The sequence below is a fragment of the Cetorhinus maximus genome, chromosome 3, assembly GCF_964194155.1.
Source record: "Cetorhinus maximus chromosome 3, sCetMax3.hap1.1, whole genome shotgun sequence".
Taxonomy (NCBI): domain Eukaryota; kingdom Metazoa; phylum Chordata; class Chondrichthyes; order Lamniformes; family Cetorhinidae; genus Cetorhinus; species Cetorhinus maximus.
The window spans coordinates 132,013,190-132,085,278 of NC_135881.1; positions in this window are offsets into that span (position 1 = coordinate 132,013,190).

Here is a 72,089-nt window from a genome sequence, read left to right on the forward strand (position 1 = left end):
AGAAGACAATTAAAGTTATTAAGGTTCCAACTGTCCCCAATTTCTTGTGGTCCGTCTAATCTTATGGTTGCTGGATGAGCGAATTGGTCAGGCGGACTTTGCATTTTTGATGAAACCTCATCTAAGGTTGGGATAAGGTTTCCATTATTAAATTTTTTTAAATGTATGGGCAGAATTTTCATCTTGTATATGTTGAGGTGACTGACTCTGATGTGTGGACATTTTTTTCCGGATTTTAAAATCTTTATTTAATTGTTTTGAAGTCTTCAGCTCCCTGAGGCAGTTCTCTGCCTTCAGGGAGCTTTCATTCAGCGCTCGCATGTACCCGCCCTTACGTCAGTGCCCGCCCTCCTCCTGCCCCCACCCCAGCAACACTGAGTATTTCAGTGCGTGCTTCATGGTGGCTGACCATTAATTGGCCAGCCAGCGCGAAATGGCAGTCGGGGGCCGATTGCAGGTGGTGGTCCATTCCCCGGCCGCTCCCGAGCCCGCTGATTGTGCCCACGCGCTGACCTAAAAATCCTGCCCCTGGGATATTTACTTTCCAGTCTTCAAAACCACTTAAAAACAGCAGAAAATTATTCGGTTAGACACAAAGCTTCTGTGAAGGAAATTAATTGAATCCTTTGAGTAGGCCACCGTACTGCTTAATTTCAGCCAGAAGTAAAGCAAGGCTGTGCAACTCTTCTTTGCCAAAAAAATCTACACTTGTACATAACCTGGAGCAGTTATACATGGGCCTATATATCGATTGCACCCAATGACTAATTGGCCTGCCAGTGAGTTTCAGGTGCCAATCTTGGCCCCAGAGGCAGTTCACCATAGTTGTGCAATAGGGAATAGTATTGGCACCATTCAGCTGTCAGCTCAGTCCTTAGGATAGTCCTAGGGGTTGAAAAGACAATCAGGAATAAGAGAAAGAGTGGACTGGCAGATAAGTAAAAAAGTTGAAATTTAACTTACTGGTAAAGCCCTTTAACCACTAGTTTGGCTGCTAAGCACCTGAACAAACTGGTGGCAGCATGCATGGCGCATGGTGCATCATGCATATTTGAATTTTGCAAAGGGAGCTTTAAACATGCATGAGGCCCCCTATTTGCATAAGCAAAGGGCCAAATCCCTGTTTCACCCTGGCTGAACAATACAGCAGGTGGTGCTTGACAGGGTAGATGCTGAGAGGTTGTTTCCCCTTGTGGGAGAGTCTAGAACCAGAGGGCATAATCTCAGAGTAAGGTGTCGCCCATTTAAGATAGAGATGAGGAGGAATTTCTTCTCTCAGAGGGTAGTGAATCTTTAGAATTCTTTACTGTAGAGGGCTGTAGAGGCTGGGTTGTTAAGTATATTCAAGACTGAGATAGACAGGTTTTTAATCAATAGGGGAATCAAGGGTTATGGGAAAAGGCAGGAGTTGAGGAATACTAGATCAGCCATGATCCCATTGAGTCGCAGAGCTGATTTGATGGCCCGAATAGCCGACTTCTGCTCCCACGTCTTATGGTCTTATGGTGCACTTCAAGCACGGAATGAGTGTCTGATGTCATTTTGGATGCTAAGGTGCCCATTTTAGGCCAGTAAAGCAAGCCCAGTGCAATCCAATTTCTAGGCCCAACGCTGTATTTTGCTCCACTTAGTGGAGTTTCTGGAAAGGAAATACAGGGCTGAATTTTCACCTCAGGATGCAGGTGTGCGCCCAACACACACAAGTGTGGAATAGTGTATGATGATGTCGGACCAGCGTCCCAACGTCATCGCACACTCGTGCGATATTTCGGTTGCTGGGCGTGCGTGGGAGTCAGCGGCATGCCTGCTGGATATTAAGAGGGCCATTAAGCCCATTACTTGATTAATTAAATAGAATTTTACCCTGCCCGCCCAACCTTACAGTTAGTGGGTGGGTGAATAGGCCAAGCGGCCTTTCAATTTTTGAGGAAACCTCATCCACGGGCAGGATGAGGTTTCCAATGTGAATTAAACATAAAATTAAAGTTTTCAGAACTCATTTGCAACATGTGCCTGCTTAAGTAACAGAGTCATATGAGGGGACATATTTTCTTTATTTTTTTCAACTTTATTTTTAATGTGGAAAACCTTCAGCTCCCTGAGAGAGCTCTGTGCCTTCAGGGAGCTTTCTGTGAGCGCACCCGCGTGCATGCGCTGACTTCCATGCTTGCTCTCCTCCACCACTCCGCACCCCCCGCCTCCCCACCCAGACAGCGCTGAGCATTTCAGCGCACGATTCACGCTGGCCGGCCGCTCATTGGCCTGCCAGCGTGAAATCGCAGTCGCGGCCTGATCGCGAATGGCGGACTGTTGCGCGGTCGCTCCCGGGCCCGCCTGCCGCGCCGGCCCGACGAGGGGAATATCCTCCCCACAAAATAATTAGTAAAGGGCCATGTGAAATTCTCTTCAATTTTCTGATACCAATGGGAATAAGTAATCAGATTGGTTTAATGCACTGTAATTTATTCTCCGTGATATGCCATAACTGTCTCTTTTCATGGAGCCTGTCGACGCCGATGTTCCACGCTGCAATAACAGTGGGTTGTGTACATTGTCATCTTTTTTTGTATCTGTGCCAAGGGGCATTTTGTGTTTCTTTCACCAAAACTACATTTCACGTCTGTCATCTGTTACAGCTGCAAATCTAAGGGTGACTCCACCTCTCTGCTGCGGTCTTGAGCTTTTCTTTCATCATTCTTTCTCTCAGGTGTTCACAGCAACTGCTCTGCCCATATCAAACACTCCAGGGCCTGTCCATCAACAACCGTCTGCCTCAGGGAAAAGGGGCTGGAACCAGCTGAGAAAGCACCACAAGAGAAGCAAGCAAGCTGGCGGAAACTGAAAAGGACATGAATCTGTGACAGCTCTTTTGTTGCCTATGGCTTTCAGCATTTGGTCTTTGCATTTTTTTGTTGCTATCCATGTTTTTTTTCTCGAATGCTGATTTCAAATGGCTTCACAGAGACTGAGAAAGTTCTTTTGCCAGCTGGACTTTGTGTTTTGTTCGCAGATTGTAAGATACAAACCTTATCAGCACGGGTCATCTCACACAGATGTCAAGCATACCAACATAGTAGGTATTTTACATTAAAGGCACATCTGACAAGTGCAGAACACCTGAGGCCTTCAGTGTGCAAGTACTTTCAAATCAGCAGTCAAAGTTGAAGGTCCTACAATGCATCACAAGTATTAATGTCTCTGAGTGTTTCTTATTTTTATTATGTGCATATAAATGGAATAAGCCTCTAAACTGGTATCATTCGTGCTGTCTTACTTCATGGGCGCCATCTTCACAGAAAGAAAATATTTTGCCAAAAATGCGGTGGAGGTGTGGGTGGGGGTGCTGAATACGTTATTTTTGTCATGAGAACATCATGTGCAAATGATGATTCATGTTTTTAGTTAAGTATAGTTTGTTTACAAACATCCTCTTTTTCTTGAAGGTGGTGTCCCTTTAATTGGGAATTAAAAACTTTATATTAGATACAATGATACATAATCTTTAAAAAAAATTCCATGCCTTTAAAGGGAGTAATTTTTCCAATGGCAGGTGGGCTGGGCGGGAACGGGCAGCGGCAGGCACGGAGCCAATCGCCGCCCGCGATCAGCTGTGCGCTGCCATTTTACGCGGGTGGGTCAATGAAGGTCCGCCCAGCATAACGCGCAACCAGTAGTGCTCAGCGCTACCTGTGCAGGCAGGGGGGAGGAGGGAGAGTCGGGGCCTGCGCTCTTTCGTGCATGTGCGCAAAAGTGCACAGCAATCTCCCTGAGGCACGGAGCTGCCTCAGGGAGATTGAATGGGTGACAAAGCTTTTGAATGAATAAAGTAAAAATTTATTTAAACATGTCCTCTCATGTGACAGTGTCACATGGGCTGGGACATGTTTGTGAAGTTAAGAAAATGTAATTATTTTATAAAAGCTTCAGGAAACCTCATTCCGCCCGTGGATGAGGCTTCCTAAAAAACGCAAAGGCCGCTTGGGCCTTCAGGTTGGATGGGCAGTGTTGTTAACAACTTTAATTACTTTTTTAATGGCCTTAAAAGGCCGTTGACAGCTCAGCGGGCGTGCAGCCGCCTCTGGCACATGCCCACCAAGCAAAATATCGAAAGGATGGGCGATGATGTTGGGACGCACACCCAACATCATCGCGCGTCAATTTACACGTCAGCGTGTCGGGCCCACCCCTCCACACGCCGACGGCAATATTCTGCCCAGAGTTTCTGTACTTTGGTTTAGTTTTGTCTTTATTTTTTTATTTGTTTTAACTGAGACCACCCTGAGTTAATTGAGCCTCTTCGGACTTAATCATTCACACCTGTATCCCCCTGCAGTTTACACTACAGATCAAAACACAGTTCCCACCAAACTATTCTGATTGAATGAACCTTAAGCTAGTTTTTAAAAACTCCACTTGTTCTTTGAGAAAGGACCTGACACACATACCCTCTCTTTCTCTCTCTCTCTCTCCCCCTCCCTTATACCATCGCATCCTCCAGCCTCAACCACCAAAAACAAATCTTACATCACAAATCAAACGATGTCACTTTAAAACCAGTCCATACCTCAGCAAACACAATCCTGAGTAATAAAATTAGGATAAGATTCCATCTTTGCAAAATTAGCAAAAACGTACAATTCAAGGAATCCTATTATGTTTATGCAGACTTTGTTGGTAAACTGGAAAAGATGGAAATTGCCTCAGGTGACTTACACCTTTTTTTGTTGCAAAAAACTTGACATTTTATTAATTCTTACACCATATTAATTCTTACACCAGTGCCTGCTTATTCTATCTTTTTTAAATTGAACAAATTGGGGCCGCATTTTACAGGGGGCAGACTGCTTGCCCTCCCCCCCACACCCACAGAAGGAAAGTCAACCAGGAGCTGACACACTCAGAAGAAACCTGCCTCACAGTCATAACTTACTGCAGGTGGGCTTTTAAGTGGTTGAGAGTGGAACGTCTGCCCCTCAACGAGAGGAAGTCCTGCCCTCCAGTGCTGCAACAGCTCCAGCAGTGCCGGTGGTGTCAGAGCTCAGTGAAGGGCACAGCTGGGACCGCAGGAAGGAGAACGAAGAAGATGGATGGCTGCCCCAGAAAGGTAAGTCCTGGCATTTTAGGGCAGAGAGGGATCCTGGAGCTTGGGGAGGGGGCAGAGAGGCGGGAGGTTGGGATTTGGAGGGCAGGTGCCGCAGAAGGAAGGGAGATGTGACATCTTGGAGGGGTGTCCCTGATAAACCAAGGGCATCCCCCTCGTGCCCCCTTCCCTTCCCACCCCTTTTCATATAAGACATAAAAAATGGGCTGCCCATGCCCACCTACCTTCCCACACCATCGCAGCATACTATCCAGGTCAATAGGCTTGCTAACAAGCCTGGTAGATCTTTAATTATTTATTTACATTTGGCGGATAGGCAGCTGATTTTGGCTCCATCCACCTAGCGTATTATGGGGATCAGCTTGGGGGTGAACTGGAAGGTGGTGGGCTAGCCACCCGACCTATTTTACCTGCCCACCCCCTCTGCCAAAGATACACCAGGCAGGGGCAGGTAAAATCCAGCCCATGGTTTCAACTATTGCATCTATATTGAGATTTTTAGAAATGGTTGTGTACCAAGTTTTTTTTATTCATTCTCAAAATTTGAACATTGCTGGCAAGCCGCCATTTATTTCACATCCCCCGTTGCCCTGAGAAGCTGGTGGTGATGGTGGACCTTTTCCTTGAATCACTGCAGTCCATGTGGTGAAGGTCCTGTTATTCTTTGTAGGTGTTTGATACAATTGACTTACTTGCCAGGCCACTTCGGAGGCCCATTAAGAGATAACTACATTGGTGTGAGCCTGGAATCACATATAGACCAGGCTGGGTAATAATGGCAGATTTTCATTCCTAAAGGGCTTTAATGAACCAATTGGGTTTTTACGATAATCTATCAGCTTCATGGTCACTTTTACATCCAGATTCTTTTTACTAAGATTCAATTTTAAATTGATGGGATTTAAGCTTGCATCTTCTGGTTTATTTGGTCCAGTAAGATAATCACTATGTTAGGGCACCTATGAATTTATTTGTTATTTCTTTTTGTAATTAAATATTCACTTTGACAAAGTGATTTTAACAGCATTAAGTAATCAAACCACCGAAAATTCCTGTCTGTTTCTGTTAGCTGTGATGCCACATTGATGTCAGGTCTTTCTGTTCATGTTGTTTTCATGTTACAATGCCAATGTATCATGCAGGTGGTATCACACTAGTGGTATCTTTGATGCCCATCCCCTTGAGCTTTGATGTTGTGTAGCTCTGGATAACAAAGCAAAATCATCAAAATCAATTTAGAAAAATCTGGAATATGCCAAAATTTCCACGGGTAGGAAAGGAACTTTGAGTATACCACAAGCATTTACAACCTCCCAAACATATCTCCCTAATCTCAGTCACAGCCTAACTTCAACAAGTTATGACTTGCCATACAAACTATGCCCCCAACAAATCCATTATTAATAAGGCATGTCAAAATTTCTTTCTCCCTCCACCAGAACCTTTCATAAATCCTTATAAAAAGCATTCAGAAGTTACCCCAAAGTAGCTATCTACTTGGAGAGAAATCTATATCTCACTCTAAAATAGCCTTAGTTCTGTTAATCTGATCCCTAGTCTGATGTGACACAGAACACTCCTTACTGCAAGTGGATTTATTTTAACATAAGAAGATCATCTGCAGGATATTTCATAAATCCATTCCATTATCAAGGACAGGTTATGAGTTTAAAAATCCCATTTAGTCCATTTCAACCTGGATGATCCAAACCCAAAGATGCACAGCGGAATCAAAATGGGGCTGATCTCTTCAAGCCATCTTTCCACAATCAAAACTAAACATTGCTAATGTTGCTCTTAGGTGGCAACCAAGAGGAGAGCCACAATGGTCCACGAGGGGAAACGTATAAAATTGTCTATCCAGTGACAGCAGTATGGAATCAAGAACTCAAGGCTGTGTTCCCCCAAAGTATGACACAATCCATTTGGTTTTTTTTTATTCATCATTTATGGCATGTGGGCATCGCTGGCTGGGCCAGCATTTATTGCCGATCCCTAGTTGTCCTTGAGAAGGTGCTGAACTGTCTTCTTGAACTGCTGCAGTCCATGTGGTATATGTACACCCACAGTGCTATTAGGGAAGGAGTTCTAGGATTTTGACCCAGTGACAGTGAAGGAACGGCAATATATTTCCAAATCAGGGTGGTAAGTGGCTTAAAGGGGAACTTCCAGGTGGTGGTGTTCTCATGTGAAAGCTGCCCTTGTCCTTCTAGCTAGTAGTGGTTGTGGGTTTGGAAGGTGCTGTGTAAGGAGGCTTGGTGAGATCCTGCATTGCATCTTCTAAATGGTACACACTGCTGCCACTGTGTGTCGGTGGTGAAGGGAGTGAATGTTACTGGATGGGGTGCCAATCAAGCAGGCTGTTTTGTCCTGGATGGTGTCAAGCTTCTTGAGTGCTTTTGGAGCTGCACTCATCCAGGCAAGTGGAGGGTATTCCATCACACTCATGACTTGTGCCTTGTAGATAGTGGACAGGCTTTGGGGAGTCAGCAAATGAGTTACTCGCTACAGGATTCCTAGCCTCTGGCCTGCTCTTGCAGCCACTGTAATGTGTGCACAGTACATAGAGCTGGCTAGTTCACTTCAGTTTCTGGTCAATGGTAACCCCTAGGATGTTGATAGTGGGGGACATGGGGGAGGCAATGGATTTGTGGTATTGTCACTGGACTAGTAATCCAGAGGCCCAGGCTAATCTTCTAGGGACCTGGGTTCAAATCCTGCCATGGCAGATGATGGAATTTGAATTCAATAAAAAAAAAGTCTGGAATTAAAAGCCTAATGATGACCATGAAACCATTGCCAACTGTTGTAAAAACCCATCTAGTTCACTAATGTCCTTTAGGGAAGGAAATCTGCTGTCCTTACCTGGTCTGGTCTACCTGTAGAAATTTTGGCATGTTTCCGATTTTTCTAAATTGATTTTGATGATTTTTCTTTGTTATCCACAGTCCAACAGTGATATGGTTGATTCTTAGGGCAGAATTTTACGGCCCCGTTTTGGCGGGGATGGGGCCGAAAAAGGCGGCAAGACATTATAAATCCCATTGACTTCAGTGGGAACGTAAAATCCTGTTGCCATAAAATTCTGCCCTTAAATACCCTCTGAACTAGGGCAACTAGGGATGGGTAAGAAATGTTGGCCTGGCCAGTGACATCCATGTCCCTTGAATGAAAAAAAATTCAGCGATTGAATGGCATTGCTGCATTAAAGTTTTTCCACTGTTTTTGGAAATAATAGTGATGCCCCTTGTAAGAAAATCACTATTAATGAAGCAATCTGGGAAAATACATTTAGAAAATTCCAAGCCAAAGCAAGTTTATGGAAGGCAGGTAATACCTAAGTCATGAAAGTATATTAATTCTCATGATGTTATTGTGATTTATTGTAAAAGTAGGTTAATAGCAGGGTTTGGATAGTGTGTGTCTGTGTGTATGTGTGTGTGCGTGTGTGTGTGTGTGATTTAATTGAATTGGTGACAGCTGGTCTGGAGGCTTTGACTCATCAAAAGAAACTAGGTTTGAAATGCTAAATACATAAACATGGCTGAAGTCTTGGAAAGTAAGGCGGGGAGAACTTGCATTTTTAGGTAAATCAGGGAGAGAATTCTCCCCCCGTCGGGGGGCTTGTGCGGGACATGCCTGACGTCATCGCACGTAATTTTATGCGCCAGCATGTCGGGCCCGCCCCCACAAGCCGACTGAAAAATCCTGGCCAAAGTAATTTTTACCGGTGGATACGGGCATTAAAGGTAGAGACATGATATGTAGCTCTTAGAGAAGTAATTCTTTTGGAAGAATATAAAGAGTCAATTCCTTCAGTACTGAGAACTCATGTGGAGGAGCAGAGGGTTAAAATGGTAAGACAAGCAGCAGAGATAGCTGATGATTATGAATTAGTTAATAGATCTAAACTTTTTCTTCGTCACCCTTATAATCGGAGAAAGATAGAAAGTGGCAAGGTGAAAGGAAGGTGGGTAGTCAGGGTAGAGAAGGGGTAAGTGGAAATTCCCAGGAAGTCTTTTCTCAGGCTAAAAAGGCAGGTGATGAGGGTAGAAGTGACATTCGAAAAATGAGCTGTTTTCATTGTAATAATGTTGGACATATGAAGTCAGTGTGTTGGAAATTTCAGGGAGAATCTGGTGGAATTATTGGGATGCAGAAAAGTTCTGGAAGTAAAAGTACTGTGGGTTCTGAGGTTAAGGTACAGAAAAAACCTGTGGTTTGCGTACAGAGAAAACTGGAAGAATCAGTGATAATTAAATACTTGGGAATGTGGTCACAATTTACCCAAGGGAGTTCTGAGGAGCAGGTTGCAGAAATGTTTAAATATTTTGTATGTGAAGGGGAAGTCCTTCCATGTATACAGGGTGCAGTAGGTAATGATATTAAAATTTTAAGAGACACAGGGGGTAGTCAATCATTTATGTTGTGGGATAGTGACATTTTTTGCTCAGAGGGCGTATTGCAGGAACAAATGAAAATAAGTGGGGTTCGTGGAGATGCTATAACTATTCCATTGTGTAAGGTAAATTTAAGGAGTAAGTGGAACACAGGTGAGGTGATTGATGGAGTAGTGGAAAAATTGCCTATTGCAGGGGTTCAATTTATTTTAGGTGATGGTATAGCTGGGTCACAGATGTGGGTGATGCCTATGGTGGTTGAACAGCCTGTAGACGTATTTTCAACAGAAGTGTTGTAGAAAGAGCATTCGAGATTGTTTCCAGATTATGATAACAAGATCACAAGCTCACATATTGAAACAGGAAGAAAAGGAAGTTAAAAGGCAGGAAAAAGATGTTGAAGTTCAATTAACTGACGCTGTGTTTGATAAGATTGTTCAGGAAGAAAGAATGGAAGATAGTGCAGCTGAGGGGTTTAACTCAAGGCAGTTGGTAGAGTTATAGAAAAAGGATCCACAAATAAAACAGTTACATCAGACTGCTTACTCAGAAACAGAGACAGAATGTATTGCAGAATGTTACTAAGGGTAATGTGTTGATGAGAAAGTCACAGCTGTATCAGGCTTCAGCAGATAAAAACTGGATGGAAATACATCAGATTGTACCATTTGGATATAGAAATGAAATCCTGAGAATAGTTCATGAAATTCCAATGGGGGGACAATTAGGAATTAGAAAATACAAAAGCATTTTTTGGCCTGGATTGTCATGCATGTCAGGTGATAGGGAAACCACAAGCAGTGATTAAAGTGGCACCTTCAATTCCAATTCAAGCATTTGGAGAACCTTTCACTAGGGCCATGGTTGATTATGTAGGACCCCTTCCTAAGACTAAAAGTGGAAATCAGTACTTATTGACAATAATAGGTGTATTTACAAGGTTTCCTGAAGTGATAACTTTGAGAAATTTTACAACAAAGAGAATTGTGGAAGAGTTAACTACATTTTTTACAAGGCTTGGTTTACCAAAAGAAATATAATAAGATCAGGGTTCAAATGTCATGTCACAGCTGTATAAGGAAGTAATGAACAGTTTGAGGATAAAACAGTTTAAGTCAACAGCTTACCATCCTGAATCACAAGGGGCTTTGGAAAGATGGCATCAAAGTTTAAAAATTATGATGATGGCGGATAGTCAGGACTATCCACAGGATTGGGATAAGGGAATTCCATTCTTGCTGTTTGCTATTAATGACGCTCCTAATTCAATGACTAGATTTAGTTCTTTTGAATTAGTCTATGGTCATGAAGTAACTGAAGTTGGTTCATGAGAAATTGCTGGGTCAAAATTTGTAAACTACTCTCCTGGATTATGTATCAAACTTCAGAGAAAGATTGGACAGAGCATGTGAGTTAGCTAGGGAACATTTAAAGGTATCGCAGCAAGTGGTGAAAGTGAAAGCAGATATGAAAGCTACAGCTCAGAGTTTTGTTGCTGAGGAAAAGATGTTAGTTATGTCACCAGTACTGGGTGACTTATTAAAGGCAAGGTTTAGTCGGCCTTACAGAATTGAAAAGAAACTGAGTGAAGTAAATTATTCAATAAGTTACCCAGATAGAAGATAGAAGCAGAGGGTGTGTCATGTAAATATGCTTTTAAAAAGTACTTTGACAGGGAAGAGGACCAAAAGGAGGTATTAGTGGTGGTAGATAAGGAGAAAGAGGTAGAAATGAAGGATTCTGAAATTGATTTTCCGCTAATCAAATTGGATAATGAGGGGCACTTGAAAATTTAAATGTAATATTGAGTTACCTTCCAGGCAAGTGTCAAAGTGATTTCGAGAAGCTATTGAAGTCATACAAAGCTAATTGTGGGAATAAGCTGGGGAGGACAAATTTAGCTACACATGATGTGAATGTAGAAGTTTCATCTTCAATAATCTATAAGGCAACATCCTTATTGATTAAATCCAGCAAAGTTATCACTAGTACAGAAAGAAATTGAATTCATGCTTCAAAATGACATCATTGAGCCTAGTTGCTGTAGCTGGAGTTCACCTATTGTATTGGTACCAAAACCGGATAGAACACAAAGACTGTGTGTGGACTATCAAAAGGTGAATGCGATGACAAAAGCAGAATCCTATCCTATACCATGGTTGGAAGATTGCATTGAGAAAGTGGGACAATCAAAGTTTATCACAAAGATTGACTTGCTGAGAGGATATTGGCAAGTACTGTTATTGGCGAGAGCAAAGGAGATATCAGCGTTTGTGATGCCAGATGGCCTATCTCAGTTCAAAGTCATGCCGTTTGATATTAAAAATGACCAGCAACATTTCAAAGACTGAAAAACAAAGTAATTGCAGGACTGAGCAATTGTGCTATTTATATTGACTACTTGATAGTTTTCCGTCAAACATGGGAGGAGCATTTACAACATCTGGAAGAATTATTTAGTCAATTACAAGAAGCTAATTTGGTATTGAAATTGGCTAAAAGTAAATTTGCAAAAGTGCAAGTTACATATCTAGGCCATACCATTGGACATGGTAAAGTGGCTCTGAGAGGTGTGAAGGCCAAAGCTATTGTGGATTTCCCCATGCCTACAACAAAACAAGAATGGACATGAGTGGGTTTTACTGGAAATTTGTACTAAATTTTAGCAGTGTGGTTGCTCCATTGACTGAACTATTAAAAAAGAACAAGAAGTTTCTATGGACACAGGAGTGTCAGAAACCATTTGACAGTTAGAAAATTGTATTGACTGCAACACCAGTTTTGGCTGTACCCAATTATGCCAAGCAATTTAAGTTGGCCATTGATGCAAGTGATATAGGCATTGGGGCAGTACTGTTACAAGAAAATGAAACTGGAATTGAGACGAAATTTTCACGGAAGTTGAATGTACATCAGAGAAGATATTCAACAATCAAAAAGGAGACTCTGGGTCTGATGTTAGCATTTTGAGGTTTATGTTGCAAACAATTCATCAGAAACAATTGTTTATATAGACCACAATGCTTTAAAGTTTCTGGACAAATTTCGAGACCGATGTGCAAGGCTGTTCAGTTGGAGTTTATTACTGCAAACATTTAATCTAAAGATTATACATGTGGCTGGGCAAGAAAATCTGATTGCTGAAGCATTGTCGAGAGTTTAAAGCTCAAAGGAAAATTGGACATTTAAAACGGGACACTGGACTGAAATTATTTCTGTTGATACCAAGGATTTGTGTGTATATATATATATATAGATATGTTAATGCATGAATCTGGTAATGCAATAATAATGTACATAGTATAGGAGGTAGTGTAAGATGGGTTAAGAAAATGAAGCTGTCCTTTTAAATTATGACAGTTCATTTTCTCGTAAGGAGGGGGTGTCATGAAAGTATACTAATTCTCATATTATTGTGATTTATTTTAAAAGTAGATTAATAGTGAGGTTTGGATAGTTCATGTGTGTGTGGGTGTGTGTGTGTGTGTGCCTCCTGTATTTGTGTATTAAGCTTGCTGTCTACTGAAACCAAAGCTGGGAAAAGCCACTTTGAAATCTACCAACCAGGGTACTGTGTTGGATCTGTTGCCTGGATCTGTTTAAAATATGTTTTTTTTTAACTATTGCCTTAACAGGGGTCTAACTGGAAGCCAGACTAATTAGGGGTTTTAGGAGTGATTATAGTTGTGATTTGAAGACCTATGTACATGCTTGAGATCTTTTCTTTTGTTAATAAATATTTGATTTAGTTTTATTTTTAAATCTCTGAAGTCTTGGTGGACTTATTACTTCTGAATTCAGGGCACGTATCTTGAAATAAACACAAATTGCAAAACCGCTGTGACAGCACGATCAAGTTTCCCTCATGGATTTGATCCTCCTGGCACACATCAACTGCCGTGTCTTAACGCCAAATAAAACTTGTTGGTTTTCTTGGAGGATGTGACAGGATTGTTGGATGAGGATAACACAATAGTTTTATATATGTACATTTTCAGAAGGCATTTCATTAGTTGCTTCCAGTTAAAGTGATATAAAATATGTGGCAAATTTGATAATGAATTTGCAAAATATTAAGAGAAGGCTCACCTTTCTTGATCTCAGGATGCCCCAAAACATCGTCACTGTTGTAATGTAGGCAATATGATAGCCAATTTGCAGACAATCTCCCACACACAGCAAGTAACTGAATAACCAGATCATCTGTTTTAGGTGTTGAGGGATAAATATCAGCTATGATAGCAGGAGAACTCCCCTACTCTTCTTCTGATAGTGTAATAGGATCTGCGATGGTTTAACATTCCAGCTGAAAGTTGGCACCACCAACAGTGGAATACTCAGTCAATATTGAACAGCAGTGCCAGCCTAGATTATATGTTGAAGTCTCTGGAATTGGGTTTGAACCCAGAACCTGCTCCCTTCTGTGAATTTTACCATTAAGCCAAGACCACCACTGGATAACAATGGGCAATGATCAATGGTAGTGGTTCTGGTAGTTAGCAGTAACTCAGCAAAGTACACTAGTTTAATTCCTGGGACATCTGCTAATCATTATAATCACCCCACTGCTACATACATTTTGCCCCTAGACACAAGCTCTCTCCCAATGCTTCCAAGAGGGACGGAACATCATGGAAGTGTCACCTTATGTCTACTCTTATGCACTTTCCAGCAGCTTGTTTCATAGTGGCCTGAATTGGTTGTTTGCCCAATCTCTGAGGATGACATGGCTATGGCACAAAGGGAAAGTAAAACACCTGAAACTACAATGCCATTCCAGTGAAAAGAAACAAGAATTATGACCCATAAATGATATGCTGCTCTAGAAATTACAGTTGGTGCTGTCAGTGGATGAACACTTGACACATTTTTATGATGGCCCACTGCCCACTAATTTGACAGTGGTTAACCCATTTAGCAAGTGCCTGGAAATATGATACTGTAAACAAGAAGTGATGAGTTGTGCACTTGATTTTGGAGAAAGAATCCAAGAATTAAAGCCAAGTGTGTTTGAAGTCTGGATGTTCCCTTTCATGTTACACTAAAAAAACCAAGTGGGGAAAGCTAAACAGCTCTAATGTAGGTTTTCCATGATTGGTTTGAAGTTTCAGCTCAGTTTATTTTCAATAACAACACTTGGAAGCCTGTGACATACATCTTTGTGTAATTTCATACAGGCTGAGGTTGAAACTGGAAGCAAGTTTAGAAGACTGAAGAAAGGAGGCACTTTCAAATGAAGCTGTATGAAGCACAGAGGTTTACTTTAAATGAACACAGCTCTGAACTATGTGACATGTTCACTCAGTTCGGGGATTCCTGCGGTTGTTTTATTTCCCTTAAGGCGCCCTTTAACTCAGTCGACACCTTTGTCTTTAAAGAGTTATAATAACAACATTCAAAGTTGTCAATGGGACCAGTTTCTTTTCCCAATATGATCTGTTCATAACAACGGGTATCAGATACGCAGCTTCATGTTTATTGCTCTAAAAATAGCTTACATGAGCTTAAAGGTCCAGTGTCCACTAAGATTTGCTGATCTGAAGGCAGGTATTCCTACTTTGAAAATGTAAAGTGTAGTCATGTTGCTCCCAGAAAAGGAGGCTGATAATACTGAAGATTGCAATGGACTGGCTCTATGCTGGCCCTTAGGTCTAGTTGGGGGAGATGGGTTAAGTACAGAATTCCTTTGTCATTTCATAGAGAGCTGACTTCTCTTGCAGTCCTACTGGTGTGGAGGAGGGGACATGATCTAACTCCCTTAGTAGGGCTAAATATCTGACTTCCCTGATAGTTCATGAAGGGATTAAGATCTGACTTTCTTGTGAACCAAGAGAGCAGTATCATCTGAATTTCCTTATGAATTTAATGTGTGCTAAATAAAACTGTGGCAAGGCATGTTCCTGCCATAATCTCAGCTGCCAAAGATCAGGAGAATGCTTGTGGAATCTCGGGGCCAATATGTTTAACTGGTGAGATGTTCAGTAACTCCACTCTAGAATGTGCCTCAAGCAGCTACTCGTTACTTTCACATATTAACTTTATCCTGTGAGCCCTGTAGTATAAGGGTATTTGGCATAGCAAGGGTTAATGTGGGACTGGAGAACAGTACTGCCCACAGTATGATGTAGCGAGACACATGACAGTAGATAAGAGACAGAGTGATGCAGAGAGAGTCTGAAAGAAGTTGGCACGGAGATAGTCCTTGGATAGGGCTATACTTTGGAAATATGTATATAGTTGTGTGTTAACCGTAACCAGTTTATCTTCAACTTACAAGCCTCCAGACCTCTTAGTGAGACACCAAACAACCTTACAACATGGTGGCAGCAGAGAAGGTATCCCAAAACACTAATGCCTGAATTTTTCAGGCGGCTGGCGGGCTCGGCGGGAGCAAGTGGAGGCATCCCAATTAAGGGCTGCCCAGCGTAATACGCATGCCGTAGTGCCCAGCACTACCTGTGCAGGTGGGGGGAGGAGGGAGAGCCGGGCCATGTGCGCAAAAGAGCACTTCGATTTCCCTGAGGCACGGAGCTGTCTCAGGGCAATTGAATCAACATTAAAATAACTAAATAAATGATTTAAAAATTTATTTAAACATGTCCACTCATGACTGCATCACATGAGATGGGACAGGTTTTTATATTTATGAAAATTTTTGTATTTATTTAATAAAAGCTTGAGGAAGCCTCATCCTGCTCGTTGATGAGGTTTCCGAAAAAACACAAAGACTGCTTGGGCTTTTTGCCTGCCCGCCAACCTTAAGATTGGACAGGCAGCGTTAACAAGCACAATAATTACTTTGTTAATGGCCTTAATAGGTCATTTACATTTCAGCAGGTGTGTAGCCGAATCCGGCACACGCCTGCCAAATAAAATATCACGGGATTGCACGTTGACATCAGGATGCACACCCAATGTCATCACATGTCATTTTACACGTCAGCATGTCGGGCACCTCACCACCACACCCCCCCCCCCACCCCACCCCACCCCCGTACACCAACTGAAAAATTCTGCCCCAAGGCAGCTAATGAATGAACCCATAACTTCAAAGGAACTGGAGAAGGAACCCAAAACCTCAAGACATGAAAAACTAAAGAAAGTTCAGTATGGCCTGAGATAAGTGCACCTAATTTGAAAACACAGCTGGAGATTGCCTAAACAAACACCATTAACAGGCCTGATCAAACACCAAGTCAGAGCACCTGGCCAGATCACAAAAGGCTGAGCAAAATCCAGAAAGGGAAAATAGCTGAAGGGCAGAAGAATCCACTGTGCAGATGAAAAGCCAAACTTGATCAAACGCAGAGTCAAAGGACTTAGCCAGATCACAAACATGGTGACCAAGATTTAGGAAAATTACCATTGCTGGGCCTGATAGAACGCAGGGTCAATGGACCTAGCCAGACCACAAAACAAAGGAGCAAAATTCACCAAAAGGCTAAACTAACCTTTTAAAAATAATCAGGGCACTAATCAGGTAGAACATACCAATTGTTTAACCAGTGCAGCAGAGTCAATGCCATACTATGTGATGGCCGAACTCGAATGAATGAAAGTAAAAAGGTTTTTAAATGGCAGCCAGGGCCTAAAACCACCTTCCTATTGAGTTGTAAAGCTTAAAAAACCAAGTACTTAGCCCAAACGGCTTGTTTGAAGATTTCCTGCAGAATCGATTAGTTTAAAGAATCGGGTCCATGATCACTGCGAGAGCCTGCAGAAACCCGACAAGCGTAGGGAGAAGAGAGAAGAGGATGGTTGCTGTGGCCTCATTTTGAAAGAAAAAGAAATGATGCTGTATTCCACTGTTCTTGAAAACAGCCATGGATAGTAAATTAAAACTACCTGACCAATTTGAGCTCATGCAAGGGCCAATTAAGATTGAAAATTAGCTGTCCTGGAGAAACTTTTAAGTTCCAGAAGTACATCAGGATTAAGCAGGAAATCAGAGGAAATGCAAGTTTATACACTTTTGTACTTTTTTTGGTGACTTTGCAAACAATCTAATCATAAGACAAGTTATAGATGAATCCTCAGCCACATTTGATGAGATATTAAAAGCCTTTGACAAGTATTTAAACTTCAGGTTGTGGAGAACACAGACCTTAAAAATAGGTCCACATCGCCCCCAATAAAGCACCAAAATGGCAAGCAGACCCCAGGGCAAGGGAGACATTACCCAAGCAAAAAGCAAGATGGTCACACACCATGCCAGTGCAATGAAATGCATGAGCTGAAGAGTTTAGTACACAGGAAAGAAGAGGCTGAGAAGCAGCCAAAAGGCTTAAACATAGAACTTTTTGAAAATGCCAACATGGTACCCAAACTGCAACAACAGGTTGCAGTGCGGACCAAGCAGATGGCTGTGAATGGAGGAAAGTTATCTGATGTAACCAAAAGCAACAAAACCTGCAAAAATAAAATTAAACTATTACACAGGAAAAATTTTGTATCAATGCTGAGTTGGAAGAACTGAACCAGGAGTACAGCCAGGCACAACAGCAAGCAGAAAAGGTACTAAAAGAAGTCACCATCATGAAAGATTCTTTGAAGAATCAATAGCCCTGGAATAACTTGAAGAATTAAAAAAGATGTTGAATACTACTTCAGAGTAAGCTGCATTGGAATTATCAGTAGCGACAAATCAATGCACTGAGGCACAACATGAGTTGGCAAGAGACGAACAGTTGAAAGACAGCTGACTGTCCTTCAAGATCAAATGCAAAAGGAGTATATAGCCCTTCAGGCACATGAAAAAATGAAGACTGACTTGAACAGCAGAATGTAGTAACAATAGAACAAAGTCGAGCAGACTCTGTTGAATTACAAGAAAACTCAAGACGAAACAATTGAGCTTCACAAAGAAAGGGAAAACCTGTTGAAGCACATTCGCGCACTACAAGGATCCCACAGGTCAACGTTTGTTCTTCAGGAAAATTACAAAGAGAAGCCATATGAATTTGAAAGAACTAAAGAACCCGTTGGCAGAGAAAAGTCAGCAATGTTCAATATTCCAGGAGGAAGCCAAGAGGTACAAGAAAGAGACTGAAGAGCTGGAGAACCAGCTGAATGGTAAAAAGGAGGCATTCAAGGGAAAAGCTGTAGAGCTTTCCAAGCTGCATGTGGTTAATGAAGCCATGAGTAGCATGATTATAGAACTGAAACAAGTTAAAATTTCACCAGAGACAGACCTGACCAACAGTGAAACTAAAATGAAAGACAGGGAAAAAGCTCTGCTGCAAATAAAGAATAAACATACAGAAATTAGGTCAAGAAATGTAAATCTGACACAGAAGATCAAGGAACTAGAAAGAAAAGCACTGGAAGCCTGTCAGGAAGATATAATAATTTTCGTAATGTTATTGGAATTTATTGTAGAGTAATAGTGGAGTCTGTGTCTATGGTCTGTGCATGTGTGCATGCGTGCATGTGTGTGTGTGTTTAAAACTTAGTTGAATTAAAGACAACTGGTCTGAAGGCTTTGATGTAAGAAGAGAAGCTAGGTTTGAAATGCTAAATAGGTAAACATGGGTGAAATATTAGAATGTGAGGTGTAAAGGGGACATTTGCAGTTTTAAATAAACCAGGGTAGCTTGAACTCAAAAGAGGGGGTGAAATGTTGCACCTAGCCAGAAGAAGTTAAGAAACAGTGGGCAGAAGTTTGTGGTCGGCATGTGGGGGCGGGCCCGATTCGCCAACGGGTAAAATGACGCGTGATGATGTCGGGCGTGCTTCCCTACATCATCGTGCTCAGTAGCAATGTTTCATTCAGCGGGAGTGCGCCGGAGTCGGCTGCACACCCGCTGATATGTAAATGGCCTATTAAGGATCTAATTAAAGTTATTCTAAATGCTGCCCATCCAACCTTAATGTTGGTGGGCAGGCGAAAAGGCCAAGCAGCCTTTGGGTTGTTTAGGAAACCTCATCCACGAGCAGGATGAAGTTTCCTAAAGCGTTTGTTTATTAAATAAATTTTTTAAATTTCATAAATTTAAAAACATGCCCCAACTCATGTGACACAGTCACAGGAGGGGACATGTTTAAATAAATTTTTACACCTTTTATTTAATAATTTTATTATCGACTCAATTTCCCTGAGGCAGCTCCATGCCCCAGGGGGATTGAAGCGCTCTTTCGCACGCATGCACGGAAGAGAGCTGGCCCCGACTCTCCCTTCTTCCCCCGCCTGCACAGGTAGCGCCACCGGCTGCATATTATGCTGGGCGGGCCTTAATTGGCCCGCCCATGTAAAATGGCGGTGCGGAGCCGATTGCGGGTGGCAATTGGCTTGGAGCCTGCCCCAACCTACTCCCACCGAGCCTGCCCACCATATGAAAAATCCTGTCCAGTGTGCTTATTTTTTTCCAAAGATTACTGGTAAAATTAGTACTGATAGATTTTTATTATTAGAGAGGTATAGTTCAAAGTCATAGCGAAACAATGGGTATTTGCATTCAAAGGGGTAAATATGTATAAATGAAAGAAGGTTGCGTGTAATGGCAGGCACTTTTAAGATCTAACACAAGTGTGAAAAACCCCCAGCATCTAACCCTCAAGCTGCTGTCGACTTGGAACCGAAGCTGAGAAAAACTCTCTTTGAATTTGGCTGCTCAGGACCTCATGTTGTTTTGCCTGGGTCTGTTGAAATCTATGTTGTTTTACTGTTGCCTTAACGGAGGTATAACTGAGAGTTAGATTAATCAGGGGAGCTAAGAATTATCATAGTAGTAATTAGTAGACCTATGTATGCGCTTAAAATCATTTCTTATATTAATAATTGTTTAATTTAGTTTTGTTAAAAAAAGCCAATAAGATTCAGTGGTCTTATTACTACTGAATTCAAGGCACACATCTTAAAATAAATATACAAATTGCAAAACAGTTGTGGCAGTTGTTTCAACTTTCCCTTTGGGATTTGAGCAGCTCAGCATTTACCATCAGCTGCGCCAACTGAGAACCATTGAGTTCTTGAAAAATTACATGGCTGAAATGAAAATCAAGAACATAGAACGTCAAGAAAAAGCTGAACAGTTGCAAGAGAAAGTAGAAGTTCTCACAGAGGAGAATGAAAAGTCTCAGAAACATTTAGTAGAAGTAGAGTTACAGAATGTGAGCTTGAAGGAATTGCTCGTGAATCAGAACAATTGGTTGAAATTAACAGTCAAAACTGATGAAATTCTTGAGCTTTGATCCAATCTGAAGAACATAAAGGATGAGATCCGCAGTACGGAAGCACAAATCCAAACTTTAAAAACAGGTAAGTAAAATTCTAAGAAACAGATTGAGGATCCAACGTGTGAATTGGAAAAGTCTAAGGAGAAGTCAGTGACCATAGAAGAAAGGCTCCAAGAGGAACTGAATGCCCAGGTAAAATTGTTGATGTTTGTATAAGGGTTCTGCAGATAACTCCAAAACAAAGACAACCGAGCTCACCAGAGCAGTTGCTGAGTTGCACCTTTTTTAGCACTAACCACTACCATTAACAATCTCTTTGTCCTTTAGTTCATGACACCTTTGTCAATCCCTCCTTTGTCCCCACCTATCATTGGCCTTCTATCCAGCTCCACCTGCCCCAACCCCCTTAAACAGTATAAATTTCATCACATTTCCACTTCTCTTCAGTTCTGAAGAAGGGTCATATGGACTCGAAATGTTAACTTTGTTTTTCTCTCTCCACAGCTGCTGACTTTTTCCAGCATTTTCTGTTTTTGTTTCATCCTTTCAGGCAGTGAGTTCTAGACTCCCACCACCCTCTGGCTGAAAAAAATTCTCCTCAACTCCCCTCTCAGCCATTTACCTCTCACCTTAAATCTAACGCTGCATCTGATGGTTCTATGATGAAAGGAAGGTCATCTCAGTCCTGGAGGCTCCCACAGTGACCACTGTTAGTAGCCTCATGCAAAATGCCTTTTAAGTATCACCTAGAAACTTAAAGCACAAAGGTTAAAAATGCATACTTCATATCTTGGTATCAAGGAGAATCACAAGCTAAAAATCACTCAGCATGTAAAAATATGGTTACTTATTAAAATTATGGCTGGATTAAAGTTGTTGTACATGATGACAATGTTCTTTCAAAAGTTTGAAAGTTGCTTTCTTCGTGTGGTAAGTATGGGAACTTGGTCTGTTGTTGCCTCACAAGACAAGGTTCTGGAAATGATGGTGTATTTATGGAGGGGTGGGGGTGCATGTAAGAAGAGCTCTTTGTGTTGGCCAGAATTGGAAGTTAAGACAAGATCTGTTGAATGAGAGTCATGAATGTCTCTTGCAGCTGGAAATGAGTTGATCCTTTTCAGACTGCTGCTGCTTATGATGCTAATTCCCTTGCTGACTTTGAGTGCGATCATCATCCATGGTCTCCATAATGAGGCAAAGTTATGAGGTCTACAGTGCACAACTGAGACCCTTGATATCGCAGCCATTCTGGTAGGACATCCCAGATCGATCGAGTGATGTACTCAGCTATTTCTCTGATGCATGAATAGACCTCATCATATTGTTTTGGGATACCAAAATGATGCCACCAGCCTTGGCAATGAGGAACACTGCAGATAGCCTAATCAATGACTTCTTGGATCTTCTGGAATTGTGCCATTCTGTTAAATTACAGGTCTCACCACTCCTTTCCTTCTCTGATCGCATTCAATATTGGGCATGTAGTGGAGGAAAATCTAGTATCACGGAACTGCGCCAACTTTTTTGTTTGCGCCCACCCACTTTGCAAACTGCCCAAACTTTTCTGTTGTGGTTGAAACTTCTTAATTCTGTTACAGGCTTGGAACTTAGGAATTAGTGTTTTTTCCTATGTAATGTTTATATAGGATAGTTAACATCTGTGTTGTGACTTCCAGTTAAAATGTTTAATCCTAGCATATGAGAAAGACATGTGTTTTCCAATAATCTTCACTATTTGTCATGTACCGCAAATCTAAGGCCTAGAAATCAGTTTGCGCAATGCTCAGTTTTCAGGAAGAAAAAGGCACTGAAGGGTCCAATAAGGCATGTGGCAAACCCGTATTCAGTCCATGCTGCAGGATGGCACATCAGTTCAGGTGTCCAGAAATCATCGGGCACTCGCCTCAAATTGGCGTTAAGCCCAATGCTTATGTCAATCAGAGGCCTGACACCCATTTCAGACTTCTTTCCAAAATTGGTTTATGACTGATCACAGCATGCTTCATAAATGCAGTCTTTGAAAAGGATGCTGGAGGATACCAGAAAAACAGTTAAGTAAATGTTTTTATAATTACCCGACTGAAACCATGGGCAGAATTTTCTGACTGTCGGGCGGGCGGGCCCAACACAATCTCCGGCGGGCGGGGAGCCGATCCCCGCTGGAGAAGCGGGCCACGTCGCCATTTTATGTGGGCGGGCCAATTAAGGCCCGCACAGCGTGACATCCGGCGGGAAGCGCTATGTGCTCCCTGTGCGGGCGGGGGGGATCCCCAAAAGCGAGAGTGTGCTCTTTCGTGCATGCGCACAAAAGAGTGCACATCTCCCTGAGGCTAAGTGCTGCCTCAGGGAGATGGCTTACACTTTGAAAAATATTAAAAATAGAAAAAAAAATTCCCTAACATGTCCCCCTCATGTGACAATGTCACATGAGATGGGACATGTTCATAATTTACACTATAACTTTATTAAAACTTTATTTTTAAAACCCTGCATGAAACCTCATCCCGCCGGTGGATGAGGTTTCATGATTTTTCTAGTTCCCGCCAGGGCTCCTGGCTGACCTGCCAATCTTAAGGTTGGATGGGCAGGTCCTTTAATTGTTTAAATGATCCTGTCAATGGCCTCAATTGGCCATTGACAGGTCAGCGGGCCCGCAGCTGATTTTGCTGCGCCCCCGCCTTCCTGAAAATTTAAATGGGGCGGGATGACGTCGGGGGTTCCGCCCAACTTCATCCCGCGTCATTTTATGCGTCGGTGAGTGGATCCTGCCCCCTGCTCGCCAATGGCAAAATTCTGTCCCATGAGGAGCATGAATGCCCCTTCTGGTTCTACATTATAACTGTGGGCCACTACTAGCCTCTCTTCACCCTATGTTTTCAATGGTCCATTTCTGTTGTCCCCCTTACCCTGGACTTGCCTACTGCCTTTGGCTGATGTCCCTACTGGCTAAACTCATTCCCCCTACAACAACCAAGTTTCTTTCAAAGCTCCAATTGGTGCTTGCAGCTCACCAGCATGATACTAATGAGGCTGGGAGAACAATATCTTTGGGTGTATATAAGATGCTCTGAATCCAGATTCAAGTGTGATCCCCTTTTTAGGTCCAAATGACAAAACATAACAGTCATCATGGTAGCAACAGAAATATTTATGGTGATGACAGTAGATCAGAACATGAGTATAAAAGCTCCTCGAATTTAAACAATTCCACTTTCTACTCATGAAAAGAAGGGGTGTTAGGGCTGTTAAATGAGTCACTTTTGAAGTATCTAGTGCCAGCTTCAAATATTTGCCAGTAAGCAAAAGCAGAGCAAGTTGCAGAATAAAGCTGTCAACTATACTGTCCCAATATTGTGCCTCAGCCCTACTCTCAAAAGCCCAACCACCAATCACACCAATGTGATAGTTCCATTTCTCACACCATTATAACTATTCTGGGACAGATTGCCAATCTAGTGTCAAATTAAGAGTGATGTTCGTTCACACCCATTCAGAACTGAGTCTGAACCTGTCTAACCTCACAGGCATGCAGAGCTCATCAGTGCCAACTTGATGTGGACGCAAGCCTCAGGGATAAAAGACTTATAATCAGCATCGAAATAACAGTGTCTGAGACCATGTAAGGGATTGTAAGGGAACTGTGAGGCTTAGATAAATATATAAACTGCTTGAGCTTCTTGCTTCTGAACATGTTTTGAACTCTTAAATTGTAAAGTAGTTATATATGCCTTATGTAGCTGGATAATATTCTATTCTCTTTAGTATCTTCCACGTATATCACTGATAATATAAGGCAAATCCTATAATTAGGTAATGTTTTTAATGGTTCAATATCTTACATCCTGAGACCCAGTTTGTTTTGAAAGCTCATTTATATAATGAGTTGTGTGAAGCTCTAAGTGTAGCAGCTTCAGATTTCTATAGCTCCACACAAAGACACGAAAATTAACATTTGACTCAGATTTCATTCTCTGCATCTATTTGTTCCGACACAATGGAAAACTGCTCCACCTCCAAGAAAAGAGCACATAATTCAGGATTGTGCAAGGGAATTGGGAAGGGATAGCTACCATCAATATTCAAGGGCTTACTTTGTTCCAGTCACCGCAATTTCCATCTGTGGCAAAAGATGGGATTTGGATTTTGGCAGCACAACGAATCCACTTACTGCACAATTCTTATTTTCATGCCACTGAAAATAATTTGTAAAACTGAGATTCCTGGTTCTCCATTTGCTTGCTGAACATATTGAATTAATATTAATAGACAAATTATTTCCTTTGCTGCCTTGCAGTTAGTGGGACAATCATGTTATGCTCATCATTAGAAAGGTTATAAAGCTTATTTGTACTTTCTGTTAATGTTTACAGCATGCTTGCTTTTGACCTCCCCTTTTCCTTGGCATGTTTGAAATCTGCACATTATAATGGCTGCTGCCAGTCAGGCTGGGATAATTAATGAGATGAATGCAGCAAGATGGCTTGTAAGGAGTGGAGGGCAGTGCTCCATGTCCTCTTTGGCCTCAGTTTAAGCCATGGAACCACTGGCTTCCTGAGTCAATAGTGAATCCACAATGCTAACAACAGGCCTCTATTGATCACTGTCCCATACTAATTACTGGTGGAGCCTGCATGAGGTATGACCTCACAGAATATAACACTTGCCTTACAGGCAAATTCTGACAATCACTGCATCTTTTAAAGGTGCCATAACTTCAATTCCAGAAAGAAATTATTTTCCACCCCTGAATGTTTCCCCATTTCACTCATTATCAGGCTTCAGGTTCACAACTTGATTGTTTCCTAATCTCAGCTGAAAAGTTTGTGTTTGTGGTCAACAAGTGAAGACAGAATTGAGTTTGGCCTAGATGACACTGCCCACTATGAAAAAGACTGCCCACACTCACTAGTTAAGCTTACACATGAACACTGATGATTTGGTAAGATACCTTAAGCTGCCAGTGATGAATTGTATTCCAGTAACAATTAACACATTTGTATGAAAAGAGGAGCAAATTGGGTGAAAATAAATAAAGCTTGTGTTTCTTTAAGTTTTCAGAGATGCCATTCACAAATTTTCCATCAGTTTAAACAGAAAGATGTGCTGTCTAAAATGGTGACTATCTGGGCTGAATTTGCAAAATAGTGCTCTCTGCCTTGAGTGTAATTTTGTAAAACAGGTCCTATAAAACCTCCTCAATGGATGGTGAGGAAAATGGAAGCTCACCGGTAAACACTTGTGTGCTTCGGTAATACAGGTTTAAGATAGATTAGTATAGTTATCATTGGTATCAATGCACTCCTGTGAGTAAACCTTCTATAACCTATGTTTCAGAAATTGTAGACTCTTAAATTTTAACTCGAACAGAGGTTTGTACCTTAGAACACAGACTATTCCAAGATTAGAATGTCTTTTGCACATCTACTTTGCTTGGGGTTGCTTTGGAAGATGAAAACATGGGTTGATGGATGTGGGGGCATAGAGTGTGATGAGGCCTGAGTGTGATGAGGCACAAGTGCTAATTTGGACATTTGGTGCTTGTGGGAATTTGGGGGCTGTTTTTTATATCTTTTTTTCAGGACCCAGAAGCTGGTGAGTATTCAAGGTTTTAATTAGGTGAGCAGGTGGTTATTGGTGTGCTTTTAAAAGATTTTATCCCTCTAAAATGCAGGCATATGTAAGTATTGCATTAAATTTATTGATTTAGTAGTTAAAACACATGGTATAACTACAGACAACAGTTGAGTAACATTTCTAAACTTGAAACTTAATTAGTTAAATTAAACACAATAAAAGTGGCAGGGCAGGTGATGTGTTGCAGCTGCAGCATGTAGGAGCTGGTGGACACCAGCATGATCCACAGCAACCCACTTCTGCAATAAGTGGCTGCGGCTCAAGAAACTTTGGTTCTGAGTTGATTGCCTGGAGTCCGAGCTACAGGCACTGTGATGCATCAGAGAAGGGGAAAGTTAATTGAACACTTTGTTCCAGGAGGCAGTCATACCTCTTTGGCTAGGTATTTCAGATTTGGTCCATGGTCAGGGACAGGAGGGTGTGACTATGGTAGACGCAGAAATGGGGATCCAAAAGGTAGCAGTGGAGGAGCCTCAGCCCTTGCAATTTCCAACAGGTTTCAGGTACTTGCAAATTGCGTGAACGAGAGCAGGGACTACAGGACGGATGAACAAACTGATCATGACACCATGATGCGGGGAGCTATTCAAGTGGGGGAGTAAAAAGGAATGGAGTTGTCGTAGAGGACAGTATAGTTAGATGGATAGATACTGTTCTCTGCAGCCAAGAGTGTGAGTCCCAAAGGCTGTGTTGCCTGCCCAGTGCCAGGATAAGGACATTTCCTCAGGGCAGGAGAGGAACTTGGAGTGGGAGGGTCCAACTGGGTACCAATAACATAGGTAGGACTGGAGGAGAGGTTCTGCTGAGGGAGTACGGGCAGCTAGGGACAAAATTAAAAAGCAGAACCACAAATATAATAATCTCAAGGCACAAGCAAATTGATGTGGGGTAAATATGATTAGAGAGTTGAATGTGTGGCTCAAAGATTGGTGTGGGAGAAATGGGTTTCATGGTGCACTGGCACCAGTACTGGGGAAAGAGGGAGCTGTACCATTGGGACAGTCTTCACCTGAACCATGTTGGGACCAGGGTACTGGCAAATTGTATTACTTGGGCTGTAGAGGGTGCTTTAAACTGTATAGTGAGGGCATTTGGGGTTGTATGGGGGTTGCAGGTGTGGTGGGTCAAGGTTCATGTGAGGGGAGATTTGGAAAGTTAAAGAAAAGGACAAGGCAATAGTGCAGGGTAGCACTCGATGGTAGCACTGAGATTCAGATGGTTATGAGTTTATATTTCCTCTCCAGGGGCTTAAGCACATATTCTAGGCTGGCTCTGCAGTGTAGTACTAACTGTTGTGCTGTTGCAGGTACTGTCTTTGTGTAAACAGAGGTCCAGCTATCCTCTCAAGGAGTTGTAAAGTATTCCATGGCGCTATGTGAAAAAGAGCAGTGGAGTTATCCTGGCCAGTGTTTAGCCTTCCACCAACATTACTAAAAAAGATGACCTGGTCTTTATAACATTGCTGGTTATGGGACCTTTCTCTGTGCAAATTGGCTGTCATGCTTCCAACACTACCGTAGGGATTAAACCTGAAAACTATTTAATTGGTTGTAAAGTGTTTTGGGAAGTCCTAGGGTTGTGAAAAACATTATATACATGCAAGCCTTTCCTTTTGTCCTTTAAAAATGGATACTGAGACAAAGACAAGTTGACCAAAAGCTTGATCGAAGGGGGCCTTATTGGAAGAGGGGGAGCTTAAGAGACAAGGAGGCTTAGGGAGGAAATCCCAGAGCATCAGTCAAAACAACTGGAGGAACAGCCACTAATGCGAGGTGAAGAAGCAAAAAAAGGCCATATTGAGAAAACTGAAGAATTCAGGTGGGGAGAATTGAAGCACTAGAGGAAATTACAGAGATAGCAGGGAGCAAGGCCATTGAGGAATTTAAACAGAAGGGTGAGAATCTTAAATTGGAGGCAATATGGGACTAGGAGGCAATGTTGATCAGCAAGAACTGAGTCAATAGTTCATAGAACTTGATTTGAGTTGAGGTTTCAATAAGTTAGTTCATACGGTGACATGAGCACATGACCTTTCACAGCTTCTCTAAGCCTCTGAAAAATGTCCCGAAGCACAGATCACCAAAGTAGCAGCACAGTCCCCTCTTCACTAACAGCCTGTTGAAGAAGATGCAGTTACAACATGGGGCAGAATTTTACGTCCCCCAGGTGGGCACGTGCCTGGCTCGATCAGGTGTAAAATCACACGAGAAGACACTGGGCGAGCGTCCCTACGTCATCCTGCCCTCGCGCAAAATTTCGCTCGGAGGGCACACGCAAAGGTTGGAAGCAAGCCTGCCGACAATTAAGAGGGCCATTAAGCCCGTTAACAGCATAATTGTCTCTGATTTTTCGTGGCCCGTCCAACCTTATGGTTGGCGGAGAGGTGAATTGGCCAGACGGACTTTGCATTTTTCATCAAACCTCATCCAAGGGCAGGTTGAGGTTTCCATTATTAAGTTGGCCAGCTAGCGTGAGATTGTGGTCCGGGGCCGATTGCGGTCAGCACCCGTTTCACAATCACTCCTGGGCCTGCCAATCGCGTCTGCCCACCGAGCTGAAAATTCAGGCCATGGACTTTGGAACTGGTGCAAAACTACAATGGCAAAGGAAAGGAAAGTTGTTGCCCCATAGAGGAGCCTTGCTACAATTTGGCAATGGCCCAACTTATAACAACCATATTTCAAGGTAAATTAAAGTTGCTCATTTGGAGTTCAACCACAAAAATTCAAAACATGAGGTAACATTTTTAGCTTGGCAGGCTGGCGCACGCCCAACCCGACTAAGTGTAAAATGACGCGCGATGACATCAGGCGAGCATCCCAACGTCATCGCGCATTCACCGTAATAAGTTAATTAAACATGATTTGTCTTGAACAAATCCATGCTGGTCTCCCTTAATAAATTCACCTTTGTCCAAGTGACTGTTAATTTTGTCCCATATTATAATTTATGAAAGCTGTCCCAACACTAAGGCTAAACTGACTGGCCTGTGACTGCTGGGTTTATCCTTACACCTTCTTTCAACAGGAGTGGGGCATTTGCAATTCCTCAGTCCTTTGGCACCACCCTAAGTAGAATTTGAAGATTAAGCCCAGTGCCTTCGTAATTTCCTTCCTTATTTCCCTCAGCATCCTTGATACATTGCACCCAGTCCTGTTGAATTATCAACTTTAAGAACAGCCAGCCTATCTAATACCTCTTTTTGATCAATTGTTAGCCCATCCACTGTCTCAACTACCTCTTCTTGCACTATGACTTTGACAGCATCTTCTTTCTTGGTGAAGACAGCTGAAAAGTATCCATTTAGTACCTCAGCCATGCCCTCTGCTTTTTCAGTCCCCAGTTGGCCCCACTTCTCCATTTGCTATTTATATACCTTTAGAATAGTATAAGATTCCCTTTAATGTTAGCTGCCAGTCTCTTCTCAAAATCTCAATTCGATTCTCTTTTTTTTCACATGCCCTCGGAACTTTTTAGAACGAGCCCATTTCTCATTTGTATCATCGACCTGACATCCGTCATACATACCCTTTTACTATTCCATATTACTCTCTATCACGTTTGTCATCCAGGGAGCTCTAGCTTTGTTTGTCCTGCCTTTTGCCTTCTATACCTCGCCTATATCCCAACTATCTCCTCTCTAAAGGCAGCCAATTGTTCTGTTATAGTTTTGCCAGCCAATCCCTGATTCCAGTTTACCTGGTCTAGATCTGTTCTCACCCCACTGAAATTGGCCCTCCCCCAATTAAGTATTTTTACCCTAGATTGCCCTTTGTCCTTTTCCACAGCTAACCTAAATCTTATGATATTATGATCACTGTCCCCCAAAATGCTTCCCTATTGACACTTGATCCATTTGACCCACTTGCTTCCCTAGAAGCAGGTCCAGCAATACTTCTTTCCTTGTTGGGTCAGATTAAGAAAATTCTCCTGAAAATACTTCAGAAACTCTTCACCCATTCTTCCCTTTTGCATTATTACTATCCTAGTCTACATTAAAATAATTGAAGTCCCCCATCATAACTACTCCATAGTTTTTGGTATCTTTCTGTAATTTTTTGAAAATTTCTTCCTCTATATCTTTCCCACTAGTTGGTGGCCTGTACAATACACCTAACAGTAGATAGAAAAACTTTTTAAAAACTCTGCAAAAGAGATCTTGAGACTTTCTGGATTTTGAATATCTGACTTCTCAAATTCAAAGAAGGTTATCTATTTAAATGGGGGCAGCTGTCAAACCCCATGAGTGGCATTTTGAAATCATAGTGAAAGAAACAATAAATGCTGGTCGGTTTGACATTCCTGTCAAAGGTGTACGGAGCCATTTTCTCCGTGCTAGGGGGCCAGTGGGATTCCTCAAAAGGACATATTTACTGAAACTCTCTTAAATGAAAGCTGTGCACTAGACTTTCTGTAACATTGCATTACAATGCTATATGCTCTGGAATTATTCTGGGAGCTGCATGGGTCTTGTTTTAAGAATGCTGTGCTTCACATTTACATTTACTGGAAGATGGCTTTGGTCTCAGAGGAACCATCCTTCCAGTCTAAATTTGCCTTCAGATAAGCCTGGCACAAGTACTGCTCTTCAGCATCCATCTAGGCCTCAACTCTAGAATTCCTTTCCTGATCCCCTCTGTCTCTCCACCTCCCTCCATCTCTCTCTGCTCCCTTAAGACCCTACTTAGAACCCATCCCTTTGACCAAGGTTTTGGTCACCCAATCCAGTATCTCTTTCTTTGGGCTGGGTGTTCATCTTGTCTGATTGCGTCCCTGTGAAGCTTCCTACATCAAAGATGCTATATAAATGTAAATTGATGACATTATTTTCATTGATTATGATAAAAATGTAAGTATGATAGGGCATTGGAAGTCACTGACCAGCTGCTAATTGAATAAAACCCCGTTGGAAGCTGTAATAAAAACAGAAAGCACTGGAAAAACTCAGGAGGCCTGGCAACATCTGTGGAGAGAGAATTAGAGTTAACACTTTGAGTCCGATATAACTCTTCCTTGGAACTGCATTCCTGGAAATGAGGTGGCAATGAACTAAATACTAAAACAAAAGCAAAATACTGCAAATGCTGGAGATCTGAAATAAAAACAGAAAATGCTGGAAAAACTCAACCAGTCTGACAGCACCTGTGGATAGAGAAATAGAGTTAATGCTTCAAGTCCAGTATAACTCTTCTTTGGAATGTTAACTCTGCCTCTCTCTCCTCAGATGTTGTCAGACCTGCTGAGCTTTTCCAGCATTTTCTGTTTTTATCTCACGTTTCCAGCATCTGCAGTATTTCCCTTTGTAGGTTATAGAGATTGTGGATCAGAATATTCACATGAGCACTGTCAATGACCTCCTGTACTTTTGGACATCCAGGTGTGTGGTGGAATTGAGCAGCCCTGTCATGATGTGTTGCTAGTCAGTGAGAAAGGAAATTGAAATGAGGACCCTGCTGAACAAGTGATCAGATACCTGTTTAATTTATTTGTCAATGGTAAATCGATACATTTCTTGTATTGCCCTGCAAAGAGCTTCGATATGTAGAGATAAAGGCAATAGTGATTTTGACTGCCACTGACAGTGCTGTCCCTATGGTTAGTTGCTGGTCTTCATAAAGCATGGCTCTGTAACTGATTCTGAGTTAAACAAGAACCTGCAGGAGCAGTTTTCCTTGGTCATTTTGAAGAATTTTGCCTGGACCTGTATTTGCAGTTGGTGTCATCTGACATTTCTTTCATGTCATCTGACATTTCTGTCCCTCGTTTGTTCTTCTTCATCGCCTTCTATTCAATCTAGGGAAAAGGGGAACACTAAAAAGATTCACTATGAGTTGCAAATGCGCAACAGCAAAAAGAACTGAAAGCAACGATTTTGCAAGTCTCTGTTGATGGTGCACAGTCTCACGCAGAGAAAAGGCTTACTTGTCTAATATATGTGCCACATTTTGAGGCCAGGAAAGATGTCCGAATTTAGAAGGTTATGCAGGTGACTGGCACAAGCCTCGCTGAAGCTTCAAAAGCTGTGGGGAGAATTTTCTCCCCATCGGGTAGGTTGTGTGGGAGCGGGCACAGGTATGCATGCAGCCGATTGGCTGGGCACCGTCATTTTACGTGGGCGGGCCAATTAAGGTCTACCCAGCGTGACACGCGCTCGGAAGCGCTGAGCACTCCCTGTACAGGCAGGGGGAGTAGGCTGAGTCGAGGCAAGCGCACGAAAGAGTGCAGAAATCTCCCTGAGGCACAGAGCTGCCTCAGGGAGATTAATTTAAGTTTTAAAAATTTTAATAAAGGAAAAAAAAACATTTTTAGGACATATCCCCTCATGTGAAACTGTCCCCACTCGCTGAGCCGAAGATTCTGCCCTACATAAATGTGTCCCACGAAGGATTTAACGGCCTTCATCTGAAGAGGTGTTCGTCTATTTGAAACAGTCACAATTGTGTATGGATGGACTGGCTTGGAGGAATAGACTTCTTAAAACTGAGTATCGCACTAGAATTGTTGGTCCAAACATTGGATTTTTTTCTATATTGTTTTTATACGTTACATCTGTGCATCTTCATTGACACAGTAGCTTTTGTCGATGATTAGCTGTGATTATTTTCATTTTCAATACCTCTATTTCCAATATAATAAAAGCAAAGCCTGCAGATGCTGGAAATTTGAAATAAAAATTGAATGTGCTCAAAATCCTTCCCTCCATAGTTTTCCACTCAAAGTCGCCTAACCCTGAACAGCCTACTTCTACCTCCTCCCCAAAATCTACTAACAAGACTATTTAGGTAGATTCATTATTTCAACCTGTTTCTGCCCCACTGAACTTGTTTATTCCTATCTTGACTCTATTTTTCTCTCCTTGCCCAGTCTCTTCCCACCCACATACTTAAGTCTTCCGACACCCTATATCACTTCAACAATTTCCAGTTTCCTGGCCCTAACTGCGTCCTCTTCACTATGAACGTTCAACTTCTCAAAAGCCTCCATCCGCCACCAAGATGATCTAGGGCTCTTAGCTTCTTCCTTGAAGGGGCCCAACTAATTCTCATCCACCACCACCACCCCCCCCCCCACCCCCGCCATCCCCCGCCCCCTGCTTGGCTGAATTTGTTCGCTCACTGAACAATTTCTCCTTTAACTTGTCTCGCTTCTTCCAAATAAAAGGTGTTGCTATGGGTACTCACTTTTTGTGGGGTAGTTGGAACATTCCTTGTTCCAGTCCCACTCAGGCCCTCTCCCCAACTCTTTTTCTGGTACATCGATGACTGTAGCAGTACAGTTTCCTGCTCTCACATGGAATTGGAAAACTTCAACTTTGTTTCCAACTTCCACTCTCTCTCATATTCACATGGTCCATTTCAGGCAATTCCTTCCCTTCCTCGACTTCTCTGTCTCCAATTAGGAAAGCAAATGGCATGTTGGCCTTTATAAAAGGGGATTGGAGTACAGGAATAAAGAAGTCTTGCTAGAGTTGTACAAGGTTTTGATGAGACCACACCTGGAGTACTGTGTGCATTTTTGGCCTCCACATTTAAGAAAAGATATACTTGCATTGGCGGCAGTACAGTGAATGTTTATTAAATTGGTCCCTGGGATGAGGAGGTTGTCCTATGATGAAAGGCTGAGCAAAGTGTGTCTATTTTCTCTGGGGCTTAGAAGAATGAGAGGTGATCTCATTGAAACCTACAAGGTTAGGGAGGGGCTTGATAGGGTAGACACTGAGAGATTGTTTCTGTGGATGGGAGAATGTAAAACGCATAGGCACAGCCTCAGGATAAGGGGCCGATCATTTAGGATTGAGATGAAGGGAAATTACTTCACTCAAAGGGGTTGTGAATCTTTGGAATTCTGTCTCAGAGGGTTATGTATGCTCCACCATTGAATACCTTTAAGGCTGGGATAGAGAGATTTTTTGTATCTCAGGGAATCAAGGGATATGGGGAGCGGGCAGGGAAGTGGAGTTGAGGCCCAAGATCAGCCATGATCGTATTAAATGGTGGAGCAAACTCAACAGGCCATGTGGTCTACTCCTGCTCTTATTTCTTGTGTTCCATTTCTGGGGATAGGCCATCTACTGATATTCATTACAAGCCCACAAACTCCCACAACTACCTTGAATACTCTTCCTCATACCCTGCTTCCTGTAAGGATTCCATTCCATGGTTTTCCATCTCTGTAACATCTGTTCTGATGATGCAATCTTCCAAAACAACGCTTCTGATATCGCATCCTATTTTGTCAACCAAAGATTCCCACCCCCGCACTACTGTGGTTGAGAGGGCCCTCAGCCATGTCCAATCTATTCCTCGCACTTCTGTTCTCACCCCTTCCCCTCCCTCCCAGAACCACGATAGGTTTCCTCTTGTTCTCACTTTCCGCTGCACCAGCCTCCACATTCAAAAGATCATCCTCCAGCATTTCCGCCACCTCCAGATTGATGCCACCACCAAAAACACCTTCCCCTTCCCTGTAAGCATTCCAAAGGAACCATTCCCTCTGTGGCACCCTGGTCCACTCTTCAATCAACCTCAACATTTAATCCCCTTCCCAAAACACCTTCCCATGCCATCACAGGAGGTGCAACACTTGCCCGTTTACCTCTTCTCCCCTCACTGTCCAAGGTCCCAAACACTGCTCCAGTTGAAGCAACAATTTATTTGTACTTCTTTCAATATATAATTCTGTATTTGCTGCTCACAATGTGGTTCCTCTACACTGGGGAGACCAGACATAGACTGGGTGACTGTTTTGCAGACATCTCCGCTCAGTCCACAAGCATGACCCTGAGCTGCCAGTTCTTTGCCATTTTAATTCACCACCTTGTTCTCACACACACATTCTGTCCTCGACCTACTGCAGTGTTTCAGTAAAGCTCAAAGCAAGCTCTAGGAACAGCACCTCGTCTTCTGATTAGGCACTTTGCAGTTGGAGTCAACATTGAGTCCAACAATTTCAGACCATGAACTCTGTCCCCCATTTTGATTCTGGTTTTTTTGCTATGTGCCAGTCTTAATCTTGGTTTTCATGTTTTTGCTTTTGGACAGAGCTGTTCAGTGTTCTGTCATTTATACTTTAGATCAATGCTTTATTTCTTTATTACAACCGTTACCACTCCCTTTGCCTTTTGTTCCATGACATCTTTGTCCTTTAATCTCTCCCGCCTTCTACCCTATCCCAGACCTTCCCTTTTGTTCTTCCTCCCCTATCAACAGCATAAAACCATTTCTACCTTCCTACAGTTCTGAAGAAGTCATATTCAACTCGAAACGTTAACTCTTTCTCTCTCCACAGATGCAGTCAGACCTGCTGAGTTTTTCCAGCACGTATTTCCAACACTGTCATCACAGCCATCTCAGGAGGTGAAGATGTGAAGGGGTGAGAGCAGAAGTACAAGATATGTTATGATATTTATTCATTTACAGAAGCTTCCTCTATAGGAAGGGTCAGAAGGAGAAGCACGCAGAATTTAGCCTTTCCAACTACCAGCATATTGTTAAAAAAGTCATGGAAGCCGATCACCTGCATCACTCACAACCAAATAAATATTCCCTGATGTAAAGGTGAGAGAGAAGACATAAAAAAGGAAAACAAATATCAAATGAGAAACAAAGAATCCAAATTTTGAAATTTCAACTACAGGCATATCATAATACTCTGAATTCCTCCCCATATAATAGGATTATTTTGTGTGCAAAATTAAGTCCAAAAGTAACATTTTCAAAATAGATAGATGTGCCTCAGAGCTCTAATAAATAAAATTAAGCAAAAATAGAGTTAAAACATGCTGAAGAACCAAAACAGCTTCATGCTGAATAACTTTAGTTAATGTTATTAGCCACTGACACAAATGTGCAGCACAGCCAACAGTGCAAGTTGAGCTCCTTATGGCCAGCAGACTTAATTTAGCTGCTAAATGCAGATACAATTGCTCACAACATGCCCTATTCCTATGTCTAATGGTTGAAAAGTCCAAATATCCTTCCATGTACCTTTGGTATCTCCCCTCAATCTCTGTACTCAGTATCAGAGCAATGTCGTCATAGCTACTTGTTTTTCTGGTGTCTTAAAATAATGTAATTGTGAAAAATGACCACTACATAATTTTCCAATAAAATACTTTGTTTTTAAACAGCAAGCAAATTTTATACAACTCATTACTTGAGTTATCTATAGGCTAATTACAATGACCTTACTTAACTTTGAAAATCTACTCTTTCATCAGGCAGCGCTCAGTCAATAACATATTCATACTGCATCATCCACTGAAAGAGGTTTGCTGTCGATAGCAGACACATTAACAAGTGTTGGAGACTCACTGGCTGTCACTACTACACTACCCAAAGACACAATGAATAGTAATAGTACTTAATCAGCTGCTAGCCTAGGTGAACCTGCATTGATTAGGAAACAGCATGCCACTTGGAGCTTTGCATGCGTGCCTGCAGCTTTGGAATCTGTACGAGTTTACAACAGATACGATCAACGCTGCATTAATCTTCTCACAAACCAGTGGTAATACCTCAGGAACAAAACACTTTAATCAGCTCTCAGGAGATTTATTGAGTTTGCAAAACCATCAAACGCCAGTGAAAAGCCATACTACAATGCCATTATCTGGAGCACTCCTGTTCCGTCAAGATCCTCGGGGGAAGCAGATTTCAATGACAGAAGAGAAATGTGACCTTACCAGTATCCACATCAAATTGCTAACTTCATTTTCAATGGAAACTTACTTCATTTGTTTATCTTTTTGCACTATTAAGATTCTACTGTGCATAAAATGAAAATCAGATCTTCATAAATTAATCTCCAGTAGATGAGTTTTTACTGTAATTTAAATGAGGCCTTACTGCCCAGTCATGCATCAAGCTGGTTTGTGAAAACAGGTGGGCCCAATTACATAATTTGTGATTTGATCAAGTATTTAAGGTCCAGATTGCCATTATAACTAGTCACATTTAACATGATAAATCAGGAGAATGTATTTCAAACATTTGCTTTGCAATGTATACAAAAAGCCTTAGGGCAGAATCGACCCAGGTTTGCATTAAGTGCGGTAGCGAACATGATAAAAGACATTTCACCCGCCAGCCGCGATGGCAAGTTTTTGCACCATATTGTCCCTTTCCCGGCACCTCCCACCTCATTAATAATGCATTTAGGGGAAGCACGCCAGATCATTGGCAGGCGGGCTCAGGTTTGCCTGCCATGCTGTGACCTCAGCCCTTCCTCACTCCGGGCGCCATATTTGAAGTGCACCAAAGCGCAGCATACTTCATGTCTCCAGACCAGGACTGCTCCAGGCGACAGATGGCATCGAAAATAAAGGTGATGGCAGCCCCCAGCCACCACTCTCTGGTGTGCCTGCTGGATGCAGTGGAAGGCCACCGTGATGTCCTCTACCCCTATTCAGGCTGCAGGAGGTCCACCAGAGTTAGCAATCCAGCTTGGGAGGTGGTGGCAGCGACGGTCAGTGCCACAGGAGCACAGAGGAGGTCAGACATCCAGCGTAGGAAGAGGATGAATGATCTCATCTGTTTCGCCAGGTTAAGTCAACCAGCTCATCACTCTCAACTCACACACTCTCAAACCCATCACTTATCTATAGGGATCTCACACCTCAAGCGACAACACCACTAACTCTCACACACACCCTCACATCTCCATCAGGCTTAATTCCTTGGGAGTTCACGCCCTCATCCTGGTCATGGCTCCACTCATCACACAAACATTCCACACAGTGCAATGCGTCCTGCTCACACTCTCTCCATCTGTTTTCATGCAAGAGAAGCTAGGTCACAGCAGGAGGGAGAGGTCCAAGACCGATGGTGGCGTGGCCGACATTAGGCTCCTCATTCACTTTGAGGAGCACAGCATTGTGCTGACTGGTGAGGACATGGACCATGCCTACAGTGAAGGTGCGGTCGGCGGCGAACACCCACGAGAGGATCCTGCACCAGATCAACCCTCTCTTAATGCAACTCTTGCCTTTGACTGTGCTGCCATGCATTAATTATCTCTACTTTGGTTCACAGGGAGCTCTGCCAAAAAACAGACACCCTCAGCCAGCCAGTCCCTCAGTTCCATCCAGGTCCCCACCTCCAGCCAAGAGGACACCTCCTCCAGTGAAGAGCTGGAAATAAGCAGCCTGGAAGACCTGTCACAGTGCTTACCCGCACCCTCCACCAGCGCAGAGACACACACTTCTGTGGGACCTACATCTAGAGCAGGCTCGGCTTCACAATCTGGTGGCCATCGCGCAGACATGTGTCTGCAGCAACAGGAGGCAGGTTCAGCTGAGCCCTCGACACTTGGAGGACTGCTGGGGATCAGGCATCTGTGAAGTCCGAGTCAAATGATGAGCTCTGGATTCGGCCTCCCAAGTCATCGTGGAGAGTCAGCAGAAGGTGGGGGAACATTGCACAGAGCTAGTGGAAGCCCTCAGCAGAGTGGCACGAGAGTTGGAGGAGTGCGTCTGCCTGCCCTCTGATGAGGTGGTGCCCACATATGTGCGTATAGAGGACTCTATGGGAAGGATGGCAGACACCATGGAGACACTGGTCCAGCAGAATGCGGAGATACGCACAGACCTACACTCAATTGCATTAGTCATGGGTGAATTCCTGCAGTGGCAACATGAGAGGGAAACAGGGCACCTCAACGCTCCCCAGGTGCTCCTTCCCCTCAAGGAGTCAGGCCGCGGCCCTTGGGCACCTGAAGGGAGGAGGAGTGGCAGCTGAACACCCTTGGGTCATCCAATCAGGAATCCCGGAGGCTGTCCGCTCCCTCCGAGTCCCCTTTACCTGTGACCCTCTCAACCTCGGCCTCTGTCACCACAGAGGGAGCAGCTGGCGCACAGGAGCGCAGTCAAAGCAAGCCTCGACTCTCCAGAGGATGCACGATTAAGTCATCAGAGGCAATAGGGCCAACCATTGTGTAGGCTATCTCTACCCCTGCTGCGGATGTCAGGACAGCACCTAGAAGAAATGGTAGGCCTAGAAAAGTAATGAAGTTCTGATCACAAGTGGTTGCACGAGTGAATACATTTTGTCACTTTACTCTAAATTAAAGACAAAGTCCTAAAACAGAACAATCTTATAAAACCTCATATTTGTTAAATATAATCTCCTATAGAGTATACATAACTTCCACAGTCTATACATAACCAGCTACCATGTATATATAGGTTGTTATGGTTCATATACAAAGTTCCAGTAATGGACATATAATTCCCTACAGTGAATAAACCCTTACATTGTATATATAGGCCTCTACATTTCATATATAGCTCCTACAGTAGATATATTACCATCTAAAACGTATATGTAACCACCTATGAGATATATATTACCCCTTCTGTGCTGTAATTATTCTATGATTTTATGAAGTATATATAAAAAACCCTGCAGTGTACATATAACTTCTTACAGTGTATGTATAACCTCCCACACTGTATATACAACTTACTACTCTGTATATATAATGTCCCCATGGTGTATACATAACCTCCTATAGTGTATATATAACACTCCACAATGTATATATATGCCCCTATGCTTCATATATAACCACTCCACAGTGTATATATAATTTCCTACAGTGTATAATTAGCCCCCTACAGTGTTTATATAAGCCTCTACAGTTCATACATAACCCACTACAGTATATATAACGTCCTACAGTGTATAAAAAACCTCATGCACTGTATATGAGAACTCCCACAATATATATAGAACCTCCTACCATGCAGATATAACCCCCTAGAAGGGTGGCTCCATTCTTAGCTATCTAATCGCAGCCAGAGAATCACTTGCAATGGCTTCTCATTCCACTCCCACACAGATACCTCTGGTGTTCCCCAGCTTCTATGCAAGGTCCCCTCCTATTTCTCATCCACATGCTGCCCTCTGCAACATTGTCCAAAAACACATCAGTATACATGTATACTGGTGACACCCAGTCTACCTCAACGTCACCTCTCTCGACCCATCGTATGTCTCTAAATTATCAAACCGCTAATCCAACTCCAGAACTCTTTGAGCAGAAATTTCCTCTAATTAAATGTTGGAAAGACCAAAGCCATTGTCTTCCAACCTCTTTGACCAAGTTTTTGGTCATCTGCTCTAATATCTCCTTATGTGGCTCAGTGTTGTATTTTGTTTTATAATTTCCCTGTAAAGCTCCTTTTATTATATTAAAGGCACTATATAAATACAAGTTATGGAGTCATAAAGTCATAATGGTGCAGAAAAGGGTCATTCAACCCATCGACTCCATGCCAGGTATCTATAGAGCAATCCAGTCAGTCCCGTTCCCCCTGCAGCTCTATCTCCATAGTCCTGCAAGTTTATTTCCCTCAAGCGCCCATTCAATTTCCTGTTGAAATCATTGATTGACTCTACTTCCACCACCCTCATAGGCAGTGAGTTCCAGGTCATTACCACACACTGTGTAAAAGTTCTTCCTCACACCCCCTCTCTATCTCTTGCACAAAACCTGTGTCCTCTAGTTCTTGTACCATAAGCTAATGGGAAGTGCTTTTCTTTGTCTGCCTTATCTAAAACCTGTCATAATCTTATACATCACTATAAGATCTCCCCTCAACCTACTTTGTTTCGAGAAGAATGACGCCAGTTCTCCAATCTAACCTTGTAGCTAAATTCCCTCATCCCTGGAACCATTCTGATAAATTTCCTCTGTAACCTCTCAAGGACTCTGACATCCTTCCGAAATTGTGGCGACCAAAATTGGATACAATACTCCGAGTTGTGGACTAACCAGAGCTTTACAAATGTTCAGCATAACTTCTCTGCTTTTGGACTCAGTTCCTCTATTTTGGAAACCAGTTGTCTTGATATGTGTACATACACATGTGAATGCTTGGCTATCTGTGAGTGCACCTTTGAGTGAGATTGCATGTATGAGTATAAGTGTGAAACTTTCAATGGGAGCATAAAACAGGTGGCATTGGATCAGTTGTCCATTATATATCCCTCACAATTTCCCTTTCCATTGAAGTCAATTCAATGTCTGTGTGCATCTATGAATGTGTGTGAGAGAATAAATGTGTGCCTGTTTATGTAAGTGTGTGTGTGTCAGAGAGAGAAGGAATCCATATAACTTGAATCAACCTTGAATCGGCAAACTGAAAATAATTGTTAATTATTAGAATTGAGCAACTCCAATGCTTTGATGAGCTCCAGGTTTGATTCCTGGTTTGTGCTTGCAGTAAGCCAGTATAGCATTTAGGGTGCAATGGTTTTGCTCAATGTCACTAGGACGGAGGAAAATCTGTGAGGCTTTCCATTCCTGATCACAATCCAGTGAACATATTTGAAAATGGCTCTTCAGTGATGTTAGAATTTAGCAACTATTTTAAGATATGAGGTAGCAGAGGAGAAGCATTGATTTTGACTTGGCATTATGAGAACAGCAACGGTGTACTGACAGTATGCTGGGTGTATTGAACCCTGTTCATTTGCCTGATTAATGTTAAATAAATTCATACATTGGTTTGTACTCTGAGCCTCAATCTAATGAATGGTATGAACATTATATGTTCAATAAACGCCCATCTAATTTGAACCTGAAAAGCCAGCCACCAGCAGTTGGAAATGAGGGGCATCTCCTCAAGTGGCCCCTTGACTTGCAAGGCAATGTTAATTGTAAGTGGGCAGGCTATCCATCTGAAACAAGTGCGCTGCTGCTTAAATATGTAAATCAGGTCCCAATGAGCAGAGCCCATTTGGTGCCTTGAGGTCACCAGCAGAATTTTCAATCTAACTTGCCTTCATTTTGTAAAAAATTCTAAAGACTTCCAAAGTTTAATATTAACTGCTATTGTTCATCAGTAAAATCCCATTTGGACACATCCTGGAGGTAATTTGATTTTGTTTATTTGTCTAAATGAGTGATAGTGAATCAGCAGCTCATTTTACATCTTAAGATTTTTACTTCCATTTCTGTTACTGTGAAATGGGTAGCCCATTCATTATGGCCAATTTAACACTATTGCCAAAGTCAAATTACGCCCAGTACGTTTTGAAGATTCGTACTGTTACAACCGGTCCCCGGACAAGGTCCCCCAGTTTGTTAACTTCCCAAATGGGACCCCAGTTTTGTTGTGCTCCCGGGTGAGGAGGAATGAGCTGGCTCCCCTCCTTTATTCAACCCTCTCAGTTGGTCACAATAAGGTTAATTTAAAAGGGATCCCTTCCCCCATGGGTACTTTTTCCCAGTCCAAATGTATTTATTTTTTAGAAGGAGCCAATTTAGCTAGGCTTCCTTGAATCAAAGAAAGAGTAAGTTTATTAGTTGCTAAAAACCCGAGAAAAATAATAAAATGTAATAGACATATACGCAGACCATAAATGAGAAGGTAAGAGCCCAAACAAAAGTTTAAGAAGATATGCAAATCAGTCTTTGGCTTGTCCATGAGGCGCAAATGGTGAAACGTTGCGACTGTTAAGTTGGGTGATTCCAGTAGAGCTGACTTTGACAGTTTTGCAGTTGGTTTGGAGACACTTGATTCTGCAGGATAGCTGAAGAAGCTGTCCAATTTCTTTTTGATTGTGGTTTATGCTAAACCTTGCCTCCAACAACAGAGAGAGAGAGACTTCTCCTGCAACCGCAGGGGTGACTAGTTGGTCTTCTTCTCGCTGTCACACTCACAGCACACACTGCACTGCTCTGCAGCCAGCTTTATAATGTAATTTTCCCTGTATATTCCTGTAATGGAAAAAAAACCCGGACGGAATCGCCCCACATTAAGTGCAGTAGTGGGCGGGTAAAATGACATTTTACCAATTGGCCACAATGGCGGATTTTCACACTGTATCATCCCAATCCCTCCACATTATTTATGCATCCCCAGGAAACATGCCATTTCGATGGTGGGAGGGCTCTCATTCGCCCATCCACCATCACCTCGCCAGTTCATCACGCTGGGTGCCATATTTAAAGTCCAGCCACACACACACATCTCAGTGCTTCCATGCCACAACCACTGCAGGGCCAATGTCCATCAAAGCAAGAAGACCCCCAGGTTTAGCAACGCATCACCAGAATGTCTTTTGGATGCCGTGGAGCCCCACAGCGATGTCCTCTATACCTGTTCTGGCCATAGGATGGGCAGCGGCGTTACCAACCAGGCTTGGGATAAAGTGGCAGCAGTGGTCAGCGGCAATACCCTGCAAAAGAGGACAGCCACCCAATGCCATGACAGGATGACTGGTCTCATCCATTCCACCAGGGTAACTCACATTTCTCATCACTCTCAACTCACACACTCACAAACCCATCACACATCTCCCCACCTGTTTTCATGCAGGAAAAGACTGCTCACAACAGCAGGGAGAAGTCCCAGGCCGGGGTGGCTTGGCCCACATTAGGTGCCTCACTCACTTTGAGAAGCGCAGCATGGTGCTGACTGGTGAGGACATGGACCCTGCCTGTGGTGATGGTGGGGTCGGCAGTGAACACCCATCTGAGGATCCTGCACCCCATCGTCCCTCTCTCAACGCAACTGTGAGTGCTCTCTCTCCTGCTTTTGACTCTGCTGCCATGCACTACTTATCTCTACTTTGGTTCACAGGGAGCTCTGCCAAGCAACCAATACCCTCAGCCAGTCAGTCCCTCAGCTCCTTCCACGTCCTCATCTGCAGCCAAGAGGAAACCTCCTCCATTGAAGAGGTGGAAATAAGCAGCCCAGAAGGCTCATCACCACAGAGGAAGCAACCAGCCCATGTGTGATTCTGGAGGGAAAAGTGTGTGTGTGGCAGAGCCTTTTGGAGCCTTGTGCAAGCACTCTCCCACACACGTGGATCCTTCACATTTCACTCATCTCAATGTCCTGAGCATTTTGAATGCTGCCTGCTGGGGTTCACTTTAAGCTGTCCATCTGAGCTGACCTGCAACTCCGCCCACCCACTGATCACATTCCCATGCAGCACACGATCTCGCCCACCACATCTCTCATTTCGCTTTCAATTTAGCAAGATGGTCTGGTTTCACTGCATTGTGCACTCCCCTGTCTTTTACCCTCCCCCAGTCATCCATTTCCTCTCCTCCATCACAATTGACCCCCCCGCCCCGGCATCACCTTCCACCTCCTCTCCGTTACCTATCAGCCACAACCCTTTTCCTTCAGAGATGTCCAGGTGAATGTGAACGTTCCATTCCTTCCCAAAAATCCCACCCCCATCTACTTTCACCTCCCCAATCTCCTCCTTCCCACCCCCAGGGTCTGTGTCTGGCTCTGGGTCCCCACCAACCACCCTGGCAGCCCCTTCTATCACCACTGTCGAACCCTCACCCTCCTATCCTACCGCCTCAGTCACTCTCATCCTTTCCCCATAACACGCCCACCCTCAGTTCACTCCCCAGGAGGCAGGCATGCACCTATCCAACCCCTCCCATGTACGTTTACCTGCACATCCCCACATCCGCACCCAGTCCCCGCTCCGCACCCTTTCTCCCCTTCACATTCCTTCCCCCGCTGGAACCCCTTCCTCCCCTGCAACCCCCTTCCCCCACAGGAACCGCTTCCCTCCCCCCTCCAGCCCTCTACAGCCCCAGACTCCACCCCCGTTTAGTCCCTCCCCCTTCCTGACTCTGACTCCTTCCTCCACCCTTAGTCCCTCCCCACTCCTGACTCATTCCTCCAGTGTTACCTCTACCTCCAGCCTCACTTCTTCCTCCAGCCTTACTCCCACCCCCTTCCTGACTCCTTCCTTCGTTCTTACTTCTTCCTCCCCCCAGACACCCTCCCCTCTCAGCACCCCTTCCTCCCTTGGGCACCTTCCCCTCTCCGCACCCTTTCCTCCCCATCTCGGCACCCTCCCCTCTCTCCTTCCCTTGCACCTTCCATCCCCCTTACACCTACCTCCCCAGTTGCCGTCCTCTCCCCTGTTATCCCCTTCGGCTGCTGTTCTTCCTCCCCACTCCCAAACTCCACGCCAACACCTTCATTCCACCCCCCCAACCTCACCCCATCCGGACACATTCATTCCCCCTCTCCCAACCTCACCCCATCCTGACACCTTAATTACCACCCCCAACCTCACCCCCTGATACTTCTCCCTCTCCCAGCCGATCCTAGCCCTCCCTCTCCCACCCTCTCGATCACCACCCGTTGTGAGCATCAAAGGTGACAATTCAACTTCCATGTGCTGCTTCACAGCAGAGCCATGTCCATGAGAATCCACCCAGCATGCCATGGACATTCCTCCAGTGTGCTGTTTGTGTCAGGCTCCAGCATCTTCTGCTCCTCAGATGTCCTCGATGTGAGCAAAGGCCTGGCAGGTAAGTCCGGACTTACAGTTTTCAAGATGTGTTCTACACCAGCGTGCTTTCCCACCAACGTGGGAAGATGATCCAGTGGCAGGGGGACGATTTCGGCGGGCAGGCCTAATAATGATATGCTGATGTATTACAATGAGGTTCCCGATGTCCAATGGGGGAGAACTCAGCCTGCCATCGACAGTCTGAGTGGACAATTGCGAACTGGTTTCATGCCTTCGTGAAACCGATTGCGTCATATTTTCCGCTCGCGCCATCGAACACACCCATGTCTCACACCCAGAGTCTGTTCTTTTATATCGCCGACCACTTTAGATATTCTGAGATATGTATCAACAGAAATGGGTTTTAGATGACTGCTGAGACATGGTAATCAGTCTTTGTCTCCACAACAGCAGGAGATTAAAATTTAGTCTTTAGCATCTTTCCTATCTCCCTTTCAAGTGTCTCTGCTTGAAGAAGGCCATGGCACCTTTTCAGGTGCGACATTCCATGTTCTCTCAGGACAGGTCTGTCAGTATAATCTACATAGGATTCCAGAAAGTGGTCACTACGTTATCAGTCATCTTTTGCTCAGTGTCCTTGCTTGTATTTCTTTAAAAACACACAAGCCTTCATTAAAAAGTTCAATATGCCCATAAGTAATGCGTGGCTGTAATCGGCTTTTCATAACAGTACATACTTTTTTTTAAATTCGTTTATGGGATGTGGGTGTCTCTGGCTAGGCCAGCATTTATTCTCCATCCCTAATTGCCCTTAAAAAGGTGATGGTGAGCTGCCTTCTTGAACCACTGCAGTCCTTGTGGTGTAGATACACCCCCAGGGCTGTTAGGGAGGTAGTTCCAGGATTTGACCTAGCGACAGTGAAGAAATGACACTACATTTTCAAGTCAGGACAGTAAGTGGCTTGGAGGGGAACTTCCAGGTGGTGGTGTTCCCATGTATCTGCTGTCCTTGTTCTTCTAGATGGTAGCGGTCGTGGGTTTGGAAGGTGCTGCCTAAGGAGCCTTGGTGAGTTTCTGCAGTGCATCTTGTAGATGGTATACACTGCTGCTACTGTTCATCAGTGAAGGGAGTGAAAGTTTGTGTAAGGGGTGCCAATCAAGTGGGCTGCTTTGTCCTGGATGGTGTCAAGCTTCTTGAGTGTTGTTGGATCTGCACTCATCCAGGCAATTGGAGAGTATTCCATCACACTCCTGACTTGTGCCTTGTAGGTGGTGGACAGGCTTTGGGGAGTCAGGAGGTGAGTTGCTCATCACAGGATTCCTATCCTCTGACCTGCTCTTGTAGCCACAGTATTTAACTGGCTAGCCCAGTTCAATTCCTGGCATATCGTAACCCCTAGGATGTTGATAGTGAGGGATGCAGTGATGGTAATGCCATTGAACGTCAAGAGAAAGGTTAGGTTTTCTCTTGTTGGAGATGGTCATTGCCTGGCGCTTGTGTGGCACAAATGTTACTTGCCACTTGTCAGCTCAAACCTGGGTATTGTCCAGGTCTTGCTGCATTTGGACATGGACTGTTTCAGTATCTGAGGAGTCGCGAATAGTGCTGAACATTGTGCAATCATCAGCGAACATCCCCACTTCTGAACTTGCGATGGAAGGAAAGTCAATGATGAAGCAGCTGAAGATGGTTGGGCCGAGGACACTACCCTGAGGAACTCCTGTAGTGATGTCCTGGAGCTGAGATGATTGACCTTCAACAACCACAACTATCTTCCTTTGTGCTAGGTATGATTCCAACCAGTAGAGAGTTTTCCCCTGATTCCCATTTACTCCAGTTTTGCAAGGGCTGCTTGATGCCAAATTCGGCCAAATGCTTCCTTGGTGTCAAGTGCAGTCACTCTCACCTTACCGCTGGAGTTCAGCTCTTTTGTCCAGGTTTGAACCAAGGCTGTTATGAGGTCAGAAGTTGAGTGACTCTGGCAGAACCCAAATTGAGCGTCAGTGAGCAGGTTATTGCTAAGCAAGTGGCCCGTTCCATCATTTTACTGATGATTGAGAATAGACTGATGGGGCAGTAATTGGCCGGATTGGATTTTCCTGCTTTTTGTGTACAGGACATACCTGGGTAATTTTCCACATTGCTGGGTAGATCCCAGTGTTGTAGCTATAACACAACAGCTTGTGGAACAGCTTGGCTAGGGACGTGGCAAGTTCTGGAGTTCTACAAGTTTTCAGTGCTATTGCTGGAATATTGTCAGAACCTTTAGCCTTTGCAGTGTCCAGTACCTTCAGCAATTTCTTGATATCATGTGGAGTGAATCGAAATGGCTAAAAGCTGGCATCTGTGATGCTGGGGACCTCCAGAGGAGGCCGAGATGGATCATCCAATTGGCACTTCTGGCTGAAGATTGTAGCAACTGCTTCAGCCTTATCTTTTGCACTGATGTGCTGGGCTTCTCCATGATTGAGGATGGGGATATTTGTGGAGCTTCCTCCTTCGGTAAGTTGTTTAATTGTCCACCACCATTCACGACTGGATGTGGCAGGACTGCAGAGCTTAGATCAGATCCATTGGTTGTGGAATCACTTAGCTCTGTCTATCACTTGCTGCTTATGCTGTTTGGCATGCAAGTAGTCCCGTGTTATAGCTTCACCAGGTTGACACCTCATTTTTAGGTATGCCTGGTGCTGCTGCTGGCATGCTCTCCTACACTCTGCACTGAACCAGAGCTGATCTCCTGGCTTGATGGTAATGGTAGAGTGGGGGATATGCCGGGCCATGAGGTTACAGATTGTGTTCAAGTACAAATCTGCTGCTGCTGATGGCCCACAGCACCTCATGGATGCCCAGTCTTGAGTTGCTAGATCTGTTTGAAATCTATCCCATTTTAGCACGGTGGTAGTGCCACACAACATGATGGAGAGTATCCTCAATGTGAAGACAGGACTTTGTCTCCACAATGACTGTGCGGTGGTCATTCCTACCGATACTATCATGGACAGATGCATCTGTGGCAGGCAGATTGGTGAGGATGACATCAAGTAGGTTTTCCGCTCTGAAGAAAGGTCATACAGACTCGAAACATTAACTCTATTTCTCTCTCCACAGATGCTGTCAGACCTGCCGAGTGTTTCCATCATTTTCTGTTTTTATTTCAGATTTCCAGCATCCGCAGCATTTTGCTTTTATCTTATATGTTATATGTTTTTCCCTCTTGTTGGTTCCTTCACCACCTACAGACCCAGTCTACCAGCTATGTCTTTTAGGACTTTGCCAGCTCAGTCTGTGGTGGTACTACCAAGCCACTCTTGGTGATGGATACTGAAGTCCCCCACCAAAAGTAAATTCTGCATCCTTGCCACCCTCAGTGCTTCCTCCAAGTGGTATTCAACATGGAGGAGCACTGATTCATCAGCTGGGTGGGGGATGGGGGGTGGGTGGCAGTACGTGATAATCAGTAGGAGGTTTCCTTGCCCATGTTTGACCTGGGGGCCAGGGTCAATGTTGCAGACTCTCAGGGCAACTCCCTCCCAACTGTATCTCTGCGATGGGACAGGACATACCCAAGGATGGTAATGCTGGTGTCTGGGACATGATCTGTAAGGTATGATTCCATGAGTATTATTATGTCAAGCTGTTGCTTTTCTTGTATGTGAGACAGCTCTCCCAATTTTGGCACAAGCTCCCAGATGCAGAGTCAACAGGGCTGAGTTTGCCATTGTTGTTTCCAGTGCCTAGGTTGATGCCAGGTGGTGCGTCCAGTTTCATTCCTTTTTATTGACTTTTTAGCAGATTGATACAATTGAGTGGCTTGCTAGGCCATTTCAGAGCCAACCACATTACTGAGGATCTGGAGTCCCATGTAGGCCCGACCAGGTGAGAACAGTAGATTTCCTTCCCTAAAGGACATTAGTGAACACCCTTTCGACAATCGACATCATTAAACCAGATTTTTATTGAATTCAATTTCCACCATCTACTATGGTGGGACTCGAACCTGGAATGTCCCCAGAATATTACCTGGGTCTCTGGATTACCAGTCCAGTGACAATACCACTACATCAATGCCTCCCCATGACTGTAGTTTCTAATTCCGGTGCCAAGCCACCCAAAGTGAATGGAGGCAAACAGTGTGGGAACATGTTGAGGGGGTAATCTCACGTTGCTTTAGTTTTGCATTGGAAGAGTGTAATTACAACTGGAGCTAGCCGTGTAATTTCTGATCTTCCTGGCCCACACTGTTTTAAGCAGGTAGTGGTCTCAAAGTATGACCTGCAGTGTTACAACAGTTCAAGATCATCCAAAATGTGCTATACTTTCAGGGTTGCTCTACTGTATATAAATCCTGATTCTAGCATGGACTTATGCTGCTGGTTCTGTTTTGTTTTCCAGCAAGGGAAAATGGTGATGTTAAAGAACAGAGGTCCACTCATCTGCATCTGAATGCTAGCTTAATTATAATGTTCACAAAGAGCCAAGTGACTCAGCTCCATTTGTATGTACAGTAATATGCAGATTAATCTTAATTTGTATAAGGTAACTAATCTCCATCACAATTCAATATTAAACTTATAAACTTTTTTAAAATTACATTTTGAAGCATTGTGGTTTTAAGCGTCTGGTAAGTAGATTGGTCCCTGATTAAAAACATGTTGCTGGTCAGAGGCCACTCCTGACTGGTTCCAGGAGTGATCAGTCTCAGATGGCTGGGTTTTTAAAAGACATCCAAGTGTTCAGATCAGTGCCTCTCCAGATGGAGATGCAGCCAGCAGCACAGCCTGCCATAGCACCTTGACCATACCGACCCTTTGGCCATAAGGGAATACTCGCAGCCTGCTAGGCCGACATAAACGAGAGGATTCCCCTTTCTTTGGCTGCCAAGTCAGCTTTGTCAGCTTATCACAGGGGCCCTCTCTATCAAACAAGCAGCTGAGCACTCAGAAAATAACTCATCACACAGATGACAGAAGTGACAAGTTCAAGTCATGCTGTAACTAGCGTGCTCAGAAGCTTCACCGTCTAAGTACTGTACTTAAACATACACCACCCACCACTTAACTGCTGCAAAAGTGACGAGTTTCTGGGGTTGTATAATGAAAAGAGGAAAAGAAAGCAGAGGAACACAAAGCAGTCAATCAGTCAGCTACACTGAACATTTGCCAAATTGAACTGGCCAATGTACACAGATGTGAAAGAAATAGGGTGTATGAAAAATGTAAATGATATTCAACTGTCAATGTTAATGTTTCAGACCTCCTTAAACATGTAGTCCTATCATTGGTTAAAGTCCAGCTGGGCCCCTGGGTGCAGCTAATTTCAAAGTTTCTAAAAGTTGCTACTTTCTTAAAGGCAATAGTGGGTGAAACTCAATGGTGGCAGAGAATGCTAACAGGCGGTGTAGATCATTACCCAAATTGGAAATAAATAGACTCCAAGCCAAAGGAGGAGCTATTAGGAGGGGGTCAGTGAAAGCTTGGCCAAAGTTTTAAAGGAGGAGATGGAAAGGTGGAGAGGCAAAGAGGTTTAGGGAGGGTATTTCAGCAAGTAGGCTTCATCGGCTGAAGAGAAATGGCCTGATGGAGTGGGAAGGGGAATTCACAGGAAGCCAGTGTCAGAAGAATGGAGATTCCTGGAGGTTTGCAGGGCTGACGGATGTTGGGGACAGGGAATAGATGAAGCCCATGAAGGGATTTGAATAAAAAAAGAATTTTAAATCGAAAACATTAGGGAACCAGGAGCCAATGTAAATCAGCAAGAAGAGGGGTGATAGATAAGCAGCACTTGGTTTGATATAGGATATGGGCAGAAGAGTTTTGGGTGAGCTGCATATGAAATAATATGAATATGGTGTGCCCTGTGAGTTGCAAAATTCTGTCAGTACTGATTCAGAGCCCAGTGTAATCCAATGACAGGCTCAGAAGAACATGTTGCTTCAGCTTTATTATAAATAGAGAAATCAAAGTCAGTCAAAACTCAAATAAACTCATGACCTGACAGCCATTCACCAGTCAAATAACACAGTTAGTATCACAGCTGAGGCAGGGCATGAGCCAGAGAGAAAGCATCAAAATTAATATAAAACATAACTACTTCAGAGCATTCTTGGGTCAAAACTAATAATCAAGGACAAATGTTAACGTAATGAATCATTCGAGATGCTACAGTAAAATAATTATAAACAGAGACAGGTTCCAAATAAAGAATTCACACTGGAGAGTGAGTTGAAACTGATACAACATTGCAGACTGTAAGCCAACAATATTTCAATATGTGCTGCCTACACGCAAAGTCTATCAAGTGATATGGGGCCCTGCAAAATTTACCCTTTGAACTCTGTGCCTCTCTTAGTATGGAGAAACGAATATATTAAACTGAAGACAAAATGTAATACAAAGTATAGTATAAATATTGCACAATATTAAGGAGGTTAAAAACACTGATCAAATTTTGGTCCTCAGGTTGCATTTGATTTCCAGGCGGCAAGTAGGGACAAAACTGACCAATTTTTCTGGGCTATGGCCTTCTGCAACATGCCAGGTGGTGGCCTTACACATTTAGGTCCTTTGCTCCACTCAGGTCTTGATGCAATTGTTGCGACCTAACAAGCAGTCAGCACCAAAAAGTAAGTTTGTTTCTACTAACCTTCCTTCGGAGCCATGACGAGCAGGACTGCCCCTCTCATCTCCACAGTACTCCTTGGGGCTACTGTTGGCCTGCAATCACCCCCAACAACCTCCACGATTTGAAAACCAGGAAGTTTGCCTGGAAACCTGACCAGAATTCTTCCCTCAGCCTAACACTGGCAAAAAATAGATGTACTGGTTAATCATCTCATTGCTGTTCATGGCACCTTGATGTGCCAGTTTTATCTACATAACAATAAGAACTGTGCAAGATAATTCATTCAATGTGAGGCGCTTTGGGACACTTTGACAGCTGTAATAAGGCACTATATCAGTGCTGGGCAACCTAGGCTAGCATGTGGGCCACATGAGTGGCCCTCCTTCATCTCAGTGGGCCATAAGATTGAAATCAGGCGTGTGCACTAACCATGACCCCATGAATAAGATTAATTATATTTACTACACACTGAATATTTTACAAAGAATTATAGAGAATGTTTCCATGGCTTCCTTCAGATTTGGAAGCTGTCGAGCACGTTGGGCAGAACCTACCAGAAATTTTGCTATGTGAGAGGAATGGCGTGTTTCATAATGTCTCTTGACATTGTATTTTGTTGGAACTAATATCACCTCATTGCAAATTAAGCAAAATTACCTCCCTTTCTGTTCAATAACAAAATAATCCAGCTCCCAATTCTCTTTTATCATTCTGCACTCATCACCAATTTTCCTCTTTTTGCTACTTCTTCATCCTCTGTACTTTTTGATTTTGCACTTGAGTCTCCTTCTTTATCTCGCTCGCTACTTCAACACAGGGTAATCTATTATATAATCAGGGGCAAATTGAATTACTAGCAAAAGTAACATAACAAAGCACAACCTCCCACGTCCACCGATGTCGTGCCAAGATGGTCTCCTGGGATTGGGTAATTTTGCTAACTGCGCTTGCATACCTAGAATTTGCGGGGCGTACCGTTTGAACCGTAGCAGCGCTTTGATTGGATGCAGCGGGAGCGCACGGCTCTTACAGTCAGCAATCAGCACGTACCTCACTTCACGTGCCCTTGCTTTGTGCGCGTATCATTTTAGAAATACCGGTAGGAAAATAACGACATGGTCGGAAACCAGTGGAACCTGGCAACCCTACGCATGGGCAACAAAATGTCTCACAGGCCGCACTCAGAACCCTGAGGGGCCGCATGCGGCCCAAGGGTCGCAGGATGCTCACCACTGCACTATATGTTGTAAATTCCTTTAGACTTTACCTTTTCTATACAGCCTGCTTCATCTGAATCCTCACATACAGGAACATATCAAAAGCTTCATTCCAAAGTGAAAAATAAAACTTTCAAACAGAGTCAGTCAGTCTCCATTATTGAGTGGCCTCAGGTTATCCCAACTTGTTCATCACTCTTCCTAATATCCTTAAGTAATTTGCCAATCAGTGTGGCATCCATCCAGTCAACTCCAGATCAGCAAACCAGTCAAGCAAATATTGGCTTTTTAGCAACGTTCAAACAGCACTTCAAGCTTCAAAGACACACAATAAGTCCATGTAAGCAGCAGCTCTATATCTTGAAACTGAACTGCTCATAAATGATAACACTTGAGCCTATGACCTCTCTGTTTAGTCAGCACGACAGAGCCATTAATTGGTTCGTAAACTCTGTAACTCTGTCATGCATCTCCTAATTGTATAAAATAACACAACTGTGGAAATGGAAAATGCTGAAAATACACAGTCAGCATCTGTAAGGGAAAAAAGCAGATAAAATGCTTTGGATTTCTATTCAAAATTTAGCTTTCCTCTTTACAGATATTGTTTGACCTTCCGAGCATTTCTAGAATTTTATATTTTCATTTCAGATCACTACCATTTGCAGTTTTTTTCTTTTAATTTTAGGTGGGGTGGGAGGGCAGATGATTTATTCTGAAGATTCTGGGCACATTCGTAAATCAATGGGTTGTTTGGAACAATTCAGAATCTCTTCCAGCACACCTTACTCGTATGTAGAACTAGAACTAGAACTAAATGGACACAGGCCTCATTAGAACAGACACTTGGGGCTGAATTATATGTAAAGGTGAGTAATCCCGCTGCTGGGACTGAAAGCAGGACCTGGGATCTAGTGGGCAGGCGACAAGACCCTAGGCGGCATTTTACCTCTGGCAGCTAATTAAAAAGCGGCCACTGGGACCACCATCCAATTGAGAATGGTGGCCTGCCTCCCAGAGCTGTGAGCCCATAAGGACCAGCAGCTCTGCAGCCTCAACAGCACCACAGTTAAAGGTGGCCACTGCCAATGCTAATGGAAGAAGGAGGAGGTGCCTTGGTGCTGAGACAAGATAAAATATTTTTCTTACCATGCCCTGGTGATCGGTGTGGTGGGGGGGTGGGGCGGAGGGGGGGAGTGCACCTTCCAGCGGCGAGCCATAACCATGGTGGTCATTGCCACCTGGGGGAGCACTCCATGTGCCATCGAGTGGCCATAAAGCTACCCCCACCCCTCCTACCCTGGCAACTTGCTGGAAGGCCACCAGGGTTTACCTGGAGATCTCCCCATTGGCGGGGGCCCCTCCCACACCAGTAAAATGCAGCTTGGGACAGGAGGAGGCCCTTAATTGGGCACTGAATGGGTACAATTGGCCACCTGGTAAGGGGCTGCACCACTAAAGTTCCCACCACTGGTAATATGCTGTGGCAGTGAGAAGATGTCGGGCTCTCTTCCCAATGCTTTCTGACGCCATTCTACCAGCCCTCCAGCTTCTTAGCCCATCACCAGAGAGGTGGTAAGATCCAGCCCTTGTTTTCTAATGTCATGCAAATATTTTCATATTTACCTCAGTAAATTACAGTGGAGGCTTCATGGGTTGCCCACTAAATGCTGCCAAATTCAAAAATGGAAAAGCCCCACCATCAGGCCATTACACTCAGACTAAAATTAATAGGTATATTTCTTTATAAAACTAATGATTAGACAGAAGCAATAGATTCCAACAAAGAGCCAGCAGTGTAGGCATAGATCTTCCCACAGAATGGATTTCAGGCAGCAAGTCAAAGCAGTACAACCATTGGCTGCCCCAAAAGCCCCAGTGGGCAGCCTGGTCCATTTTGTGGGCCAAGTCCCATTAGTATTTGGCCTATGGAGAATCAGCACTATGGAGCAACCCACTGCAATATCAGGCAGCTCACCCATAGGAAGGCAGGACATTGAGGGAGGAGTACAATCTTGGGAGTGGTGGGGGGTGGTGAAGTGGTGAAGTCTGCAGTGATAGCAGCTCAGGTTGGTTTTGCAGAACCCAGAGCAGCACTTCTACTCTTCCTAGCCCCACAAAAAAAAATAAGGGTAAGAATTTTTCACTCGGCATGCAGACGCGTGCCCGGCACGCTCGCATGTGAAATTGTACATGATGACATCGGCGAGTGACCCGACGGCATTGCGCACTCGAGCAATATTTCGGTCAGTGGGCCAACGCGATATCGGCAGCACGCCCGCCAACAATTAAGAGGCCTGTTAATCAACTGTGACTTTTCACTGCCAGTCCCGTTACAGTTCACGGGTGGGCGAATCGGCCAGGCAGCCTTTGCCTTTTTGAGGAAACCTCATCCAAGGACAGGATGAGGTTTCTGACATTAATTTTTTAAAATTAAAATGTTTCCACAGAATTTTCATCCGGTATATGTTCCGGTGACTGATTCTGATGCGTGGTCATTTTTTCGCAGTTTTCACAATCTTTGTCTTTGGTATTTAAATTCTTCAACTCCTGATGCAGCTCTCTGCCTCCAGGGGGCTTTCTGTGAGCACTATCCCGCGCCCGCGCTGACTTCGACGCTCGTCCTCCTCCCATCCCCACCCTGTCAGCACGGAGCCTTTCAGCGGGCCTTTCATGCTGGCTGGCCGTTAATATTGGCCACTTGAGATATGTGCAAATTAATGTAAACTGGGATATGACACCATTGCGTCAGCCAATGAGGCAAGAGGAGCAGGATGGATTTATGAGAGGACTTATAGCATTTACTAACCAAACAAAGTCAATTTACAGAATCTATTTAAGAAGGGTCTCTACGAACTGCAGAAACCAGAACTTCACAACTTTTCCCAGTAAAAGGAAAATGATTTCTCCGGCAAGATGCAGTGAGTGGAGGATAGCTACGAAACATAAGGACAGAATTTTTCATCACACGAGCAGCGTGCAACCGACCCAATCGGGAGTATAATAGCGCGCGATGACTTTGGGCGAGCATCCCACAGTCATTGCGCACTTGGGGAATATTTCGCTCGGCGGGCACATGCAGGTGCTGGAGCGGCGCCCACCATTAATTAACAGGCCATTAACAGTTCAATTGTCTGAGATTTTTCCTTGCCCATGCGATTTTCTGCTCGTCACACGGGCACAACGGGCAGGCAACCAACCAACATTTTCACAAACCTCATCGAAGGGCGGGATGAAAAGGATCAGCAACATTGCCAGTGTGAGTAGTGAGGAGTTTTGGAGATAGTTTGCAGCTGGTTTCTTATTGGTATTGGCAGCTTCATCTCTGTTTGGGGCTTCTTTCTTAGCATTTCCAGGCTTCATTTCTGTCATTGGATTCAGACCATGTGGATCCTTCCAGGTATCAGACAGCCTTCCCTTACTCTGGTGATGGGGATTGTGGTCTCTGCTGGTGGCACCTCCTCTGAAGAGGAAGAGAGGGGCAGAAGGGAGAGGAAGCCATGTGTCCCAATGCAGCTTCCAGGGGAGTGACCTGTTCGAGGAGGAGTGTCGGCACAAGGGGCACAGGGCCAACAGGTAATCCAAGGTGGAAAGGGCCACAGAAGACACCACTTTCCTGCTGCCAGGGTTTTCAGGCGGCAATGCAGCTACCTCAATATGTCTGAGGTGCAATGCTGAAGGAGGCTCCACCACTCAAAGGAGACCGTCACCTCAATTTGCCAAATGATCGGGCCTGAGATCAGCTCCAACTGTGTGGGTGGACAGCCTATTCAGTGGCTCTGAAGGTCGCAGTGGCCCTCAACTTCTATGCCTCCGGCTCTTTCCAGGGCTCAGTGGGGGATCTTTGTGGAGTTTTCCAATCAGTTTTCAAAACTTGCATCAAGCTGGTGACAGAAGCTCTGTTCAGGCAGGTGCTGGCCTTTACTCTTTACCATACGGACAAGGCCAGCGAGGCTGAGTGAGCCAGAGGCTTTGCAATGATTGCTGGGTTCCCCCGCATACAGGGTGCCATCGGCTGCACACATATGGCCATCAAGGCGCCAGCGGGTCAGCCGGGTGCCTTGTCAACAGGAAGGGATTCCACTCCATGGACGTGCAGATAGTGTGTGACCACAGGATGCAGATTCTGCAAGTCTGTGCAAGGTACCCAGGAGCACCCATGACGTGTACATTCTGAGACACTCCCAAGTGCCGAGGCTCTTCTGTGCTCCAGCCCGACTGAATGGATGGCTGCTGGGTGACATGGGTTATCCATTGAAGAGGTGGCTCATGATCCCTCTCCATCACCCAAGAACAGAGGCAGAGAAGCGTTATGAGTCATGCCTCCACAAGGGCGGTCGTAGAGAGTACCATAGGCTTTCTCAAGATGTGCTTCTCTTGCCTGGACCATTCAGGGGGAGCACGACAACACCCCCCAGAGTGGGTGTCACTGATAGTGGTTGCATGCTGCGCTCTCCACAATCTGACACTGGCAAGGGGGTACCCACTGGAGGAAGAGGATTTTGATGCCGCTGCACAGGCCACAGATGATGAGCCCGGTAGTGAGTCAGAAGAGGAGCCCGGTGAGGAGAACGCTGAGGGCATGGAGGCAGATCTCGATAACCTCCAGAGAGGCAGGGACACCAGGGATGCCTTGATCCAACATTCCTTCAGCTAGGCTACCAAAGATCAGCTTCAAACGCATGCCAGGGCTGCCTCCTCCATCCCAGATGTCTGAAAGGATCCTTTCATTTGAACACAAAGAACACTTAGTGCCTGTGCAATAAAGTTCAGAGACACTTATGTCTGGCATTGTATACTGGCATACCCTGCATCAATAAAATAAAAAGGTGAAGTATACACAGGCCATGATGACAAAAACAAAATTTATCTCATTTTGATCATTCCAAACTATTTACGTAAACATTTTTGGTCTTCATTTCCAGACCAGCATAGATAAAGTAAACACAAATGAACATAAAATCACCCGTGACCTGTCCCTCTTGTGCTCACAGTGCCTTTAACTTACGCTTGCGAGTGCTATGTCTAGGTGCTCCCCCCTCACACCAGCATTGGAGACAGCCTGCTGACTCTGCTGTCTTGTTGGCTTTGATGACCTTGGCAGGCATCCTCTAACTAGTGGAGCCTGTGCAGGCCCCACCTGGGAGGGAACAGCCAGTGCCACGCTTGGCATCTCCCCAGTGGCCGCAGCCACATCAGACGCGATGATCACTGGCAGAGGGGCGGAGGAGCTGCTGCTGTCATCCGGAGCATCCTGAGAGGAGCCGGCAGAGAGAACAGGCAGCTCGTACACCAGTGTGAGGTTGCTGTGCACTTCCCTGCTCACCATTGATGGACGGACACCTAGCGGGATACTGGGTGCCTCATCCATCTCCCACACCAATACTGACCACCTGAGGTCAGTCCCTGTGTGAGGGCTTGCAGGACCGAGTGCAACCCCAGGAACCTTTCATTCTGTCCCTTCAGCTGCCTCTCCATGAGAGTTTTCACTCTCTCGAAGGAGGAGGCAGTGCGCTCACCCATGACAGTCAACACAGTGCTCACGCTCCACATGGACTCCTCCATCACGGAGACCATGGCACACAGACCCTCATGGATCTCTGCCAGATCCTCCTGCACACCCCACTGGACATCCAGCATCTGCAGCCTAATGGACGACTCCAGAGGTTTATCATCAACCTTCGACTGAGCATCGTCCCAGTCCCCAGCAATCCTCTGACTGCTGGCACCCTGGGCACTCTCTGCCTCCGCCCGTACCTCAAACGACTGCAAAGTACCCCCACCAATGTGCACCGAGATACTAGCTGCCGCTCTAATGCCCACCGAGGTGCTGGTATCTGCGCTTGTGCCTGCTTCAGAGAGTGGGTATGACGCAAGTAAAAATGAAGCCTGGTGGTCCTCCAGTGTTAGGGGTGGCCCTTCAGGATCTGCAGGTTGGACGCCTGCTGGCAAACCTAAAAGGGCGAAGAAGGACATGTCATTAGTTCAAGTCATCAGACTGCCCTGTGCATGCCAGGCACCCTGCTGAGACAATGGAGATCTGCATCATGGTGCCATTGTCTTTCAATGATCAATGGGGACTCCAGTTTTGAGGCTCCCATCAATGAAGAGACTACACTAGAATGGTTGCACAATCTGAAAGTCTCACCTCTGTGCACTGCACTCTTACCTTCGTCTTTCACCCCCACCTCTCCACGTCTGGTTACACAGGCAGCAAGCCGGCTATCCAGTTCCAGGGCATACCGCTCAAACCGGGACAGCAGCAGCAGTTTGGGAGGGCCTTCGGCAATACATGCCCTCTCGGTCTAGTTATGGCTCATCTTCAGAAAGGACAGAGGAGAATTGATTAGTCCACTCTCTACCTGCCGCCCCATTGCAGCCTGGCCAACCCTACCTGAGGAACACCTCTCAGGGCACATTTGAGTCATGGCCCTCAAACCGCAAGGCGCTCAGTCCAAGCAGCCAGGGCTCACCCCATTGGCTGGCTCCGGCGTCATTGACAGTTGGCACTCAGACTCTAACATCCTTGAGGTCCATGGAGGGGGGAACGGCCAGACCTTAATACATCTGCACACTGACCCATGCCAACACGGTACTCAGCCTTCCAGTGCAGTAGATCATTGAAGCGCTTCCGGCACTGTACCCATGTACGCCACACCATGTCATGGCTGTCACCTCCTCCCATGTCCTCTTGGTGAGGTGCGGTGGCCTCCTCCTCCCATATTTGGGGACAAGGGTGTCCCTCCTGGCAGCCACTTTCCCCCGGAGGACAGCGAGGCACTCATCAGAAAAGCAGGGGGCCGAGTGCCCACCCAACCTGCCCTCCCGCCTGGCAGCCACGCTCGAGTCCATCGTTACAATGGTAGACAGAAATCCTTCCCTTGCAGCCTTTCTGGGGCCACTGGGCCATTTTTAAACTGGCCATCCAGAGGCTGACAGGCCCCCTCCCCCACTTGGCCCTTCCCGGCCAGTGAGGAGCTGCGTTTCATGATAGGCGGGCCTTAATTGGCCCGCCAACGTGAAATCGCGTTCAGGGCCTGATCACAAGCTTTGGCCAGTTTCGCAGCCGCTCCCAGGCCCATCTGATAAAGGGAAAATCCTGCCCATAAATTGATTATTTCTCCAACAAAATACAATGAGTAGAGGATAGTTACATAATACTAATTAGGCGTATAAAATCAATCCCAGTTACTAACAGCAGTGCAGTGTCCAGGTATCTTTGACAGGGAAATTAATCAATCATGTCCACCAGGAATAGGGACATCATTTTATGCTGCCAACTTCATGGGCCAGACTGTTGTGTCCTCCTGGAGTCAGGAATGGATCATTAATTATCGAAACTTTGATTTTTCATAGAAAATTTAGATATCCCTTTTAAAAATGGGCCCATGCAATCTTCACATAGACAGGAGGGGTTCGGGTTAGGGTCAGGTTGCGACCCCGCCTGCACGTCCAATGATGTCGGATCACCATTGACAGGCCAAGGAGAAATTTGTTTTTCCTGTCCTACAGTATTTTCATCAGGTCTGGAAAGTATTGGAAGGCTTCTGCAAACCTGCCTTGTTTGAGGGTTGGGGAATCTTTGGGAAAGCCTGCTGAGGAGCCGGGAACATTCTGAGAAGTAAGTGTTAAATCTTTTGACAACTTCAAATTTCATTATGAGATTCTACATTATAAGTTAGATGTGTTTTCACTATACTAGTGATTGTTTATGGGGCTCAGTCCTGCAAAGATAAGTTGACCATTACATTGATCGGCATTGTGTAAGTGTCAAGATACATTAAAGTACTTTTCCCATTGGGAAAAGTGCTATTATGCATTGAAAACTAAAGAAAATAGTGCTTAGGCACTCTAGTGTCATAATCTGAAGTGAATTAAATGTCCACAAAGTTTTAAATTTGAAAAATAGATGGTCTGCAGCTTTCACTTAAAAAAAAGCAGCCATCTTCTCTTGGACTGCCTTGATTGACAAGCCATTGAGCATGCCTTAGAAAAATATAGCCATCTATTCTTGTAGTTTCAATGGTTTGTTCTGACAGTTGAGCCCATTATGAATGCTTGGCTGAGTTTCAAAACCTGTAAACTTAACTAACCACAGAGTTATGTATATAGCTTGATTGACAGTTCTAGGAGGCTATTCAAAATATTATCTGTCTTGAGGGAAATTTAAGTTTTTTTCATTGGGTCTGGAGTTATTTTTCTGTCTGAATGATTGTATATTTGAGTGACAGTTCTATTAGATGTGTGATATGCCCTTTTTTTCTTGTCCATTTCAAATATTTCCCTTTGCTATGACATGGTTCCTGAGAACTGTACATTGTGGATACTGGGTGAGTAGCTATGGACGATATTTGTGGGGCATGGAGGGGTCATAGGGGATATGAGGTGGCATGGAAGAAGCATGGGGAATATGAGGGAGTATGGCACAATCAGGGGCATGGAGGGGACATGGAAAACATGAAATGGCATGGAAGGGGCATGGGGAATATGAGGGGACATGGAGAGGGCATGGCACTAAGATGGGGTATGGAGGTGGCATAGCAGAATGAGGGGCATTGAGGGGACATGGGGAACATGAGATGGCATGGAAGGGGCATGGGCAATATGAGGGAGAATGGGATTATGAGGGGGCATGGGGCTGGGTGAAGGTGAGGGGGGTTGAGGGCTGGGTTGTTGGGGGCTTAAGGACAATGTGGAGAGCTGGGCCGATGTCCGGGCGAACCGAGACGGGCCTTCCAAACAACCTGCCTTGGTACTCGCGCTCCTCCGACCCTGCCTTGAAAATTGGAAAACCAAAGCCCTGACCGCCCACATTTACAGGAGACAAAAATATGATGGGTATGGGCAGAAGTGACGGGCTCAGGTTTCCGAAGTCAGGAAATAACTCAGCCCACTTTAACATAACCCAACACGAAAATCCAGCCTTATATGTGGCTACAAGGCTCTAAAGCATGTACCTCTGCAATCCATAAAGATAGAAACCTGGGACATCCCAGTTCAATCTTAAAAGTTTTAACATCTTAACTGACCCCAAACACCCCACTTTGGGGTGTTAAATTTCAACCCAAATTGTGTTTCTTTTCATTGCATTCCTGGCCTTTGTGCTTCTGTATGTCATAGTACTGAGAGTTTTTTTTTAACTCCTGATTTATTTTTTAACTTTGCAACACCCTCAAGATCCCAGAGCCCCAAGTCCACGAATCCTCCTCAGTCACATTGTTTCTTCCTATTAACTCCTGACCTTTAATGAACTGCAGCCTTGTAAGAGGATCTATGTGTTGCTCAGGAGAAGTTGGAGGATATACTTTTGATAAAATTAATTATACATTATAATGGAGAAGTATTATTGTGGCTTTTTTAAAATGTCATTGGGAAAAATGGGACGTTAATCTAAAAGACAAATTACTGTAAAATAAGGTAAAATAATAGAGGAATTATACAGGAATTGAAATAAAATAAATTTGAGAAATTGGAAAATTAGATCAAATTGTATGTTAACAAGTTTTTGTGGAATTGCAGATGTTGAGGATAAAATAAATGAATGTGAATATATAAATTGTATGTTAAAATATATCTATACATGAATAAGGAGCAGGAATAGGCCATTCAGCCCCTTGAGCCTGCTCCGCTATATATATGTTATACATCCTAATTTGTGCAAAATTTTGTTTTCATATAGCAGTTAAGAAGTATGGAACATAACTGGTATACAGCTACTTCTTTATAAATAATAATAAAAATATCTTAAGTATTTTATATTGTCTGTGTCACATTTTCAGCTCTGCCCTGTATACAAGTCTAAAGTTAGGTTTTTGAAGGCTATGAGGTAAGTGGGGAGTTTTGCTTGTGTAATAAATCAATATTGAAATAGCATGGGAGTTATGAGAAGGAAATAATGTGGATGAGGAGGTGATTCTTGGGATTTGGAACTTTTGAATATTTGCAGGTGTTGCAGAGTTAAGAAAAAAATATCAGGAGTTAAAAAAACATTTAGTACTGTGACTTAAAGAAACACAAGCACCAGGAATGCAATGAAAAGAAACACCAATGGGGCTGAACCTTAACTTCCAAAAATTGGTGTGCTGGGGGTGGGTTAAAATGTTAAAACTTTTAAAATATCAAACCCGTCTCCACCCTCTCCACTTCTGTTTAGTTGCTACCCCTGATTGACCTGCTTTGCATTTTACAACAGCCGACTGTGTTTCCCAACCCTCAGGATACCCAGCAGCTGAAGGGAGGCGAGGACTCGTTGGGGAGGAAGGAAAGAGCTTCTCCCAGCTCCCCAAGCTGAATCCCATCAGATTTCCTGCCCTTGCCATAGACCCCAGCCCCAGAATCAGAGATCAGTGCCCTCCATCCCAGGTTTAAGGATCAGACCTCCGCTCATCCCCAGCTCTACTAGCAGCAGCAGGCCAATTCCTGCTCCTGCTCCTGCTCCTGCAGCCTGCTCTGGAGTGCTCCCCAAGTGACTGGTAGCCAAGCTTGTCAATCACAAATACAAAAGCAAAATACTGCGGATGCTGGAAATCTGAAAATGCTGGAAATGCTCAGCAGGTTTTGGAGCATCTGAAGAGAAATAAAATAAAAAGAAAGAAAGAATTTTCATTTCTTATAACACCCTTCAGGACATCAGCACATCTTAAAGCGCTTTACATCCAATTTCACTATTGTAATGTAGGAAATGCAGCAGCCAATTTGTGCACAGCAAAGTCCCACAAACAAGCAATGTGACAATGATCAGATAATCTGTTTCCCTAGGTGTGGTTGCAAGTATTGAGAAGGGATGACAGGGAAGCTATTGGAGTTGACGGAATGGGGCAAAGAGAAGTATGAGTGAGAGAGTATGAGGAGTGGTATTGGGGACAAGGGGGGAGAAGAAAGTGGGATGAAGATGAGGAAAGTGGGACAGGAGGGAACAAGAAGTTCATATCGGGAAATTGTGAAGTTGGCAGCTAAAGGCCATAAGTTATTTTCCCTTTTCTCCAATATCCTCCTACTATTCATATAATCATTCCCGCACAATCCCCCTGCACTCTTATTCCCTTTTTCCATTCATCCTCTTCCCTTTAGTCCCCCTCATTCCTAGTCCTCAAGGCTCCCTCCCCACTTCCTCTCAGGTTCTCAAATTTCCTACTCTGTAGTTTTATGATACGCTTGCACTGTGACTGTTTTCAGAAAATGCACTATTTGAGCTTTATAAAACTCAGTGTCCATTCAAGCAGCACAAAGCACAGTTGTATTGGGAGAGTGCCCCAAGGGAAGAAACGTAGCATATCTGTAATGTAAGGGAGGATTTTCTCCAATCCCTTCCCCCACCATCACCCCTCTGTCATCCAACTGTTTGTGTCCCTCAGTTTCCTCATCATCATCCCAACCAACATTCCCTTTAATTGTTTTTTGTTGTGTGAGGTCTATTTACTTTAAATGCAAGGGCGCTTTATACATTTTGTGTGACCGTTCGGCTGCAGTAACTTGAAGGGGCTGAATTGTGCTCAGCCTGCTTGAGAACTTCTGGGTTGTTGCATGACCAAACAGCTTAGAGGAGACATTAATCCCAGCCTCTCGAATTATGCCTACCATATAGATTTTTCCTTAATTTCCCTCACTCTTGCCCATTTCCTTTCATCCGCTGCAACATTGCCCTTACACACTCCTTCAAAACTCATCCCTCTTTCAAGAATAGCCTTGCACCTCCTCCTAACAACCTTCCCCTCCTGTCCCATTCTCCTCTCCATCACCCCACTTTTCCCTCCCCCTTGCCCCCAATGCCAACACCCACACACTCCCCTCTCATCCATACTTCTCTCTGTCCCATTCCACTAACCCTGATATCTTCCCTGTCATCCTTTCCCCCTGCATTGTTCACCTATACTGGTCCTCATGCCCTCCCTCTTGCTCATTTACTCACCCACACCATTCACACAAACTTACAGTTTCAAAAATCTACAAGTTTGTTTCTCAGTACTGATTTAAGAAATATTTTTTGTGTTTCTAAAATCATTAAATGGGTTAAAACAACATTTAGTAATTTACCTTATACATCCTGTTTACTATTGTCCCTGTCATCAATGTTGAGAGATTTGGCACCATTGCTTGTCTCAATATTCACCTCTGAACCAAACCATCTTCTGTCTGATACTGTGCTGTTGGCCTGCACACAACTACACCTTCCCATGTAACCCTGTCTTGCAGAGCCCATGATCCTGTCACATGGACCCCCCCTCCCCCCCACCCCCCCACCTCCCCCCTGCCATTAACTCCTGTTACCTGGTCATATGGACACCTTGACACCGTCACATGCATTCTGCCACACAGACCTCTTGTCACACAGACTCCTATAATCCTATCATGCTGAACCCATGTGACCCTGTCAAATGGAATTCCCCCACCCCTGTTATGCTTCTCCACATCCTTGTAGTTGCAATTTTTTGAAGCTGAAAGCCTGATGTGAAAACGCTGGCTGCTTCCCAACACTGAGCTGGAAAATAAGTTGTTTAGTCTGTTAAACCACTTAAAGAATCTCCACTATATATTTGTATAAAGGGAAAAGAAAAATTTGCATTTGTATAGCATTTTTCATGGTCACCTGATGTCTCAAAGTGCTTTACAGCTGACAAAATACTTTTGAAGTATAGTCACTGTTGTACTGTAAGAGACAAAGCAGCCAATATTTGGACAACAAACTACCACAAACAGCAATGTGATCCTGACCAGCTAATCTGTTTTATTGTGATGTTGATAGAGCGATAAATATTGACCAAGACACTGGGGACAACTCCCTGTTCGTCTTCAAAATAATACCATGGGATCTTTTACATCCACTTGAGCAGAAAGTTTGGGCCTTGGGTTTGTCTCTCATCCAAAAGACGGCAGCTCCAACAGTACAGTCAGTACTCCCTTCATACTGCATTGGAATGTCGGCCTTGCTACTTGTGCTCAATCCCTAGAGTGGATCTTGAATCAAGAATCTTATGAGTCAGACGCAAGATCCTACCAACTGAGCCACAACTGGCTCCTAAGTGTAGTCCAACTCACTTCAAGAATTTCTTGTAAATAATTTGTGCTGAGAAACAAACAATAAGAGAGGATAAACTAGGCCCAGTGATCAAATAGAGGAAGGGGTAAGGGGCATGGATCACAGGGCTAGGGGTTTCGGGGTCCAGCTCCAGATGTTGAAGATAAGTGGCCCATTGTGGTAGGCTCAAGGCCTGACCACTACAGGTGAGGAAATGGGCTGGGGAAGGTTACCTGTGGTCCAAGGCCCAAAATTGGTTGGCTGTAAACATGCTGGGAGTGGCAGTAACACTAAAAATTCACGTTTGGGGCAGGTGGGTAGGCCACAGTTGAAACCAGATGGTCACACGTGCAATGAGCAGGTGATAGGGTAAGATGAACATAATTATGATCAGCACTATTTAAAAACATAGGCAGTCCTGGGTGTAGTGGCTAGGAGGAGCACACCAGTTGATGTTCTCTGGCCTATCACAAGTCATTACAGTTACTTATAAGTGATGGCAATAAACCTAGTAGGCCTGATTCAGAACTGCATTAAAGTGAATGCAAACATTACAGCAAAAATGTGACAGAAATAATATGATGGCCACAATATTATAGAAAAATTTTGATAGAATGAAATGTTATGGGAATGAAGTCCCAAGTTCAATGGAAGTATGCATGTAAGTTCAGGTTGCTCACCCTATATTCTGGTGGTTCTTGGTTTTACAGGTGTGATCTAGCCAATACTTGCCGGGATTTTTCAGGCACCATTGTAATAATTCAGGTAAGCTTCAAGTCAAATATGTTAACAGGCAATGTCTGGCCTCTCAGTGATGTCTGCCTCATTACACAGTGGTTATCTTCATCTACCTATCTAGCTACATGGCACTCCTCATGTGAGTCTCATTGGTGTAAGATGGACTTTGAAGGGTCATAAAGTTAGTCATTTGTCACAGAGTCTGTCACTCTTTGTCCTGCTCTGGTATCCATGTTGTTGATGTGGCTGGTCCTATTATACTTCTGGTTGATAGTGACATGGATGTTGATGATGGGGGACTCAGCAATAGAAGTCCATTGAACTTTAGGAAGAGAATGATTGTGCCTTCTTTTGTCCTGGATGGTCATTAACCAGCACTGATTTAGTGTAAATGTTGCCTACTAATTCTTACCCTAAGTGCTGTGGCTCAGTTGGTAGCACTCTTATCTCTAAGCTGCAAGCTTCTGTGTTCAAATCCTGCTTGAGTGCAAAAGTCTTGGCTGACAGTGCAGTAATGAGGAGGTGCTGCCTTTCATATGAGATATTAAACTCAGGCCCCCTCTGCCTGCTCAGGTGGATGTAAAACATCCCACCCACAGTGCCTTTTCAAAGAAGAGCAGAGGAGTTAACCCCAGTGCCTTTGCCTATATTTATCCCTCAGTTGACATCACAAAAACAAACTATCGGGCCATTATCAGATTGCTGGTTGTGGGCGTTTGCTGTGTACAAATTGGCTGCAGTGTTTCCTTCACTACAACAATGACCTCATTGGCTGTAAAGCTTTTTGAGACATCCGGTGGTTGTGGAAGCATTACGTAAAAGTAAGTCTTTCTTTTTATCTTTTCCCTTTGGCTGGCATGGGTTGGTTATTGCAAGAAATATGAATGGGATTGAACACTCAGAGATCATCAGCAAACAGCCCACATGACCTTGCTGGTGAAAAGAAGCTTATTGATGAAGGAATAGAAGATAATTGGGCTGAGAACACTCACTTGAGGAATTTCGGCAGCAGTGCCTTGAGCCTGCAGTGATTAGCCTCTGATAACCATAAAAATTTCCTTTGTATCAGCCACTGGAAGGTTATTCCTTTGACCTCATTGTTCCAGGGCTATTTCATAGCATATACTGGATCAAATGTTGCTTTGATATCAAGAGCAAGCACTCTCACTCTTCACTGGCTGGCATTGAGTTATTTTGTCCATGTTTGGATCAAAGATGCAGTGAGGTCTGGACGCAGTGACCTCACCCAATATTTATTTCAGAGTTGGTGGTTTTAAGGGAACAGAGCTTGGATCAATGGCATAATCCTACATTCTAACATACAGTATGTAAGGTCTTTGTCACTGCAATGTCACTGTGGTACTGCCACTGATATATTCAGAAGGGTATATCAGCCCAAGCAGACATCACATCACTGGAAACAGGCAGAAATTACACTTTGCTCCAGATGTAAAACAAGAAAATGCTGCCTGCTGCTTCTGAGCTGGAGTCTGAAACTGGCAATCCAATCACATCCACAGAAGCTCCCTGACCAAACTGAATGACCTCAGACTTTATTTACTTATAACAATTGGGATGTTTTCAGCAGTGGCTCAGTGGTAATGCTCTTGGCTTCCAGTCAGAAGGCTGTGAGTTCAAACTCCACTCCAGAGGCTTGACTCCACTCCAGCACTGGGGTATACCACACTGTCGGAGCTATGGTCTTTCAGATGTGATGAACCAAGTCAAAGGCTGTATCTGCCCTCTCAGATAAACCTTAAAGCTCCCCATGACATTATCTGAAGAAAAACAGGAGCGTTTTCCCGGTGTCCTGGCCAATGTTAACCCCTCAACCAACATTAGTTAAAAAATGTAGTCATTCGTCTCATTGCTGCTAGGGGGATCTTGCTGTGTGTAAATCGGCTGCCACTGTGCAACTATAATTACACTTCAAAGCTGTTTTATTGCCTGTGAAGTCATTTAGGATATCCTGAAGTCTATAAATGCAAAGATTGTCTTTCTTTGAAGGAACAGCTGCTCCTTAGCAGCAAAACTCTGCATTACATGGTACAATACTCCTGTCATAGAACAGGACATCACCAGAAAACGATTATGCATCAGGCTCTGCTGAAACGGCACTTTCACTTCAAATGGTCACAGCTCGACTTCTTTTCATTTTGGTTATCATTCGTTGGACATTAATATAGTAATGCGAAATATTTAAAACAGGGAAGGTCGGATGGTTGAACTTTCCGCTTTCAAATACAACCGGCTGTCTGTTTTGGTGCTAATTTAAGTGCGGTTTTTTATGGGTTAATTGGAATATTCCGGGTTTGGAAACTTCCATTGAATGTTGCAGGGGGAAAAAATAAGGGAGACATCAGCAAGAAAGGAGGAGGGGACGCCTTAAAATGTTTATTTTGTAAAACAAAGGCACGTGAATAAACAACCTGTGAGGTAAATCAAACTTAAACCATATTGAGGAATTTAGGGAGAGAAGCATTGTTCAGATTGGAGGGCGGACACACCTTTTAAACCCCAAATCACTTACTGGCTCTCTTGTTTAAAGAGCCTGTGTTTTTGATGTATTCTTTTCCATCAATATTTTTTGCCAGTTTTCGGAGACCAGCGTGTTTATGTAGGCGTCTATCTGGGGCCTTCCCTCTACTTTAAGATCATTCTGTGAACAACCTCTAAGAGCAGAGTTTTCGCGCTGATCGACACGCTGATCGAGGCGCTGTTGTAAATGTGTACATTGGAATAGAGAGAGATTGACCCCGAGCCAAAACCTGCAGACTCGCAGAAAGCCGAAAGCTAGCCTGAGATTTGTTTTAATTTTAAAACCATCTCCGGCATTTTAAAATCGGAATCGCAAGTGAAACGTGTTGGAAAAAAAAATAACCTTTTTAGGGAACGACCCTTTAATGTTACTCTCCCGCTCAAAGACTTGGCCTGTCCTAGAATGTTATCAGTAGCAATGGTGTGTCCCATAATGAGCACCACGGGGTCCTAAAACAGGAAGTAAATTCATGAACTGTTGGGTTTAGCAAAAATGCAATGCCTTCACAAACCTCTGCGCACTGACTGAAAATGTTTACAACTCACTTGAATTGTAAAGTGCACGCCGAAAATTGAACGACCTGCACCACACAAAATCACAAGCGCGTGCCTTGGATACATTTTTAATTTGATCAGTACAACATAGATCACAGTGCAGACTGTTCGCTTATTAACAAGTGCAGAGACAGACAGCAGTAGGCGATTTTATATACACTGCACTCAGTCCCAGCGTCTGTCATTACTTAGTGATCGGCAATTAATCACATCCAGCAAGCATCACACTTTCATTCTTTATTGAATATGTTTCACTCTCTGTTTCCTGGTTTCCAGCAATGCTGTAGACCACTTTATTGCGTGCTGAGATGTTCTTCCCTCTCCCCCTGCCCCTCTCCACATTTGTAACCTTATTTATATATACTCTGGGTTATTTATTTATTCAACCTTTTTGTTTTAAATTTAACCATTGGTGTAGTTAATCAGCAGGACATCTGCTGCAGTTCGGCACGAAAAAATAAGTGTCAACGAGAGCAGAGTGTAAACGATCATGTGAAATTGTCAATGCCACTTCGAGGACATCTTACTTGTTCCAGATTGTAAGTTCTCACAAGCGCTGCAAGCTATCAACCCTGAACTATAGCCAATTGCTCCTTTGTTTTGGAATATTCCACTGGCATCTTTTCAGCTTGGAACAAAAAACCAAACTTGCGTGACGGGTCCCACCAAACCACCGGCCTCCCAAATCCTGCAAGATTGCATCTTTTTTTAAAAAAATGCTATGTGCGTAGCCACATCTCTGTGAGATTATATCGTTTCCACAGCCCGTGCAGTATCAATTGTGAGTCGAGATTTCATAGTTAGGTTTCACATGGTCAAAATTAAATCTAATCGGTCCTTTATAAGTACTGAGCAGACCTGCCACATGCTGTAAAGCAGTATGTGGGACTGTTCCGAACAAATGTTAATGTTTTTTTCTCGAGGAAATGGCATCGTAGAGGTAAAAGTTATTTAAGCAATCTTATTTTTCTCAGATTAATAAAATTAGGGCTGGTAAAATTATCCATTCCAAGATACGGGGCGTACTCAGCTAATTTCTCAAGTATTCCTAAAGAGCTAAAACCGGCTCAGACAGAATCAACAAATAAGCAGACCACGCTGACAAATAAGTCTTCCGCTGTGCCTACCCCCACCCCCGCCAATGTCTCTACTGTTATTTTAAACAGAATACTACAGGACACTCTATTCTTTATTCTTGCTGATAATCTTACGCGGGACATTTTATTTCGACAGCCAACATAAAGTTCTTGACCCATAGCTCCTTTAACTGACAGCACAGCTAAGAAATCTGTCACTTTGAGCAGGCCCGGTATCTTTCTCCCTACAAAGAGTTCTTGAAGCGTTCCATTCTCAAACTAAGGGCAGGGTTGGAGCTGCCCCTGGTGTCTGGCGCTCCCTGGTGGAGATGGCGGTGAATGTAAACTCCTCACTTTGCTCACCGACAATGCTTATATGAAAGTCAAACTCTATTATTAAAAAATATATTTGGCAAACTGATCTGTTCAGACGTCAATTTAACGCATTTTGTTGTTGGAAAATAAATGCTCTAAAATGCGTTCGTGTGAGTTGAGGGAAGAGATTATTCCATTCCCAATTTCAAATGTGTGGACATGAAACTTGGCCTTCCTATGCTTTCTGTGTGAAGTAGATCACTGCTGAAAAAGCAACTTGGGCGGCACGGGGTTTCGGCGTGCGATTCTGAAAATAACTGGATATTGAAGAAAAGTAATTTAGCATTTTTAAGTCAAGAACTTTCATGCAGGTCTAGTTAAAAAATTCGAAGTTAAAATGGGACATTTATCATCTTAAAGTGGCATGGTTTCGATTACAATGGTGATCTTAAAGTTTTA